Here is a 70,295-nt window from a genome sequence, read left to right as displayed (position 1 = left end):
AAACAAACATAAGAAGCACCAAAGAGGGTTTGGCAGGGGAGAGTTCAAGAGAAAAGGTTGCTGGCCAAACAAGGCTGAAGCCTCTACACTGGGATAAGGTTGTAGCAAATGTTGATCATTCAACGGTGTGGGATCAGATCAATGATGGCTCTTTCAGGTATATTCTCCTCATTGTTAATTTCACTGGTACATGTTTTCATGGTTTTAAATTGCGGTCTTAATTTTGTTATAGTTTTTGACATTATAATGTAAGTGATGGTAGTAAAAAATTCTTGAACTTGAAATCACTGTTGCTAACCGTTTTTGAAACCTTGACTGTTTATATCATCACTGTACTTTCAACTTTTACAGGTTTGATGATGAACTGATGGAGTCACTCTTTGGGTATTCAAGTAGCTATAAAACACAAGAAAGAAACAGAACTCTTTCCACTTTGGCCAAGTCCAATTCAAATGCACCAACTCAAATATTCATTCTTGACCCAAGAAAATCTCAAAACACTGCCATTGTGCTAAGATCACTTGCCATTTCTCGCAAGGGAATCTTGGATGCTGTTCTTGATGGTCAAGGTCTAAGTGTTGAGACGCTTGAAAGACTCACTAAAATAGCTCCCACCCAAGAAGAGGAAGCTAAAATCATCCAATTCAGTGGCAACCCAGATCAGCTTGCTGATGCCGAGTCTTTCCTGCACTACATTCTTAAAGCAGTTCCAACAGCATTCAACCGTTTGAAAGCGATGCTTTTCAGGTCGAGTTATGATTGTGAAGTTCTTCAGCACAAGGAACAACTACAAGCGCTTGAAATGGGTTGCAAGGAACTGAGAACTAGTGGTCTGTTTTTGAAACTCCTTGAGGCCATTCTCAAGGCTGGGAATCGAATGAATGCTGGAACTTCAAGAGGCAACGCACAAGGTTTCAACCTGAGTGCTCTTAGAAAACTTTCTGATGTGAAAAGCACAGATGGGAAGACCAGTTTGCTTCATTTTATAGTAGAACAAGTGGTTCAGTCAGAAGGAAAAAGACAAGCTCTCTATCGCAAGCACAAACTTCACACAAGCAATGTTGAAGCAAACAATGTGAATAGAGCTTATTCATATAGACTGATACAACAAGAGGAAGATAAAGAACACACAATGCTTGGTTTGCAAGTGTTACGTGGGCTAAGTGATGAGTTATCTGAAGCAAAGAAAGCAGCTAGTATTGAGTATCACAATTTTATCACAATGTGTTCCACTCTGAATGCTCATGTTACAGAAATTAGACAGATTGTAACGTGTTGTGGCTACACCAGGAGTGGTGGATTTATCAACGAAATGAAAGGGTTCTTGGAGGAATGTGAGGGAGAACTTGAGGTGGTGAAAGAGGAGCAGACAAGGATCATGGAGCTTGTGAAGAAAACAAACGATTACTATCTAGCAGGAGCATCCAAAGACAACATGGTAAACCCCTTTCAACTGTTTGTTATTGTAAAGAATTTTGTTGACATGGTTGATCAGGCTTGCATAGAACTAAAAAGGAAGTTGGAAAAGAAGAATTTGGGAGGAGAAGCTGTGTCAACAACACCACCTTTGTCACCATCAAAGAGGGCACCACTGAGATTCCCTAACTTTGATTTGTATTTTCTGTCAAATGTGTCAGAAACTTCATCTTCTAGCCAGTCAGAAGATGATTTCTGAAGCTGGATTTGAGTTTATTTCATTTTGGTTCTGCAAAATGTTCACTGGTGTTCCCTTGTCGATCATACATTTGGTACATAGAATCTTTAACTTTGATGGATTTCTAAGGTGTACAAAAGAAATGACTAAATGAGTATACTTTAATAAGCTCGTTAGAATGTTGATTTTGGTTAAACTGAAATTGAAGGAAGGTTTTAGTCTTGATTCAGAATAATTAAGATATTCATACCTTTTATAATAATCATTTTGGTTATAGGAAACTGCTATAACACTGATCATTATTGTGCTAATTGTTGGGAGAAATGAACTATCTAACATTATATATTCACTCTCATTACACACACAAATTTATCTCCTCATAAATATTTAGTACAATTTATTGAAAGGCTCTACCTATTATTTAAGGTTAAGGTTTACGAGAAAAAGTATACACAAAAATTTTCACATCATACCCAAAGTCATAATATTAAATGTTTCTTAATGCTTATATATTTTATTTTCCTGACAGCAACACGATGATCGTCATAAAAAAGAAATTTGATATTGCCAACGGTGAAGCCGTCTCTGCAATAAAAAATGACCAAAAAGTTAGCAGAAAGTTTTTGATTGGATGTTCAAATAATTGTCTCTCATACATAATGTTCAAACAAAATGATGTTGTTAAAGGATTTGGTAGTTATATTATTAATTAATGGGGGAAGTCTTGTTGAAGTTATCAATGGCTGACCGTTTCAGTAAAAAATAAGTGAACTTTGTATTGTTTGGATTGGACTTGCTTCCAAAACTAAAATTCCCTCACAGAAAAGAGACAAACAGAAAAATCAAAAAGAAAAACCCACGTGAAAAAAAGAACACTAACAACACGCTTCTTTTATTACGAGAGTTCTATGAAAAACTTGTGAAAGACTTGTATTTCTATTCATTCAAGTTTCTTTTATTGTCATGTATTCAAATCTCCACATTTTTTTACACCTCCTTTATAATTGCTTCCATTCTATACATCCGGAATTCAACTTTAGGATTTCAAGTTCCTCTTTTATGTGTGTATTATATGACTGGGTCAGCCATAAATCATACCGTAAAATTAGAATACACAAATAAATCATTATCAGGATTAGACTCACAAGGACTCCAACTGATGTATCAACAGTCTAAACAATTAATTTCAATATTAAGAAACTTAAAGATAAATTATGATTATTAATCACATTAGATTGTAATTAGATGGTGACTAATTAAAAACTCATTCAAAAGTTTATAAATATAGATTTGAAGTAAGAAGATAGGTGAACAAAATTAATATATAAACTGTCAAATGTTGAAAAGACTTTGATATTAAAGTGTCTTATGTATGTACCCTTCGAACTATTTAGACAAATCATTACGAGAAGACTTGAAGTTAAAGACAATTTTTGGATCCTTAAACAACTTATTGGATGTTTAACTTACAAAAGTCTCACTTTAATAAAAAAAAACAACAAAATTAAATATCATATAAGATTTATGAAAGATCTATGAACATAATATCTCAAGGTCTTGAGTTTAAAATAAGAAGCGATATAAGATTGATGTCATGCCTTACATAAAGACCTTATATTAAAATAAAAATAAATCCATCAAATATAAACAAAAAAAATCAAAATGAATGAGTTGTATTAGAATCTTTTTAGAAATAAATATCAATAATTCATTTTGAAAATATTGTTTCAATCAATTTTATTATTTTGTATCCTTTTAATTATTACACTCTTATTTATCTAAATTGATAATATGATGATTATTAGAAGAAACAAAAGCAATTCACAATTATTACCTGTTTTAAATTTAAATTAAAAAAAATAAATTTATTTTCAGTCAAAACAGTTGCCAAACATTGATCCAATGACACTGCAAACACGGTCATATGGTTTACCAATACAGTGTGCGGGTTGGTCTTGGTTTGGCTCGTGATAGCATCATTAGTTTATAAAACAAGACATTTTAGTTACATGGTCTTGGTTTTATAGTACTATATACATACACGTATTCAACACTGATACTTGGCCCCATCATTTTCTTCATTGAACGGTGTATGTTTAAGTCAATGTCAACGCCTCAATGGTGGTCTTGATCCCATCTGATCAAATAGAACCATCTCTACTTGAGTGTTGAACATTCATCAGACTTCAAACTTGAAACCTTCTCACAAGTGGGGTGTGTAGCAAGAGGGTGAGAAGAAGCAATCATAGAGAATGGAAATGAGGGGAGAGCTTATTGAGAAGGCTTATGGTGGGTCTTTGAGGGCTCACAAATCACCAGACAGACCTTACCTTATCGAAAAGATCAGCAGAAACGACCCTTCTGAAGTTATCATCTCGTTTTCTGGATCAGGTGCTGTCAAGGATTGGTACTCTCAGAGAAACTTTGGTGAAACCAAAATAGATCTTAGTCTCTTTCCCTCACTCAGAAGCATTGGTAGCGATGAACCTGCTTTAGTCAATGAGACCTTCTTAAAAAGATTCCACGGCATTATTTCGTTGGCCAGACCATCACTTGCAGATGAGGTACTGTATCACACCAACCAACTCTCTTACCCTTATGATTTAGTTATGCAAAACATTACTTTTGAATTTTCTTGTGTTGTTAGACTTTGCCACTGTCACAAAGCTTCTGCATTTGTTAGTTATGTAACTGATATTCATTTGTCAACTGTTAGTTCCTTTATTTAAGGAAAGGAAAATGTTAATTAGTAGAAAGTTGCTAAAAGTATTGATACAATTGCCTTTTGGATCTATTATTAAATAAATTAGAACTCCCACGGAGAAAGAAAGAGCTTCATTTCACTGCATAAAAACTGATGCAACTATACTATTACTAACCAAATACAACAGTATCAAAATCTTTGAATTTATGATTGTACCATGTAATTATTTAGTATTAACGAGGTGTTACTGTTTTACTTGTTCGAAATCTGTCGAGAAAGGATGGATCAGAATCTAGCTAAGATTGGAACCGAACTCATTGTTAATTGGTCTTGCTTCTGATTTTTCACTTGTCTTACAACAACATTTCTGCAGGTGGAGAAAGCTATGGGTAAAAAGAAGAAAATAGTGTTTGCAGGGCACTCTTCTGGTGGTCCAATGGCCATTCTGGCAACCCTTTGGACCTTAGAAAAATACCAAGCTCCACATTCCCATGGGGGTATCCCTCCCCTCTGTGTAACCTTTGGTTCACCCTTAATTGGGAATCACATATTTTCCCATGCCACAAGGCGAGAAGATTGGTCTAGATACTTTGTTCACTATGTCATGAGATATGACATTGTGCCACGAATCCTCTTTGCTCCCCTCTCTTCCCTAGACCAATCATTTGAAGAAATTTCAGAGTCTTTCAACCCCAGATCCAGGTTTTTCTTGAGTGAATCAGTGGGAAGATCAAGTTCAATATTAGATTTCTACTTTACCATAATGTCAAATGCTGCCATTGTCACAAGCCATGATGCTTCTAAGCTAATGTGTATCGCAGATACCACGTTGGAAACTCTGGAAAATTTTATTCCCTTGAGCCCTTATAGACCCTTTGGCACTTACATTTTCTGCACAGGAAATGGAAATTTAGGGAAGAAAATTGCGATAACAAACCCAAATGCAGTTCTACAAGTCCTGTTTTTCTCTGCTCAATTAAGCACTGAAGCAGAAGATGCTCAAGTTGCCTACAAAAGCCTAAAAGAACATACAATTTATGGCACCGAACTGCAACAAATTGCAGCACAGAATTTTGTGCACTTAGATCAACAACAGCTCCAGAAGCTTCCTTTGTCTGAAGATGATGCTGGTGGCTCAAATGATCTTGGTCTGGTAAGTAAATTACTATTCATTAATCAATTATTGGAATAATATAGCTATGCACTATATATTATAATAAAATCCTAGCTATACGTTTCTTAACCATAAAAAGTTGTGGTTTTTGAACAACGATATACCTAAATCATTACCAAAACAATTGTCATACTCTAGCAAAATTTCTATTAAATGTTTAATGTTTTGGGCATATTGAACATACTCAATTTTTTTTCTTTGGGGGCATGGATTTTTCATTCTTTAGTGGATCTACCGTAGGAATTACAGAAGATATGTGTGTGATAATTGGTTTGTTTTGAATTGCAGAGCCCAAGAGCAAGACTGTGCCTTCGGGCAGCAGCAGAATTGGAGGAAAGAAAGTGTGAGAACGAGAAAAAGTTGAAGGAGAAGAGAAGTTTTATAGAGAAAAAGTTAACGAAGGAGCTTGGGGAATACAGAGAAATGTGGGCGCACCAAAGAGTAGGTTTTTACGATGGATTCAGGGAGCATAAGAAAGCTGAAGACTTCAAAGCAAATGTGACGAGGCTAGAAATAGCAGGTGTGTGGGACGAGATCATTGAAAAACTAAGAAATCACGAACTCCCAGATGAGTTTGAAGCCAATGAAGAATGGGTTGATCTTGGAACAAGGTGTCGGAAAGTAGTGGAGCCTCTAGACATCGCTAATTACTACCGACATGGGAGGCATTACGAGGATGATGCTTCTTCTTACATGGTTAAGGGAAGGCCAAAACGATATAGGTACCCTCAAAGATGGTTGGAACATGCTAAGAGAAGGCCACGAGAAGCTATCTCAACATCTTGCTTCTGGGCCGAGGTGGAACAGCTTCGCTACAAAACTTCTAATGGTGATGTTTCAGATAGAGATGTTGAGGAAAGGGTTGTGCGTTTGGTGGGTCAAATAGAAGAATGGAGTAAGAAAGAAGAACTGGATAAGGATGTGTTCTTGGAGGGTTCGACCTTCGTGAAGTGGTGGAGAACTCTTCATCCACGATACAAGAACCAACCCTACATTACAAGTCTTATCAGAGAGTGACACCAAACAAACTTGCATTGCAACTCCATTCTGCCACTCTGTTAATTGCCTGAGTGAACTTTTTTGTTTCCCTTGCTTCCTTCTCTTGCTGTCTTGTGTTGTTGGAGATAAATTCATTATTTTTTTTGTTTGTTCTATTTTCATTCACTACATAGATGTTCTTTTCCCTTTAAAGCATATATATGTAATACATAGATGGTCCATATTTTTCTATATAAATAGGAAAACGTTTTTTCAATAACGTTTCTCAAGGGTTTCTCTCTACACCATCATAGTCTTACTGTGGTGATTGAATAAAATTTACTTTTCAACTTACTTTTTACCCGTTTCTCCTACTTTCAACCATTTCATTCCATTATTTAAAAACTCTCTCTTTGATAACTAGACGATGCACTTGCCATTTCTAAGAAAAATCAAATTATTAAATAAACAAAAATAAAATAATTAAACAACACAATAAATAAAAAAAAATGACTACAAAAGTAAACAAATATCTAAAAAACATACAAACGTAAAGAAAAACAAAATAAACTTATTTAAAAAAAAGTTTACCCAAACAAATTATAAGCATATCTAAAAAATAAATAAAATATTATTTTAAATATCATATAATTATATAAATTAAAAAACTATAAAAAAAACAAACATTATTATTTTAAAAAGATTTAATTACAAATATATTCCATAAATTAATTAATTAACTATAAATAAATTTAAAACAATTTAAATTAACTATAATTAAATTTATAATAATTAATTCATTAACTATAAATAAATTAAATAAATAAATAAATTACGTAATTAATGATAAATAAAACAATTAATTTAAAAATTATCAATAAATAAATTTATGAAACAATAAATTAATAAACTAAAAGGTTAAAAAAAAGATTGTTCTTAAACAAAAATGATGGGAAATCTGTTGGACCTTAAACAAATATCGATATCCGTTGATGGATATTAAGATCTATTGAAGGCAAAACGAATTTTTCATTTCCGTTTACACCTTCAACGATTTCTTTTTATTTTTTTATAACAAAACAATTTTTATAATTTATAAGTAAATTTTAAAAAATTATTAAATCAACTATAAATAAAAAATTATAAAATCTAAATAAATAAATCTACAAACAAAATTAATTAATAAACTAAAAATTTTAAAAAATAAAAGTAGAGAACTTGGATGGCCTCAACAGAAAGAAATGGGAAATCTAAGGTTCTAGTTGTTTATAAAGTTCTGATTTTAATGTAGGTGGTTCATTCAAATAGTTACTGAGGAATCATATTAAAGTTTGGTGATCTCAGACTTTAGATGTCAAGAATGAACTTAGAGTTACATTCAAAGAGAACTACCAATATATAATTAATTGCAGCTTCATATTTAATAATTGAACCACTACAAGAGAGATGCAAAGTGGTATAGTTGAGTTTCAACACATTTTCATTATCTAGAAGTCAATAATTTTCAGTTCAAAACTGTTTTACAACACATCTTTGTCGTCAAAACTGCTTTATTTCATAAATCAACTCTGTTTTATACTATATGCAATCCATTTATTTTTTTAATCACGATCAACCTAGTTAGAAAAGTGCATTTTCTGTCAATTCCTATGGATACAACACTTGTTATATTACAAACTATCTAATATACTTTCTGGTATATTTGGTTGTTGCGTAGGCACGCAACAAAATCACACACACAAGGACATACCAACACACACATACACAAATGCATGAACGCACACAAACACAAACCCAAGAATGCAAGGATGCACACACATAAACGTACGGGCGCACAGATGAACAAACACACAGACATATGGACACACACACATGATACAAGGACACACAGACTCATATAAAGGCACACACACAAAGGACACACAAACAAGGACACACTAATGCAAACACACATAGACACATGGATGCACGGTTGCATAAGCACACACGTCTCACATGGACACATACACACAAATCACGCAAAAGGACGAACAAGCACACACATACGCACGGTCTAATAAAGACACACGGTCACACACACACACACGAACGTAAGTACGCAATCACACATAAACGCACGACGCACTATCACACTGAACATGTACTCATTGATGCACATACACACAGAAAGACGCACTGATGCTCAACACGAATGCGTAGACTCGTTGACGCACACACATACACACACAAACGCCCACACATCTATAAGATTGATTGATGTCCTTGCTTTAGTGAGCTCCACACACCTCTCAATAGATTATACATATGCAATTTTACCTTCTTATGCTCAACAAGCATACAAGATCTCCTAGCGAGCAATTATGAGAGCTTTAAAATACTAACATTCATTTGGCGACTATCATCTTTCACCTATCAAGTCATTTCTAGATGTTTAATAGCCTAAGTAGTACTTGGCTCGCTCAACGATAAATCTTTTTTAACTCTCTGGATTTTGATTAAATTATTTTCTCTTGTAGAAAAAATTAAAATGTAAATTAAAAAAAATTGAAATGTATTTTCCAAAATGAAAAGATTAATGTCCCACATTTATTTAATATATTTATATAATTTTGCATATATTTTTCAAATAATTAATTGGTCGTTGAATATGCAATTTGTTAATAATATAATTTTAAAAAATGCGATTTATTTTCTACTTATGTAAAATATAAAAATTAGTTTGTGATTTAATGTTTAGTCTTTAAAAATACAATTTAAGAGTCAATCTATTTCTTAAAATTATTACTTTATATCAAAAATAATCTTAGAAAAATCTAACATCTTGATAATTATCGAATCGTATATATTCAATTACTAAATGAAAGCTTTAATTTGTTTTCAAACACTAAATTATCATTCATTCATATTTTAGTAATGAAATTGGTTAATTGCTTCTTCTTTTTATTTTACATAATGAGACAATCCAATAAGACCGTATTACTTTCTATGGATTTTCTCTTTTCTCATATTTGTTTTACGTATTTTCCTATCCATTTCCTTGGATAACCAAGCACAAAAGTTCATTCCTAAGATTAGCAAGCTCCAAGAAATAGAGATCAAAGTCACAAGTAGCTTCCTGAGACTTGCCTCGCTTTGATTGGTGAATGACTTTTTCTACCACTCCCAAGACTTCATCATCAATTTGTTTTATTTTATTCTATTCCCATTTCGATAGAAACCAATCAAGCAAGAGCGAAGCATCCAAAACTGCAAAAGTCTTCGTCAATTCGGTAATTTAAATCCATCTCCTCTCCTTCGTTATGATATAGTTCGAAGTTGCGTCATTGTTTAAATACAAAGCAAGAAAACTCTAAAGAACAGAAATTTCCGAAACTGCACGGTCTTGCAGAAGAGGACAGCATGGCTGGAGGTTCGCTCGGAGACAAGATAGGATTGAAGGAAGATGTCATCAAGAGGGTATGTGGTTTAGCCTTCAAAGCTCACAAGCACAAGACACAAGACAAGCTCTACTTTTACGAAAAGGTTCAAATTTCTTCGGGAACTTACCATGTTTTCAGCTTCTCAGGATCTTGGGATGCCACTGAATGGTTTGTTAACAAACCCTATGGAGAAACTAAGATAGATCTTACCCTGTTCCCTTCTCTCAGAAGTATTGGTAACGACGAAGCTGCTTTGGTGAACCAAGGCTTCGCAAAGAGATTCGACCATATATTCAAAGCCACCCCATTTAAATCCGAGGTATTTTTAACTGATGTTTGTTAGCTTATGTTGTTTGTTATTTCTTTGGATTAGTTCCACGTGTTGAAACTTACGTGTAGTTTCGAAATCATCGTGCCTATATACCAAGACATGTTCAGTTTTGTTTTTTTCAGTTAGCGTGATGCTTTCTATTTTTGGTTAATTACATTAAGGAATAAACTGTCAAAATGTGTAGGTAAACAAGGCTATAGGAGATGGGAAACAAGTGGTTTTTACGGGGCATTCCTCTGGTGCTGCTATGGCAGTATTTGCAACATTTTGGACCTTGGAAGAATATCTTAATCCAACCAAAACTCAAAAACCTAAACCACCCTTCTGTGTCACTTTTGGGTCTCCCTTAATTGGTAATCATATTCTCTCTCACGCTTCAAGGAGAGAAAACTGGTCTCGTTATTTCATACATTTTGTTTTGAGATATGACATAGTGCCACGGATTTTGCTTGCTCCCGTATCTTCTATTGAGAAAACTTTTGGTTCTATTTTCCAATCCTTGAATCCCAAGTTCAAAACTTCCATCCAAGATTCACCACAAGCAGCTGAATTTTTCTCATCTGTGATGAGAAACACAGCCAGTGTTACAAGCCATGCTGCGTGCATTCTCATGGGCAGCACAAATTTGTTACTTGAGACAGTGGCAAACTTTGTTGACTTGAGTCCTTATAGGCCATTCGGAACATACATTTTCTGCAATGGAAATGGACAGCTGATTGTGGTGAAAAACTCTGATGCCGTTTTGCAACTGTTATTCCACACTGCTCAGCTAAGCGATTTGGCAGAACTTCCAGAAGTTGCCAAAGATAGCATATCGCAACACCTGTCCTATGAGGCTGAGTTGGAAGATAGCTTGGGAATGCAGAATATAGTATACCTGGAACAACTTGAGCAACTTCCCTTGTCTGCTGATGGCTCTGACAGTGATGTTGCAACAATTAGCGCAGCTTTGGATGGCCTTGGACTGGTAATAATTTTTTGAACTTTCTACATACCTAGAATCAAATAACAGTAGGTGATAAACTTCTGTAAACTGAACCTTTTGTAACTTTTTATAGAAGTTAAATCACATCAATCTAATCACCATTCAGTATAAATTTCTCTTAAATATTGTGTCAGGTGGAAATATAAAGTAGTGTGATGAAATGTAAATTCCTCTTCACAAGTAGGATTGATAAAATTTAACTATTTATAGTATAGTAGTATAGTAGTATCAAAAGGGTTATTATAAATGATTCAAGTGGATCGAGACATGGACTTAAACGAGGTTTTCTCTGTCAAAACATAGTTACTCGTTTGATCCTATAATACATACTGCTATAGTTGAAGCATAATGAGTGATGACTTACGGTTTACATGGCAGAGCACAAGAGCAAGGCTGTGTCTACGAGCAGCAGGTGAGTTGCAAAAGCAGAAAAAGAAAAACGAGGAGAAGATCAGTAAGGAGTTTGAGGATAAAGCTGTGGCGAGCATGAGGTATCTGGAGAACTACAAAACATCATGCGAGGTGCAAAAGGGAACAGGATACTACGATGCTTTTAAGGTGCAGAAGGAGGAAAACGACTTCCAAGCAAATGTGAAGAGGCTAGTGCTGGCAGGGGTATGGGATGAGGTGATTGAGATGCTGAAGAGGTATGAACTCCCAGATGAGTTTGAAGGGAAGATAGAATGGATTCAACGTGGAACCAACTTTCGTCGCCTTGTGGAGCCTTTAGACATAGCGAACTACCATCGGCATTTGAAGAACGAGGACACGGGACCTTACATGATCAGGGCGAGACCAAAACGATACAGATACAGTCAAAGATGGTTGGAGCATGCGAAGAGGGAGCCAAAAGCTGTTCCCATCACTGAATCCTCCTTCTGGGCTGAAGTGGAAGAGCTTCATAGCTGGATCAATAGCAAGAAGGCTTTCGATGAAGTCAGGGAAAGGGTTGAGCAACTTCAACGTGACCTTAAAAAGTGGACTGATGAAAACGAACTCACCAAGGATACTTTCTCCAAGGACCCTAGCTTCATTAAATTCTATGAAATTCTGCCTCCTGAAAACAAGGCAAACATAACTGCTCTTCTTGCCAATGTCAAAGGATTTTAATTTTAACTATAGAGCTTTTCATGTGTATCGTCATGAACCTGTGCTAGCTAGTTCAATGTTGTTTTCTAACTTTGTATTCCTTTTGTTTATGTATCATTCCCAAGTTTTGTCTGACTTGTGAGAACCGTAAGTCATTCAGACTGATATACTAAATAAATCTGTTAAATACTACCATCTGATTGGGATGAGATTGCTTAAATTGATGACAAGTTTTTTTTCTTCAAGACTTCATGAAAGACCAAAATCTTCGAGTGTGTTTCATTATAATATTTTTAAAAGTAGTAGCGTTAATGTGTTATTAATATAAAGGAGAATGATCTTTTAACAATTTTTTTTGACAATATTTTGACAATAGCTTACGTGTAGCTTGTGATTGGTCCGTTTCAAATATACGGACCAATAAAATAGTTACATGTAATCTATTGTTAAAATGTTGTTAAAAAATGTTGTTAAAATATTGGAGTCTTAAAATAAATAGGATCTTTAACTAGTAATTATATTTTGTTATAGTGTGATCCTCTGCCTATATATACTAAATACTAATACTATAGACTAAAATATGTTTTTAATCTTTGAATATAATTTTTTGAAACTTTCATATATTTTGGTTTCAAACATGAAAAAATAAATGAACATAGCACTTTGCAAAATAAGTTTTGATGTTCATTATTTTCTACTTTTAACGTCAGTTCAAACTTTGACATCTTAGTCGAGATGTTAATTTGATGTCGGAGTAAATAAAAATGATGTCAAAAGACGTCGGTCCTAGGCAAAATCGATGTCCATTGATGGTGGACACAAGTAGTGCTATCAAAACAGGTTATTCGATCCGACCTGGCCCGACCTACCATGGGTTGACTACTTAGTGAACCAACTCAACCCAGCTCACTTATATGTAAGTCGAAAAAATTTAAATCTAACTCGACCTACCACGGGTGGGTGGAACGAGTTGTTTTTAAATCTAAATAAATTTCAGACTAAAATCATGTTAAGCTACACAGACAACTCAAAAACAAAAGTAACATACAACTCAAATGTAATCTAAAAAGCAAGCTCAAAAAACGAATAAATAAGTTTCTAATATTGATAATTTTCGTGTCACTTATCCATTTATAAGATTAGAGTCTTCAATGGATAAATGTATAATACTTTTCTCTCTTGAAACATTTTATTATTTATCTCCATTTACAATACAATAAAAAAAATGTTAACTAATAATATTGAATCACAAAGTAATAAATAATTAAATTAAACTAGGTGTGTTAGTGAACCAATCCGGCTCACCACGAGTTCAACCTGAGTGAGCTGGGTTCTAAGTGACCTAGGTTGAAAATTGACCCGTATAAAAAAAACTACATTTTTCAAACCCAACCCAGTCCGAACTCATGGTGGGCCAAGTTGACCCACGAGTTCTAACCCATTTTGATAGCACTAGATAAGAGAGAAACCAACATCGATGGGCGCTGAGCAACATAATCTGCACTATTGAGCGTGAATTTTTTGCAAATGCTTTGGCGTTGAATGGAAGTGGGGAACCATTGAGCACCATCTTCGCACTGAAAAATGAGGAGTAATTCACGTTGGCTATGGTGTTGATCGACGTCAATTGACGTCTATTAATGTATTAATAAATGTTAGTTGTTGCATTTTTTTAAATAATTTATTTGTTTTTACAAGCTTTCCATACCCGAAAAACAGAAAACATCCAACATAAATTTTTGTATTGAATGTTTCCAACACAATTTCAAAATTAAAAGTATGAATTAATCAAAACTAAGACTAAAACTAAAGTTATCAAAACTAAAAGTATTGAAACTAAAGTAATGAATATCTTGAAGAAAAATACAATTCTTATTATCGTGGGTCCTAGATCCTAACTCCATCGCTCCAGAAAATATGTTGTCCACTTTTATCATATCTTTTTAATTGTGTCATCTATTATAGGTGATGGATTCTTGAAGCACTTCAAAAATAACACAGTTTCATTATGTTTGCATACTAATGTTTATAGTTTAATGTGATTTACAATATATGAAAAGTATATATTATTACCTCGGTCAAATAATCTCGAACTCCTACTCAAATGATGATTTTGATATGAGACATGACATAGTAGACACATGCCCATGAATAAATCATGATCAATGCTTTAGGCCAAGTTATAATGTGTTAAGACCTCTTCCACGAATTGGGTTTTTGAAGTTGGCACAAACACTCGAGCGTGGGGATCTCAAACTTCATCAATTATCACATGTACGCAGTGGGGCAATAGAGGAGCATCATGAATATTCTACCTTCCTTTTAAGTTGTCGTCCTATGGATACTACATGTGGGGGATCTTCGTCAACCAATAACTCATACTAGCAAGTGTAGTCAGTGTGATCTACAATAGATCATGAGTCTTTTGTGCTTACACGATGTCCAGTTGAAGCTTTAGTGGGCATATCCACGTTCTGTTGGATCATGGACTAAAGTTTTTCTTCAAATGCTCTTTGTATTTTTTGTTGTTATTGTAGGCGTTCCATGATGCGTTGCTACATAACATTCATGCATTGGTTGAGTCTTTCCTGTATTTAGAGTTCCATTTTCCTCAATTCCTTTTGACTCAAGGATTTGTTACCTCTTTGTGGAGGGCCAAAGTAGCCTCGAAGACCAATTGTAACTTTAACACCACACACACGACATGGTGTTCTGACTTTCCAATGGCTATTGTGAGAATATCGTCCCTACCTTGGCCAACAAAAGAACCCTTTGTTTGTTGCTTAACTAACTAATCTTACACCCCATAATTAAGTTTGTTATATAAAACACTTCATATGAACTATGGTTTTGGGTTAAAGTTAGTACTTACATTTTTTTATAATATCTATTAAGTTGATTGTGATGTCATGTGCCCATTAGACTTAGTCTAAGCAGTCTTCCACATCTCGTACCTAGCAGGTGCAAGTACTAGGTTAAGGGACTCCAGTCTTAAAGTCTCTGCACAATACTTTCTTATTTGTCTATCCAATAATGCATAACCACCTTGCGAGAATACGTGTAGTGCATCATTAAGCCTTTGTCTTTGTTGGGTTGTTATCTATTTTTCTTGTCAAATCATATAAATTTATAAATGTAAATCATAAATTAATGTCTTGTGTGACTATAAAAAAATTTAAGAAAGAAATATGTCAATCCCCAAACTCTTTAGATGCACAAAATTGCATCTATTCCTCCTTATTTATTGTGTACTTGCAATAAGGAATGTTATGTTGCCTATTTCTGAACACATAGAGACGTGTCATCCTTGTCTTGACATTCCTCCATCTGATGGCTATATGGGATAAAACTTTCTTCCTAATTTAGTTGGTGGTCAGAATGTCAAAATTTTGTTGTTGAAAACAAAAAAAAAGATGTTAATGACTTAAGTAAAACATATTAAACATTATATATGTTTTAAGTAAACATACCAAAATATTCTACCATAGGAAGTTCTTCTCCAACTCTAGGATGTCATCCCAAGATGCAATGACAATAGAGATATGTGTTTTGTCCAACATGCCCAAATAACTCAAAAACATTTTTGTATGTGGACCTTTAGGTATACCCAATCGAGGATCAATCTTGACCATCAACCTCTCCATGACAATTAGTCAAGATGTAACATTAGGCAACCAAGTCTCAACAGGCAACCGAGTCACAAATCTACTATGTCCGCTCTTTCCTTATCCAAAGCTCGTCATACCTGAAAACACATTGTTAGTACATCATATATGAAAAGAAAACAAACTATCTTTATAAAGTTATAACAGGAAAAATAAAAAATTGTAGAAGTGGAAAAAAAAACACCTATTAAGATATTGATTTGTCCCATATGCCTTCATTGTGATCACTTCGAATTGAATGGATGTCATCAGCTACGTCATCAACCTTGTCTTGAATTGTTCTTGATGAGAAAGATGTTTTCTTAAGTATATTTAGAGAGTATTCAACATCACTTTTGTTCATGTTTTTACCTTCTAATATGAATGACCATTTCTGATTTGCTAGATCAGTGACATAAAATATTTATCTTGCTTGACTTGCCATAATAAATGGTTCATTTGTATAATTTGAATCATTGTAGCAATTTGTTTCTGTCGTACATTGTTATAGTATTTTTGTTTTTGTAGTCAATCTGGATTTGAATGTGGCAAACTATTGGCATCCTAGTTTATTCTCTGTTTTGCATTACGCGATCAATTTTTCTCTTATTGCTAAACACTTGGCCTGAGCTTGTCCTCTGCCAATCGATATTATCCTTTGGCTGAGCTTCATAGTCGAGCTTATTCTTTGTTGGCCAAACTATGTTGGTCGAGCTTTGTAGTCTAAATTATCCTATGTTGGTCGAGATTATTATCTATTAGTTGAGCTTATTTTATATTGGCTGAGCTTCGCGAATGAGCTTATCCTCTACTAGCCCAGCTTCGTGGCTGAGTTTTATCCTCTTATGGTCGAGCTTCTCCCTTTCTCTTTTCATTAATATGAGATCAATTTTTTTTTCAACCTTGGACCTTGAGTACTTTCTGCAACCTCTTTTGTCTTCCTGGTATGCGAAAGTGAGGTTACTATGGTTGAGATGTTTTTTATAACGTTTGATTGTAAAAATTTGTTATTAATTAAGATGCTATGGTTGCTTTGTTGTGGTATGTCTTGTCATTGTCGGTCAGCCTCTGTTGAAGTCCTTAGAGTTTGTGGAGGTTCTCCTCTCTTTTAGCATGCAAGGCCTCAAGCTTGGTATTGTATTGGTTACGTTGTTTGTTGTTTGGTTGGAAGGTTGCCACCGAGTTATATTCCATCTCGTGGGAGGGTTGAGTTTGACCTCATGTTGTGATGTTGTTACTAAATTTGATCTTGTCGTTGTTCTAGTCGTCGAGCTTGATCTTGTCGTTGTTCTAGTCGTCGAGCTTAATGCGAATGAAATCGTTCTCCAAGTATTGTAGTTGCAATGGCATGTGGATGGTTTTCACTAAGTTGTCTTATCACTTTTCACAAATGATGATGATGATTGCTTTCATCGCCCTCTCAAACTTGGGCCTGAGCTTGTTGGCGGGCCGTATAGAAGCATCTTCATATGTTGCAATGATTTCTAGTCTTGGTCTTGCACATATGTTGCAATGATTTCTAGTCTTGGTCTTGCACATGTACTCCATCAGTAAGTATATATAAAGAACACAAGCATATTTTACCTACAAGGGGTAGAGATGAGATGATGGCATCCACGTTCCCAATGACTTCAACATCATTGAGACAAAGGACAATGTTTAGGACCATAAAAATGCTTCTCATGTTGGTGAGTTCCATGCTTGTGAGCTCCCTTGTTTTCGCAAATAAGCACCTAGCATGGTCAGTGGAAGAGAGGGAAAAGCAATAAATTTCATACGTGGAGATAGGATAAGGTTTTACCTAAACCCCTTGATGACCTTCAATATTCTTACTACGGACAAGTAGCAAGATCCTAGCGGTGGTTTGAATGCTATTTATTTTGTTGCTTAAAGGAAGATCAACCAACAAAAAGACTTTTCAATACTCTAGTTAATAAAAGAATTTAAGATCTATAAATTATTATCAAATGAGTATTCATTAAGAAATAAGATAAAATGGGTGATTCATGATAAATTTTTTTGCAAAAGGCATTGACAATAAGATAAAATGTTTATTGGAAAGAAGTGAATTGAAATGTATATGTGCGACTATTTCGGATTCTAATGTATTGTTTAGAGATTACTTATAATGCACTTAAAAAAACAAAATAATTTGAAAGTTAGATACATATCCATCACACGGATGAACACAGTTTTCAAATTTTAAAAATCTTGTGAGAATCTTAATTCTTATGAAGCTGAATTTTTACGTCACTATTTCTGTACTTGGTGTTGCTACATGTTATTTACTTTTTAATTTTAGGTCCGTTTATATTAATTAATAGTCCTAACGTGATTCACTTCAATAATTTATCAGACCTGGTACTATTTTTCCATCATGTTATAAAATAAAGTCAAAGTATTTAATTTGACTTAGTTGTATTTTTTTTTCTTAAAAATTTTATAACCTTATGTATCTGGTCTACAACATTTTTTTATACCATTTTCATCTCAATTTATAAATGTATTGTGTTTTACCTCAATGCACACTGGAGATCATTTTTGTGAATTTTGAAGATAAAATATTTTTTAAAAGCTTTATATTTAAATTGTCACACCTAAGAAAAATTAAATAAATGTTTAGTTAATAATTTAATATATATTTAGATTTTATAATTTTTTTATTTATAATTTTTTATTCAATTAAATCTCAATATTTATTTAATTGGGTCATTTGTTTTTTTAAAATTGACCTACGTTTAAGAAATGTAATGTGTTAATGTATTAGTTTTTTTATTTAATTAATTTTTTTGTCTATTTTTTACTCTTCTTTCTCGTACTCTCCAACAACTACTATGGCTACACCTTTAGACCTAAACACCACTGTCGACTTCAGTGCACTGCCACTGGAACCCAATCAGTCGGGTGCTAATATGTGATATTTTTAAATGATGTTAACATTAAATTATTTAGTTTAACAAATATTATAAATTAATTAAGTAAAAAACATAAAAATAAAAAAAATCATAAATTTTAATATAAAGAGTAAATTGTTAGCTAAGCCATAAATAATTAAATAAATTCTTGTAGCTATCACGGTCAAATTATTCAGATAATTAATTTTTCTGCGTACACATTTGATGGAAGCAAAATTATTATTGAAGCCATAGTATCCCTGTCGGTCCAACCGACAGTTCTGAATCCCAATTGGGACCAAATTAATATGAGGAATGGCTTTTCAATTTTATGACAATTTCCTGATCCAATGAATAGGAAAAGAAATATGAACTTTTCAATTTTTCTTCTTTCCCTCTTGAAAAGAGCTATAATAATAAATTTGCATGTGCATGCCACACTGTTCATCATTCTTATTTATTTGAACCCAATACTCCCAACTAACAAAAAAAAAAATAACACAGAGGTTGTCTTTTTCAGAGCTAGGTATGCTTTTTCCATCTATGGATCTCTTTACAACTAATATTGTACATGTTTAAAGAAGAAAAGTTTGGTGTGAAGGTTGAGACCCACTATGATTAGTATTAGGTTAGGTTGAACATTGAATCATATTAGCACCTTCGTAACTCTATGTTTCTTAATCAAAATATATCCACACCATCATCATAACTACTAATCACAATGCTTATGCTAATAAAGGATATTGATGGACCCTAATCAATGCCAAATCCCACTTACCCAGAACAACAACCTTATACCCACTAATTACTATTACAGTTCAGGGATGCTACTATTTACAATTAGTATATCTTTTTAATTAGACTTTCAAAAACATTTCTTAGAATAATTAATCTTGATTGAAATATAAATTAGTCCTGATTATTTGTCCTGTTAACATCTTTTGAAGACTTGAATTGAAGCAATTAATAGTTTTAGAGTTGGTGCCGACAAACATAGAGCTTTGTCACAAGAAAAGCAAAGTGTGTAGTAAATCTGTGAGCACTGTAACTTTTGCATTGTAATGTCCTGGTCACGTGACCTTTTAATTCAATGTTACGTCTGAATGTCACTCATTACATATCATCATTAATCATTCTATCATTTAAAAAGAAAATTCTATTCTCCTTTTCCCCTTTATAAGAAAAAAAATATACAATTAATTTCTAACATATATTAATTCTTGGTTTTTCTCTTTGTAGAATAATTATTGATGTGTTTCCATGTCTTTTGTTATTTAAATTTATTTTTCAAAAGTTTATTTATGTTTGGTGTTCTTTTAGTAAGTTTTTATATAGTTGTATAGTTTTCATGATATGTTTCTAAGAAACATGCGCCAGTTGAGTCATTGTATTATTTAATATGAAAGTGTGATATTAATTTAACTCTTAATATAATAAAATACCTTAATATTGAAAATGGACTTATATAGGAGAAAAGTCAAATTAAAAAACAATCGGTATTTTCTTCTTTCCTCTTTTAATATTAAATTCTTATATTTTCTTGAGTTATCTACTGTGTTATCTTACATTCTTATCTATTTAATAGAGTGTTATAATTTTTTTCTAAAGTTTATTAATTAATTAAAAATTTAAAAACGCTAATTCACCTCACTTAGTATTATGCAGCTATAAATTTCAGTTACAAATATAGCCAAAATGAGTTCCACATGATCGGATCACTAATCGCACTCACCTTTGCTTTAGGTTTATAAAATAACAATTAACCAATTTACTTTTAAATATTGGTTCAGAAATATATATTCCACTTCCATCTCATATTACATGCAATTTTACCCTTTCCAATTGTTTACAAAATAAGTGGGTTCTTATTTTATGATTTATTATTAATTTTGTTCTTAATTAATTGTGTATTTATTGCTTTTTCTATGTTTAGTAAGCTCCAACTCCTAATTGATTGCATTGTTTTTCTTAATTCATAAAATTATTAAAAAAACTAAAGAAATTTGTAAAAGTTTGTTTCAATAAAAGATATTAAACAATTTACAATAAAAAATTAGCAAACTAGAGAGATGATACAAGATTAGTCTATTTAACCATAAGAATCTTAGGATTGTTTTTAATGACAAGATTTCTTGTTCCTCTCACTACATAACTCATTCTATTCTACACGAGTCTTTAATGAGTATTAAAATATTAAGATAAACCTCCAAAGTCCTTACATAAATGCATACGTTAAATAAATGCCACCATATAATCTCTTAACAAGGTTCTTTGAATTACGTCAAACTTATACTTTCATCTACAAACATGATTCCGTCAAATTTTAAACACTAAACAATCAATTATATTTGTATTCATCCATACTAAGTAATATCATGTTCGTGATCAATTATAATTATCATATAATTCCATACATGCTCATATTCATTTACAAGTTCATCATCATAACAGTTTCATATATCATTATACACATGCATATTCATCAATGAATCAATCAAAAATTCTATAAACAACCATATACCTTCTCTTATTCTAATATCAAACTAAAACCACAAATAAGAAATGGTTTTCACAAAAAAGAAACCTAAAATAGGACAAACATAAGAAACTAACTTTTCTAATCAAAAGATCTCACTGGTAAAAGTAATATTCATGTGTTTAGGACTTGTCAAAACTTCAACTCGATTTAACGGTTAACGAAGCGAAAATCCCATTTTTTCCAAGATGATGTAGACCAAAAAATCAGGGTGACACCCAACGTTGGAAAAGTGGTGCCCAACGCTACAAATCCCTGAAACCCACGTATTTAAGTGTGTCTAACAGTCCAAAAGTGGTGCCCAATGCCCCTAAGTTAGTCGTCATTGTCTAAATGGTGCTCAATGGCACTACAACGGCACCTAGTGGTATCAGAAAACTAAGACTTTGCATTTTGAGTTTGATTCGAGTAATTTGACACTTTTTGAGCCAATTCTCATTGTTTAAACATCAATTATTATAAGTTTCGTGTTCCTTAGCTCAACCAGTGTCCTATTACCTAATTCAAATCTCACAAACGCATTTTCAACAACTCATCAATCAATTTTAAGCTTTTCACAAACTTAATTCACATTAATCATTATTTTGTACAGATTCATAAATAATTTAAGTGAAAATAGATTTCAAGTAATTCAAATTAATTTAATAAATTTTGCATTCAACCTAATTTAATAGATTTCACATTCAACCTAATTTAAGTGAAAACCAACCTTTTAAGTAGACTAAGCATGCAATTTCAAATTTAGAATACGACTTATCTTTTAACACGTCAAAACAAAATTTCATAAGAAATTAGTTAAGTTAGCTTCCTTCACCTTAAGAACAACCTCAAAACAAATTGACGACACTCACACAGACCTTTCGACTCACTAAAGCTTAAACTCAACCTAGAGACAACGTAAAAAAAAATCAAACCAAAAAGGACCACCGATTAACAAAGAACGAAAACAAAGACTTTAGGAGCACATGTTATCAATAAGGATCGCTTGCAAAGCCAAAAACAAATTGGACGTCGAAGGAGAACGAAATTGTTTACTTACCTAAGTGGAGATTTTGTTCGGTTAGACTTGAAGAGTTTTCTGCAACGAATACAACCCCAACCTTTGATCACGAAGAAGATGAAATTTTGAGTGAGAAAACTGAGGCAAAAGAGTAAGGCTGTAGAGAGAAAGAGTTGGAGAAGAGAAGATATGCATTCCTGTTTTTCTAAAACAACGAGATTTTTTATTCCTTAAAAAAATGTTTTGCATTTTAAAAGGATTTTATAGGTTTTGTTATATTCTTAATATTAATTCAAAATTTCAACTAAATCATTCAATTAGACTTAAATCACAAACCAATTATATATTTTGTTATTAATAAGGAATATTATTTTACATATTAATAATTTTTAGTTTATAAAATGATGTCTAGTCAATACTGAATAATTATTTTATATCTTTAAATTTGATTGATATTTAATAATTTTTTTGTAGTGTATATTTTATAGTTAATTGTTTTTATTTTAATATGAGAAAAGAACGAAAAAATGAATGGTCGAATAATGTATTTAAGAATTTTGGATTCTTTTTTGCCCGTATTTGTCTAATAGAGTTTAACAAACTGAAGTTTATACTAAACAAACACATTTTCACAAAAGCTCATCAAATGCAACTTTAACGAGATATATGCAAAAAGTACTTTTCAAAAAGAACATTTTCACAAAAGGCTCCTTGTTAGATTAGTTATAGATTAATAACAAAGGTTAAAATTGACACAAATTTACGCAAGGTATATATTGGTTTGTCTAACAACCCAAACTATCTTTAGTTCTTAATCAAGACAATGAAGGTTCTACAACATACTTATATTACGATATATAAAGCAACTATTATTTTTAAACTAAGGTACTTCTAGTTAACCACCATGTATTATTTGAACAAAGTCACTACTTGCTAAACATGAAGTATTATTTGGACTTAACCACAAAGTATTGTTTTAAAAACAATTATTATTGGCTAAGATCAACTATGTTTTAAAACACAACCACTCCTAACTAAGATTAAATATTTGTTGTACACAACCACTTTTGACTGAACATAAGTATTATTTAGGCATAATTACTCTTAGTTAAACACTTTCTTAAATAAAGAATGCTATCTAAAAGATCATGAGATTTTGTCCACTAAAAGAGATAAGTGTCGTGAGACAAATACAAGATGATAAATGTTTCTGCTGAAATGGGACGAGGAACTCCGTCGAACGTCCTCCTGTCGCTGTCGAGCGTCCTCCTTGCACTGCCGAGTGTCCTGCCTCTCCAAGCTTCAATTATCCGAACACCGAAAGGGGGTGACCTGCAGAAGACACTCTGACACTCAAGTCAGAAATTTTCTCTGTAGGCCTTTAATAATTTAGTAGTGAGTAAAACGTGAGTTTACCTCGAACCTAAACCCTTATTTATAGAGTTTAAAGGAATCTGACCAATTAATTTACCTCTTAATGGTCATTAATGCAAACCTTAATTGTTTAACTTTAGCCGTTATCACATTTATTTCTGCATTATCTTTGCTCAACGGTTGTCGGGACCGAACGGCTGAGAGGATCTTTCCTGCATGTTGACTGTTTGGTTCCTTAGGGTCGTGTGTCGTTCTAACCGATCGTATATGAGCTCCAAGTGAGGTAGAGGCTCCCCTGCACCTTTATCGTTCGGCCGGAAATGAGCCCCATAGTAACATAAGCCCCCCAAGCCCTAGCAAAATATTTTATATTGCGTTGGGTTTGTCAAGTTACACCTATCGACACAAGATTTTACTCGAGTTTTCAAGGGTCATGATGATTCGTACAGTAGCATGCGTTCCTTACCGATCGAGCGGTTTTTTACACTAGGAGTTCCCTAGGTAAAAAATGCTAAGGCGAGAGCCACGGAAGCATTGCTCACTGAATGGGGGATCTAGGAGTTTGAACATTTCCTAGATCGAAGACGCTCGGGTGAGCACTACGGAAAAGTTCCATACTGAGCGGGGGATCTATGAGTTTGCCCAAGATCGAAGATGCCCGGGTGAGAGTTACGGAAGCGCTCATAACCGAGTTGTTTAGATCTTAGGAGTTCACTTGGATCATGCCCTAAGATCAAGGTGAGAGTTCACGAGGAGCATTCCTCACCGTTCAGTTTAGATCTTAGGAGTTTACTAGGAGCGTGCCCTAAGATCAGGGTGAGAGTTCACGAGGAGCGTTCCTCACCGTTCGGTTTAGATCTTAGGAGTTCACTAGGAGCAAGCCCTAAGATCAGGGTGAGAGTTTACGAGTAGCGTTCCTCATCGTTCAGTTTAGATCTTAGGATTTCAGTATAAGCGTGCCCTGATATTAGAGTGAGAGTTCACGAGGAGCGTTCCTCACCGTTCGGTTTAGATCTTAGGAGTTCTCTAGGAGCATGCCCTAAGATCAAGGTGAGAGTTCACGAGGAACGTTCCTCACCGTTCGGTTTAGATCTTAGGAATTCACTAGGAGCATGCCCTAAAATCAGGGGGAGAGTTCACGATGAGCGTTCATCACCGATCAGTGGAGATCTTAGGAGTTCACTAGGAGCGTGCCCTAAGATCAAGGTGAGATTTCACGAGAAGTGTTCCTCACTGTTTGATTTAGATCTTAGGAGTTCACTAGGAGCGTGCCCTAAGATCAGGGTGAGAGTTCACGAGGAGTGTTCCTCACCGTTCGGTTTAGATCTTAGGAGTTCACTAGGAGCATGCCCTAAGATCAGGGGGAGAGTTCACGAAGAGCGTTCCTCACCGTTCGGTTTAGATCTTAGGAGTCCACTAGGAGCGTGCCCTAAGATCAGGGGGAGAGTTCACGAAGAGCGTTCCTCACCGTTCGGTTTAGATCTTAGGAGTTCACTAGGAGCGTGCCCTAAGATCAAGGTGAGAGTTCACGAGGAGCGTTCCTCACCGTTCGGTTTAGATCTTAGGAGTTCACTAGGAGCGTGCCCGAAGATCAAGGTGAGAGTTCACGAGGAGCGTTCCTCACCGTTCGAATTAGATCTTAGAAGTTCACTAGGAGTGTGTCCTAAGATCAAGGTGAGAGTTCACATGGAACGTTCCTCACTGTTCGTTCGACACTAGGAGTTCACTTGAAACCTTCCCTAGGTCGAAGATGCCAATGTGAGTGATTGATAAGATTTTTCTTAGTTATTTTTAGAACCCTTTCTTTGAGCCGGACGGTTGATTGAAGTTCTTTTTAGAACCGTTTCCTTTGGTCGAACGATTGATATAACTTGCTCAAAATTTCGATGGAAATCATTTGATAGTAATATCATATTTGCAAATTACATCACAATTTTTAAACTGGAAAAAAGCAAATAGAAAGCTTAGCTCTATTCTTGCCATAATTATGCCATTCGGTCCACAACTATTTCGTTCGGTTCCGCGTGCACGATCGCTTTCCCTCCTTTCGCTCCCGGCCAGCCAAGGGTGAATCATTCTCTTCGTGCTGCCTTTTTTGGATAGCCCGCATCTCCCTAATTCGAATGAACGCAGCGACCATGTCCTGCACTTCTCCCATGGTTGAAGGTGGTCAAGCAAATAAGCTATCCGCAAAGGAGCACGACCTTAAGGTTGTTGACAGGGTGCTGATGATGAACTTCTTGCCAACACCCTTCACCTGCCGTGCGGTCCGATTGAACCGGCCCATGAAGTCCTTTAGGTCTTCATCTTTTCCCTGTTATATTTTAGTAAGGTCCATGTAGGTAAGGTCTTGCGTCTTATTGGAAGCGAACTGTCGTTCAAACAGGCGCCTCAAAGTCGCTAAACTATCAACAGTCCCAGGACGAAGAGAGTGAAACCATTCTAAAGCTTCCCGTTTAATCAATAGGGAAAAAACCCTGCACAAAACCCTTTCATGGGATGAATAAATTGCCATGGCATCAGCAGATGGCCTCAGGTGCTCCTTCAGTCCCCCGATCTATCATCCCTTTCTAGAACTAGGAGCGCCATTTCCGGCATTTGCTCTTCCATGACTGCAGTTGTAAAGGGATGGAGTGCCCTAGCCCGAGCGGCATGAACCAGACGGGCAGGACTCATCCGGAAACTGTTTTCCCTTATAGGCATCCGAGTGGGTGCAGCCGACCTTTGACTGGGCGGGACTCTCCGCCCCGCGTCATGCTCCCGCTCGGCCCTTAGTCTTTCAATTTCAGTTTGCATGGCTTTCATCCTCCTCTCCATCTCCTGTATAAACGCCGCTGGATCTTGAGCCATCCTTATGGTCTTGCTAGGGTGTCTTCGAAAATCCTTGACCCCAAGGTGGGCGCCAAAATGTTTCTACTGAAATGGGACGAGGAACTCCGCCGAACGTCCTCCTGTCGCTGTCGAGCGTCCTCCTTGCGCTGCCGAGCGTCCTGCCTCTCCAAGCTCCAATTATCCAAACACCGAAAGGGGGGCGACTTACAGAAGACACTTTGACGCTCAAGTCAGAAATTTTCTCTGTAGGCCTTTAATAATTTAGTAGTGAGTAAAACGTGAGTTTACCTCGAACCTAAACCCTTATCTATAGAGTTTAAAGGAATCTGACCAATTAATTTACCTCTTAATGGTCATTAATGCAAACCTTAAGTGTTTAACAGTAGCCGTTATTTCTGCATTAACTCTGCTCAACGTTTGTCGAGACCGAATGACTGAGAGGATCTTTCCTACACGTTGACCGTTCGGTTTCTTAGAGTCATGTGTCGTCTTAACCGATCGATAGTATATGAGCTCAAAATGAGATAGATATTTTCCTACACCTTTACCGTTCGATCGGAAATGACCCATAGTAACAATAAACATTATTTTAGAAAATTATGAACACAAATAATATTCTTTCTCATGAATAAAAGAAAATTTAATTAATTAAATAAATCAAATTCAAATTTAACAAAATTGACATTAAGTGGTATAAATCTTTAATTTCTTTTTTAGTACATGAAACAACTTGTCTACAAAAAATGATGACAGATATTTTATTTATCTTTGTTATTTATATATTAATTGTGATAATATGTAGATTGAATTTTCTCCAGAACTTAAATTGACTTTTGAATTGTCAATGATTTATTACTTTTTTTAAAAAATTATAAAAAATAATACCGTAAAGTTTCTAGCTTCACATTTTGTATGTTAAGTACAATTTTTTATATTATCGGATAGTTATCTAGTATTGAAATAATTACTAATTGCTATACTAACTAAGTTAAAAATATAAAATTTAAAACTAGAAATAAAATAAATGAACTCAGTTTACTTTTAAATATCTTTCTTTCAACAGATGAAACTCAATTCTTCAAGTATGTTCCTTTTCAAAAATAGGATAACGTAAGGGTGAACACTTAAGTTGAATTTATTTCAAATTTAAAGAGTTTGATTCTTCTCAAATGCCTTAAGCGTTCTTCGTCAGTGTTAGCTGTTAAGAAACATTTACAAACTTCAGAAAAGCTCATCTTCATTCAACATCTTCCATAATTTTACCTATTAAAGTCAAAACTTAATTAAAGTCACGTTGAATATCTTACCAATTACTATAACTTTTACATTTTAACATTTTTATTTATTTTCCCCGTATCATTTTAACGGTCGCTTTAGCGGCGGAAACAGTGAAGAAACGCCGTTCCCATTCCCTGCATTATTATTTCCCCCCTGACAGTTAAAAAGCCAAGAAGGCGTGGTCACATTGAATGTGCGTCCATACCGCGAAACCAACCGTCACCGGCGCTCCGGCAATGTGGCCGGAAACCGAATAATCGCCGCCGTTCCTCATCCAATTCTGGCCACAAGTTGAACACAAGATTCAACAATGGCTCACGCCACAAAGCAAACGCAGAACACAAAGCAGAGGGTCCTCACGTGCTTGACGAAGCTCTCGGACCGCGATACACAGGCTGCAGGAGCCACCGAACTCGAGTCCATCGCTCGTAGCCTGGACCCGCACTCTGTTCCCGTCTTCCTCTCCTGCATTCACTCCACCGACGCCTCCGACAAAACCCCTGTCCGCAAACAATGTGTGCACATCGTGGCAACGCTCTCCCACGCGCACGGCGACGCGCTCTCGCCTTTCCTCTCCAGAATCCTAACCAACCTCGTGCGCCGCCTCCGCGATCCCGACTCCTCCGTGCGGGCCGCCTGCGTCGACTCTGTCGGCGCGCTGTCGGCGCGTGTCACTCGGCAGCCGTTCTCCTCCTTCCTGAAGCCGCTGGCGGAGGCGCTCTTCACAGAGCAGGACCCCAACTCGCAGGCAACCGCCGCGCTCTGTCTCGCCTCCGCCGTCGACGGGGCTCCGGATCCGGACCCCGCCAGGCTTGCCAGGCTGCTTCCGAGGTTTGAGAAGCTCCTCAAAAGTAAGGTGTTCAGGGCCAAACCCGCGCTGCTGGCGCTCGTCGGAAGTGTTGTGGAGGCGGGCGGGGCGTCGAGTCGCAGCTCCTTGAGGAATTTGGTTCCCTGCCTTGTGGAGGCGCTTGGCAGCATGGACTGGGCCACGAGGAAGGGCGCGGCGGAGGCGTTGAGGAGACTCGCCGTCGCAGAGAGGGACCTCTTGTCGGAGTTCAAGGGTGGATGTTTCAGAGCGCTCGAGGATCGGCGATTTGATAAGGTTCATTTGAAGATTTTCAATATTTTCCTCGTTTGTTCTTTGTCTATTTATGGTAATTTGAAAGGAGGTTTTAAATTGAAGCTGTGTTTAGCGCCAATCATGTGGATAAGCTAGCGCGACATTGTTTCAGTTTAATCAGTGATCCTAGTGATCTTATTCGGCTCGCTCAGATTGTCATCTGTGAAGATGTTTGTTGTCTCTTAAAAAAAATTGAAGTTGTGTTTGTGTTGCGGTTACTGAAATCGTGAGCACACGCGTTTGTTCTGATCATGTCATGATGTTGTGAGTTCTGGAATGTTGTTTGAAAGTAAATTGAGTTCTTGTGTTGTTTGTGTGCAGGTAAAGTTGGTTCGGGAAGTTGTGAATCAGATGTTGGAGGCGTGGAAGCAGATTCCTGATGTCTCGGATGAGTTCTCTCCACCTCCTCATTCTCAGTCTTCTGCTAAAGGTATTGTGGTTGATGTAGGTCATTTGTCTAAAAGATCATTTGTAGATTTTCTTGGCCATTATTGTTTTTGTCGTGCGTTTCTGATTTTGGGCTGTCTTTTTGATTCAGAGAATGCAAGTGATGGGCGCTATCCTCCTGTCTCTCAAAATTCATGTAGTCCGGGTTCTGTTATGAGTAAGTTGAGGAAGAAATCAAGCCCAATTAGCAAATCAACTCCACCGGATAGATCTCTTGCCAGAAACGCTAAAAGGTTGAGTGCCTTAAGTGGTGACCGGATGAATTCGGGTGTTTTGCAGAAACTGAACCATAACCATTGGGATGTTAGAATTGCTGTGTCAAATCTTCCTGATCATGGTGAATGTCAGCCGAGGGATGAAAATGTATTGGAAAGCAGCAAAAAGGATAAAAGCAGATTTTTCAAGTCAGAAACAAAACGGGCTCTATTTGAGAAAAATTCTGATGACAAGATGCATAAATTTGGTGGGTCGAAAGCTGGATCTCGTGTGGTTCCTTGTTCAGAAGAGAATCAAGACTCAGATCTTGCCTGTAATGTAGCGAAGGATCTTCCTAGGAATGATAAAGAGAGTGAGGAATTATCTTCTATTCGTGCCCAGTTAGTTCAAATTGAGAAGCAGCAGTCAAATCTGTTTGATCTTCTACAGGTTTGTTCATATGCTTAAAAGCACTTTCCCACTAGCAAAGTTTTTAGATCTGTTCAGGTCAACTGAAGTTTGCAATTTTATTGGAAAAAAAAATGCTTACTGGTTATTATCCATGCCGTGTTTTAAAATTTCTCCTTTTTTTGAATGTATATGTATATGTAGAATGTGTTGAAGGACGAGCATGTCTGACAATATCCACCATATTTTTACAGAAATTCATTGGGAGCTCTGAAAATGGAATGCGTTCTTTAGAGACTCGTGTGCATGGCCTCGAGTTGGCATTGGATGATATATCTTATGATTTGGCTGTAACTAGTGGAAGGATAACTAAATCTGATGCTCCCAAGAATACATGCTGTCTGCTACCTGGTGCCGAATTTTTAAGCTCCAAATTCTGGAAGAAAACACAGATCAGGTATTCATCCAACCGGTTCTCTAGAACTGGTAGCACTCCATTACTAGCTTCCAGTAATTACAGAGATAATAGGAACACAGAATCTAGTACGGCAAGCCACAGGTTTAGGGTCCGTGGTGATGGAAGCTTCATCACAAATCCCCTGGCAGAGATTAAAATTAATTCAAGGGAAATTTCGGGCTCTGCAAGATCAGAGCTAGCTTGAAAAGCAGGTTAGCTTTCTAAATTCAATAGTTTGTAGTCACCATTGACAATGCGTGGGTGTTAAGAAATGCTAGATCCCTTCCTCGTATGCTTTTGCATAAATTTTATTAATCCATCACAATTTGGCCAACACACTTGGGTCCATGGATGAAAAAGTCAAATTTACTATTAAAATAAGATTACAAGATGTTTGCAGGGAACTTTCATTTTTCTCAATGTACAGCTATATCATTTCCTCAATGTACAATCACCCTCCCGCTATCCTTGGGTCTGAACATCTTGTGAAGGTCTAGTTACTTCCTTTAGAACTGAGATGCCAAATTTAGAGGAATCGCCAATATACATCTTCTTGATTCTCTTTGTCAAGTGGCACACCATAACTACTTGTCATTCGCCATAAAATGGCAGGAATGCTGAAACTAAGTAAACAAGCTACAGATTTAGGGTATGTGATGATGGGGGCTTCATCACTAAACCTCAGATTAACAAAAACTCAGTGGGATTTCTTTCCTTTCGAGAAGAAACTACTTAAAAAGTAGGTTTGCATGCTTCGTGTACCAATATATACCTCCATATACTAGACAATCTCTATGGCTTGGTATTGGAAAGAATCATAATTCATGTCTCCTATAGTCACATGCTTGGTAATTAAGAAAAAGCATTTCACGGGATATGTATATGGATCTCTTATAAGGGATTCTTTCCTTCTCATGAATGTTATGCTTCAAATCATTCAATATTAGGAAGAGAATTTATGTCTAATTTATCTTCATATAATCGGCTATTTAACCATCTTTCTGGTCAATTCTGGATTTCTTGTTTAACCAGTTACCATCTAATCTCTTATTTGAATCTAATCTACAAATTCTCCCTCATATCATCAGGTATTTTAATAATACCTATAATATTTGAATCTACATGTAAATAGGAAACTATCAATAACAATATTTAAATCAATTTATGGTTCAACTCATCAACTTCCAATTTTTGAATTCACCAAAAAATATTGCAATCTTTGAAATTGGTGACACTGGTTAATGTTCAAACCGTTTGCTTTTGGCATCTAAATATGTATTCTTTCGCTTTTCTTACTTTCTGGTAGATGTAAGTTTGATCTTCTGATTATCAACCTGCTGATGGAAAAATCCTTGCCCAAGAGAGGTATGTTAATGATGTAATGAGTATATATATTTTTATGTCAGGAAAATATCATATACGGAAAATACCCAGTAGTACAGTACTTTCTTGGAAGGAGAAGGTGGCTATCATGCGTTCTTCGTCTTGTTCAGAAATTTCATTTGGAATGGCACGATGATTATAGGGCAGGAACATATTGAAATGAGTATTACTATTTTCAGTGGAGAGTGAATACATAGGAGGAACAATGTCACAGGCTACTTTGTGTTTCCAAATACGTTTGAAAGACTATAATAAATCACACGTCAAACGGGTTAAAGATGCAAAAACTACAAGTATGAACTTCAACCCGGACATGTAAAACTGATGAGGGAGAATGTTAACAGAATTGACTTCATTTTTTGCTTTTGAAGGTAAGCAACTTAAGCTTCATAACTACACCGTTTTCTTAAATTTATTAGTTACTAAGTAGTTAGGTTAATTTACAAGTTCGTTTTTCTAAAAGCTTTTATAATGTCTAACTTATTATTTGGTTTATGATGTTAAGAACTTTTTGTATTCATCAATGTTAATTAAGTTTATAAAGTGATCGAGGAGTACAATAATTTTCTTTTATTTTATTTTATTTTTTTACTTTTTTTTTCGTATTAAAGGTTTTTTTAACAAACTTAGCATTATATCCAAGTCTGTCAGAAGGCTGATCGTGTTGATCTAATGTAAGGTATGGTTTTTTTCACCCATTTGGGACATTTTAATTAGTTATTATTAAATCGATATATTGATTACAATTTAAATAAAAAAAAATAAAGCTTTAAAATATAAAAATTATAAGAAAAGAATTACAAAAATAAATAAAATAAGACATGAATATTACTTAATTGAAAACATAAGGAAGAGAACAGTCATTTATTAAAAATATGATGCAGATTAACATTCATTTAAAAATTATAAAATGTTATGTATATTTTAAAACTACAAAAAATTCACCTCCTCCCCCCTCTCAACAAACTCTCACTTTCAAACTTTTCTCCTCCTCACATTCGATTCTTCCAAATTCCTTTTTTTCTCCCGTTCTGGTTTTTTCCAATCCTTTTTCTCCATACTAGTTTTCATTTCATTCGTTCTTTCTTCTTCGTTTCGATCTCCTAGTTGTGCGATGGTGCTGCTGCGGTGGTGGTGCTTTGTGTGTGCGTCTACTGTGCACATGTCTGCTGCCTGTGCGTTTTCTATGTTTTCTATGTTTGGTAGGTGTGCGTTTGGTCTTGAACAGATGTTGATATCCGTTTACGGATATTGACATCCGTTTAATACCTACATTCTTCTCCAGCGAACCCACATCCGTTTATAGTGATAGGTTTATATATTCAAAAAACCTGTGAAGAACACGGATCACCTTCAACTACAAGAACCTTCTTGCACCTTTTTTTTTTCACCATTCCAAAGCATTTTTGCTACTTCTTCTAATTACTAGAGAATCTACTTCAATAAATGCTATCTCCAACTAAACACACCATAATATCCCACCCTACTACACCATCACATTTAGAGGGAAAAAAAATCCAAAGGAATTTCATTCAATGGAATCAGTGGAGTGTTGTGGAGGTGCATTGATATAGGGACATTAACAAAAGTAGATGATTGTTGGGTAAAAAAATAAAAACAAATTAAATATTACCGAGAGCAACAAGGGAATGGGAAGGTGGAGGAAGTGATACTTGGTGGTGGAGGGAGCCAACTCCCGGAATTCATTCGTGTTGGATACTAGATCATGTTCATTAGCAGGCCTTTAATTTCATAAGGGATTTTAGTGATTATATATTTTTCATTTCTTTCTGCACCTTTAGAATTTCATAATCTCAACCTTCATCTCCATAAATTTTGATATTTCACAATAAACAATTTAAAATATTAAACTTTGAATTCTAAGTTATACATCTCATAACACAAAATAAAAAATGTATTTTAGATTGTATAATTCAAAATATAATTTAGAATATATTTTTATTTTTTATTTTAAAATATACAATCTAAAATACAATTTTTTATATTTCAAATTGTGTTCTGGAATATAATTTTTTTATTTTTAATATTTCAAAATACAAAAATAAAAAATATATTCTGAAATATAAAATTTATATTCCAAATTGTATAATTTGGAACAATGCAGGAGGAAGAAATTATAATGGTGCAACTAACTGTCTTGTATATTTGACATTCCCTAAAGCCCATTTTAAAGTGAACTATTGAATGAATAAGTTTGTTAAGAATGTAAGACGAATAATTGGGTGATTAAAAATATTTAGATGAAAAGAAAAAGATTGTTTTTTTAACTCCTCAAATATTTTAACCTTTGGGATTCCTATTGCTCCTCATTGATGGGTAACTTTTTCTCTCTTGGATTCCTATATTTCCATTATAAATTTTGATCAACAAAAAAAAAAACATGTTTAAGTAAGAAATGTATATGATTTAAGAATGATATTTGCAATATACGTCCTTTCCTTTGGCATTAAGAAAGGGCTTTAGCTTTGAGATTTATCAACTTTTTAAAAGATAGAAGAGAGTGTGCTATGTTAGCATATGATTTGATTAGAATTAATAAAAAATATATATTGAGTGTGGCTAACGAAGCTTGAGAGAAGATACTCTGTAATTCAATGTGAATCATCCATTAACATCAACATGCATGATTCTCATTTCTCACCAATCACGCCCATGTCACATCACAATTCTTTGCAAGGATAATCAACCAATTATGCTATCAGAAATTAAACAAATCATTAGATATCAATGACAAATAACATCTTTAATCATTGAGATTATTTTGATGTTGATAGATAATATTTAGATTCATGAGAAAGTATTAGGTATAATTTTTTACTAAAATTAGTGATTGACAAAGTGGAGGAAATTTCTATGCGAATAATATTATTACAAAAGTATTAGGTATAATTTTCTTAAGAATTATGAAAGCATTGAATATATATATATATATAGGAATAAATATCCTGGTTGAAGTCAAGAATTGTGACGGATTGAATAATGAACCTATAAAGGCTTATCTATGGATCATCTTCCATTCCCAATAGTTCCCTACCACTAAGCCACTAATACATTAATCACTCATCATTTCCCACTTCATCAAAAGAGATATAACTATATAAACATATACTCTTCCTTCTCATCAAAACATCATAGTGCTTATAAAGCCATTCCTCCACACACTTACAACATTTTCCAATCATCTACTAACATTTTATTTTAAAATAAACTTTTAAATTTAATTCAATCTTATAAAATTAATATCCAAGATTAAGTTTGTATTCATTTATATATTTTGAATTTTTCTTTATTGGACATCTCTAACCATTTTTTTAATACTTCAATTAACATTTACTTATGTTCATCTATTTTTTGTTTAAACATTTCTGGAAGCTATAAATTAATGTATAATATTTGAAATGAGTTCGACTTGAAAACTGTTCAGATTTAGATTTATCTCAAAACTTAAAATAATATATGTTTAAATGATCTGAATTTTAACATACATAATTATAAAATAATATCATATAGTTGAATGATTATAAATTTGTCAAATTTGTACACTATAAAAAAATATACTACTAATAGACTATTCTGTGTGCAGATTCTTTTTCAGGAAATTAGATTCGTTCGGCATACTTTTCTGGATAAAAAGTTTCTTCTAGATTTCAAAATCAACAAGTCTTTCTGTGAAGTTTTTCCGAAAAATACATTTTATATATTCGTAGAAAATGTGCTTAGATGAAAGAGTACTTTAACGAATCAGTTATCCAAAATTCAAAGAAAACTTTTGTGGGTAATTGTTTTTGTAAATTTCAAAGTATATATATGTTTTTTAATGTGCTAAAATCCAGAATGACCAATAATTCTTTTATCATTCAGCATTGCAATTTACCAGCTGCATGTCTCTTTAAGCCAACAGTGTAAGCTGGTTCATACAAAAATAATGGCAAATTCTCGGTGTTATTTGTCTTTATATATTGTTTACCTCACTCATGAACTTAAAGCCCCAGTTTGTAACCCCACACTTTTATTTCTCATACAATCATTTCTATAACAAAATACAACTAAGAAACTTCTATCATTACAAAAATTAGGTTTAAACTCGGTTGGTCCTCATATTTGTTGGTGAATCTCAAGTGGATCATCGTTTTTTTTTCTGTCTCAATTGAGTCTATATACTTGTAAAATTGAGTCAATTAAGTCATTTCCGTTAAGTTTTCATTGACAGCGTCTAACTGTGCTGAGCTATATTTTTTTTACATAGTGTGGCATTGTGTATTAAATTGAATGAGTGATATGTTGTACAATCAACAATTCCACGTTGATGTGTTAAATTTTTATATTTTTCCTTACCCAAATGACTAAACCAATCCTTAAAATGCCTCCACAGGTTCCTCAACTAAACAAACCCAACAAGTTTTACTTCTTCTACGGCCACCGAAAACCCTCCCAGAATCGCCCCACCGGCCGCGACGACCTCTTCTCCAGCCACCACCCACCACCGTTGCTGCTCAATCACGAAACCCATTCTCCTTGCTCCGGTAGTCGTTTCCCGCCGTGATTGTTATTACCCTTACCGGGCACTGGTTAGTTTTTGTCACATATGGGTTTCGACCCACAACGGACCTAGATCCTTCGTTACCGTTTGGTCTCTGCATTGAACCAGCCTCACAGACCTAACATTGTTCCTTGGACCATGCACTGTTCTCTCTCTTCTCTCACTAGGAAAGGAACGATTTTTAAGCAATTTGGCCTGAGATACATCGACCCTTTTACGCGTTTCGTGTCTTAGAAAATGGCAATAACAATTCCAATAGAAACAATTACAAAACACAATAAAATAAAAGAATCCATCATTATTTGTTCTCATTGAACATAGTGATAATGTGCAGCAAAACGAAACTTAAAACCTGATTCCGAACGACAAGAATCAATACCTTAGAGACATGACAGGTTCCGACTAAGTAAATGTGGCAGACGCCGCCTTCGGCTGAAGACTCGCACAAGAGGACAATCAGTTTTTTGGATAGATCCTCTGGGAGCCTAACCGAGTGGTGGGTGAAGGCGGAGGTGTCGGTGGAGAATCAGAGAGAGGATAGGGTTTGGGAGAAATTGGTGTTGCGAAGGGGGAGAACCATTTGAGGGGAGTCTTTATTAATGATCTTTTTGCTTATGATCAAAAGGGGGGAAAAACTTCTAAACTAGTGCAATTATTACTAACATGTTTATATGTTTGTAAGTATGAAATTTATGCAGAAAATTAGAAATGCTTTTAAACAAGAGATTTTTTATCATCATCAAAAAGGGGGAGATTGTTACTAATGAGGAGAATTGGTGTCTTGAAGATATTATGGTTTTGATGATGCTACAAGATGAAGAACATGAAGACTTTTGTTGTATTTATTTAAAAGCCTTTTGTAGAATTAATTGTGTAGGAATTACTTTGTTGATGTCAGAACACTTAGAAGTTTTCCTATTTAGAGAGTCTTTGCGCAGATAATCAATTATTTGGTATAACAATTGATTATCACGAGCCTATTTGGAAAAGAGTTGCTCACGCAAAATAATCGATTATCACTATCTGATTTAATATTGTCCAGGTTGCGCAAATATAATCGATTATCACTCAGGATAATCGATTATCACTTTTTGAAAACCCGAACACAAATAATTGATTATCACTTATGATAATAGATTGTATTTGGCAGTTGAGAGTTGTCTTTTCATTTTCTGAACCTTGGGTTATAAATAGTATTTTCCACAGCTCTTAGAAAGTAAATTTTCATTTGAGAGTATTAGAGCTTTGTGCCTAAGGGGAACTCTCTATGAGTGAAAATTGATGTATGCCATTTGAGAATACAGTTTGTCTAAGGAAGTTCTCAAATGATAGTGTTGCCTTTTGTCAAGTCTTGTGAATAGGAGAAGCTCGCGCTTAGTGTGTCTAAGGTCGGAGCGATTCTCTTCAAGTTGGCCAAGGCAAGTTCTTCCATTTGTTTGTCGAAGGAAGGTTCTTCCGTTTGTTTGTCGAAGGAAGGTGTTTTCTATTCTTTGCTCATTTGATTATCTTGTAATTTGTACAACAATATTTTTAGTGAAAAAGGTTAATCACTATTTATAGTGATTAACGACTGGACGTAGAATCTTTTGATTCGAACCAGGATAAAATTTCTCTGTTGATTTTGTTGAACCCTACACTCTCTGCACTTTTAGCATACCAACTGTTTGATAAAAGTTCTATAAAAAAATCAAAATTTTAAAATTTGCTTATTGACCATAACACGCTTTCTGCTCTTTAAGTCGATTTTTTATTCCGCTACACAACTCGCTGATACCTATAAACTTCTTAACAATTTTCAAATACAAGTAATTTCTAGAATTATAAAAAATAACTTATTTTGAACATTTTTCTTTCAAAATTATCTTATTTTTAAGTTTAAATAAATTCAACATATATTTATATTTTCAAATTTTCAAAACAATGAAATTATTTATTTAAAATAGGATATTCATTAACAATTATTTTGAATAACTTTTCATAAAATGAATATTTATATATTTATATTTTAAGAAAAAGAATATTAGTAAAAAATTACTTTACTTTTAACTTTAAACAAACTCAGCATATATTATGTTTTAAACTTTTCAAAATAATAAAATTATATATCTAAGATATGATTACAATTAGAAAATCATTTTAAATAGGTTTTTATAACACCAACATTTATATATTTATATCGAAAGAAAAAAGATATTAATAAAAAGTTATTTTATTTAAACCTAAACAAACTCAATATATATATATATATATATATATATATATTATATTTTTAACTTTTCAAAATAATGAAACTATATATTTAAAATATAATTACAATTAAAAAAATATTTTGAATAATTTTTTATAAAATCAATATTTATATATTTGTATTTAATTAAAAAAAATATTAGTAAAATATCTTGCAAAATTTGAAAATTATTGAACTTGCAAAGCAAATAAAAGAAATAATTAAAAATGTATTAAAATGAATTAATTTAGTTTGGGGCTAGCCCATCTTAACCCTATCCCAACCCACTTTATGTGGAGCTTTGGGGGTTGAGGTTTTTCAAAAGTCTCATATTAAGTGGGTGTTGAGACTTTGGCAAGTATACCAAATTGTTTCAAGTAATAAAACCGGTAAGATCGGATATCGTTTCCCAATAGACTCGTGTCACAACACAATCGTATAATTTCTCACTAACTTAGACTAAAGAATGCTTCATAATTTGGGTTTTAGTGCAATTAAAGTAAACATGCAACATAAATGATAAAAGTGATATTTGATACTCAAACACTTGGAAATGAGAAGGTTTGAAATGATATGGAATGGTATTGTTGGGGTATGATTTCACCTAATTCACTCTTATGTATAGAAAATCACTTCCTCTTCATTATTATGCCAATGTCAATCTACTAAATTATTCAAACCTAATCCCTTGGTAGAGAGAGCCTAGACTTCTTTATTAGGTTCCAATCCCTTGGAAGACCTAACAATTATTTTCGCATTAAGAATTGATATTTAAGACAACCAAAGGTCTTAGTTCTATCCCTAGATACTATTTCTTTTAGGTGTTTAATCCAAGTCCAGATTTACCCAACATTTCCCAATATTAAGCAAACCCTAAAATCATGTCATGGGTAGCAACTTCACAACAAGCGTTAAGAAAACGAATTAAACACTAACAATCAATGAAAGAGACATATATTCATTCAAAACATAGTAGTTTACATAAGAGTTCAGTGGCTACATCAATCCCCAACAATAATGAAACTAGCTCTCCATGAATGGAGAGTTTGAGCTTACAATAATGGTGGAAATGGAAGAAGGAAGAAGACCCAAGGAAGAAGATGGATTGTTTCCACAACTCCTAGCTCACCTTAAAGTGCTCCAAATAAGAGAAAATGTGTCTAGGTGTCAAAAGATGTCATGTTCTTCATGCCTCTGAGTTAAATAGGGCAAATCTGCCATGTCAGCAAAGTTGGCGCTCAACCCCCAAAAGAAGGGGGGCTCAAGCGCGCGACAGTCATGATGCACTGGCGCTCAAGCCCCCATAAGCCAGGGGCGCCCGGGCTAACTTCAGCAGAATTCTGGTTCTTCATTTTTGTTGTTTTTCTTGCTTTCTTTGGTCTCTAGTGCCTTCATTTGATGCATAAACTTCTTCCAACTACTTTAAACACATAAAAGCAGGGATTAGTGATCAAAATATCTCATTAGAGCTTAAGGTGCAACCACTTAACAAACTAAAAAAAAACTAGGATTTACAAGGTAAAAAGTTAAGGAATGGTTAACATTTTCTCTTAATTCATTATTGGAATCATGATAAAATATGTCATTATCAGTGGGCTAAAAAAATGGGGCTTGATTTTAGAAAGGGTCAGGATTAACTCATGGGCTAGGGACTCAAATAACACCTCTAGCCACCCTTGGAGTCTGATCGAGCGGTTGACTGATTCGAGCTCTAGTGTGCTCCTATCGTAGATCATTTGGTCAATAGCTAACCAGGCGGTCATACATTACACAATCAATTTGATTTGATTATACTATAATATTATTGAATACTAATTATATTTTAATAACAATTACATCCATAACTTTCATTACAATTAGCTTATATTGAGTATATTTAACTTAGAAATATTATAATGATAAATAAAATTTAGGGTTAAATATGTTCTTAGTCCCTAAACTATAAAGCGAATTTGATTTTAGTTCATCTTTCAAAGTAAGGTACATTTTAGTCCTCCTCCTTAAGGAAACCATAATTTTTCGTCCTCCAAAACCAATGGCGTTAAAAAGAAGGTGAGGTGGCTAATGCTGGTGTGCCAGGTCATTTTTTCTTTTCTTCTTTTCTAACGTTGTGCCTCCCTCTTCCTCCATCTCTGCATCTTCATGCCCAGCTTCTCTCCCTCATTCTTCCACTCTTCTTCATGCCCAACATCTCGCCCTCCTTCTTCCATTCTTCCTATCGTGTCGTCGTATCACAAAACTCTTCTCAAAGATCACAAAACTCTTCCATCCATCCGCCCATCCGGCGTTAGCTCCGAAGCGACAACGTCGTCCGAGCGTCTATCTAGGAGAGATCGACAACCAACACGCTGTCTTTCATGGCCACGACTCGCATACGCGTCGCCCGAGCATGACGCCATGGAGCTAGCAGACTCCGAAGGAATCTTCAAGATCTTTCCTAAAACTCTTCCATCCATCCGCCCAGAAATTGTAGATCTTAATTGTGGTTTATGCTTTTGTATTTTCAATCTGGATTGAGCTGATAAACTCTGAATTCCATCTTTCCCATAATTTAATTTTTTCGTATCAGGAGACATGCAAGTAAATTTTGGCTTAACCACAGTTATTGATCTCTAAGCTCCCTTAACTACATCTGGTACTTTACTTTGAGTAAAGGACTCGGTTGGCCACTGGACACATAACATACATAGAATCTATACAAAGAGTTTTAGCAGCACTTCGTGGTTACATTGAAGGTGATGAACATCGCGAGTTCTCATTGGACAATGCCATCACCCCACCTTTCACACCTGTGAAGAAGAAAAGTGGCACGTGATTCATTCCTATATCAGCAAAACCCTTCGCAGCAACAGGAGCTATTGAGTTTAGGATCAGACCAAACTCTACTTTGAAAGTGAATTATCTTAGACCTGGTGGTAACCCAGCAATTTCAATTGAGGAAAGGCCTTAATCTCCGGAAATGGTACGTGTTGAGACATATTATCCTCCAATGCAGCAATATGGCTTTGATGGATTTTTCAACATGCAATCCTCACCGGTGAATCCCTTAATTTTTGCCTATTCTCCCAATAATAGGCCTACTATCCCTCCCTCTTCACCGCAAGCTTCCCAATGGGATTTCTTTTGGAACCCCATTTCGTCTTTGGACAGCTATGGCTATCCTGCAAAAAGTATTGATCATGCTGCAATGGATGGTGAATACAAAAGACTCAGGCAGGTTAGAGAAGAAGAAGGAATACCAGACCTGGAAGAAGATGAAATTGAACATGAAGATGGTGTTGGAAAAAGAAATGTAGTAGAAGAAGCAAGGAAAGAGATGGAGGAAGGGGGAAGGAGAGAAGCAGTCAAAGATTGACTCAATGTCAGAAAAGAAAAAATGACCTGACACACCACCGTTAGCCACCTCACCTTATTTTTAAGGCTGTTAGTTTTGGAGGACCAAAAATTAATGTTTCCTTTAGGAGGAGGACTAAAATGTACCTTACTTTGAAAGATGGACTAAAAACAAATTCGCTTGATAGTTTAGGGACTAAAAACATATTTAACCCTAAAATTTATATGCGACTTTTATTAATTGATTTGTATCAAAGGCGTATGGCCTTTCAGTAAACTACCTTATTTTAGGAGTTCTCTTCACTCTCAAATACTTTCACCTATGTGAAGATCATCTCTTTCTCACATCACTCAATTCCTTTCCCTTAAACATATACAAATAAGTTTAAACAAGCAACTAAGTCACTGTCTCCTACTCTCTCACAATCAGAATATCTCTAAAAGAGAACACGCCCTAAGAGAAATTTAAATACATCTTTCTCTATCTACTCTTTGAGTGACATTTTATGAATAAAATCATGATAAGAGTTTTAGGTTCCAAAGTGGTAATACCTTGGATGTGGTGATTGACTTTAACAATGTTATCTAAGCAAACCCCTTTAGTTGTTATCTAACAATGTTATTTAACAATGTGGATAAGGTTAAACCCCTTTAGTTGTCCCTATTTATGTAGGTTTTTCCCAATTCGATCCCCATTTTTTTAAAAACCCCAATTGAGTACTAAATAGTGCTAATTTGAATCAATTGGACCCTTGCCGTTAAACTAGGTTAACAGGGTTAAGTTTTGATGACCTGGCACCTTGACGTGGTAAGTTTGTAGTACGTGGTCTTCATAGAGGTTTATACGTGGAATTTCATAACATTAAACATTTTAAAATTAGGGTTTGGTGGTCAAATTTATGAGTTTTGTTGTGCGTAGGTTTCTTGGAGGTGGTTCTTAAGGAAGATGATTCGAACAATGGCAAATTGTTATGGCTGCTAACGACGACGATTTACGAAGAAGTCACTATTGGAGGTTTGTTGCGTTTTGCGATTCTTGTGAGAGAACAAAATTTGCTCGCGATTTGACCTCGCCTCTCTGGTCTGTGGTTAGGGTTCAAAAATGGTAGAGGACGAGACGTTGATAGCGGCCTGAAGGAGATTCACCGGGGTGAAGAAGGTGTTGGTCACAATGGCCACGGCACCGCGATGAGACGCCCCGAGAAACGCAAAGACGAACTTGGGGCAGTAGGCATGAAGGGGAAGGTGTTTGGGGACGTATATATCAGGAAGCTTGGACCTGAAAATAAAGTCCTTCCCCTTCTGTTTCAATGGCCATTCTTGAATTACACCAACCTAGAAAAAACAAGACACAAAATTTGTGTTTGGCTAAGATAAGAGGAACTCAGAGTTTGATTGGTTCTATGTGATCTGAGCTGTTTGTCCACTATTTTTTTGGAGGGGAATTTTTGTGAAGAGTTGTGACGTTTGACAATGTCCTCTACTGATAATAATCACAGGCCTTCTCCACAAATTTCTTCCTTCGGCCGCTTTATATATCGTCTCAGGCATGAACAAGTTCATTCTTTGGAAGATAATCACAGATCCAGTACTAGGGATTCAGAGCTTGAATCATTCCAAAAACAGGTTACTGATCATTTTGAGGACCTGTTCAGGGCTAGTGATGATGAATTGCTCTCAATTGATTGGATACAGAAGCTCCTGAGTGCTTTTATCTGCTGCCACGAGAAATTCACAGCTATTATGTTGAACAATAAAGAGCAACTCTCGAATTTCCCTCTGGACCGATCAATCTCTGAATACCTTGAGAGACTGGTAAAGGATGAGTTTTTACGGTGGTGATAGTTTACGTATTTCTTCTCCTTCACCTATCTCATTATAGAAGATAGCTTTATTAAAAAAAAGAATTATTCTAAACCAAACGAACCATTATTTATTTCATAGGTGTCGGAGGACAGGGAAATGTTTACAGGGCTGACTTCCCTTCAGGTGAGGTCTATGCGGTGAGAGATGCCCTGTTCTTGTTTAGATTTTAGAAACCCTATTTTTAATTTTTTATTTTATGAAATGCCGCGTATAAAGGTTTCAGAATGCCAGGTTTAAAAAAATTTACACATCAACTTCCAACCTCAGCAAAAAAATTTTATCATGTTAAGCCAATTTAACGGCAAGGGTCCAATTGATTCAAATTAACATTATTTAGGACTCGATTGGGAATTTTAGAAAAATGGGGATCGAACTGGAAAAAACCTACATAAATAGGGAACTAACTAAATGGTTTTAACCTTTAAACAAGAAACTAAGTCACTGTCTCCTACTCTCTCACAATCAGAATATCTCTAAAAGAGAACACACCCTAAGAGAAATTTAAGTACATCTTTCTCTATCAACTCTTTAAGTGACATTTTATGAATAAAATCATGACAAGAGTTTCAGGTTCAAAAGCGGTAATACCTTGGATGTGGTGATTGACTTTAACAATGTTATCTAAGCAAACTTGGGGTGAGAACATTGATGTCATTTATAGGGACAAAAATCAGGTTTCAAAGATAAATCCTTATTTTCGTTAGCATTCATTCCTCTTATACCTTGATTAAAGAATTTTCTCCATTACACTTAATAGTTTCATATCGCTTAGGACTCAAGGTCAAAGTCAATTTAAATACATTTTATCCTTTAACCCTCTAAGATATCTTTTAAGAAAAAAAATCATGATAGGAGTTTCAGGTTTCAAAGCCAACAATATTTCAGATGGAGTGATTAACTCTAACAATGTTATCTCAATAGACTTGGGATATATACGCGTAAACGTGTGTGTTCTTAGTCATTTACTATTGAAAACTTTTACCTACACTATTTAGTTTTGTGTAAATACAATATAGATGGTTTTAACATATTGACACAGTGAAAGAAATACAAAAATAAAATAAAATAGAAATAGACTTTTATTAAAGAAGGGATAAAAAATACAAAATGCTATTTGCAACACACAACTCAACTCCAGGTGCAAAAATATAAAAGTAGAGAAAAATGACAAAAACTAAACTAACCAAACTAAATCTAACATAACCAGAAGCAAACTAAACACAACTAACAACCAATATAAAACGTTGATAGATGGACCCACAATCACAGAACATAGGTAAGCTATAATATTTAGAAGATTAAATTCATTTTTAAATCACACATTTTAAATATTCACTTGAATCTCAAATAATTTTATCATCTCATCAATTACACATAAGTATCTTTATTGACATTGTTCTACTAGTTTTAGAAGACTTATATGTTGAATTTAACTCATATTCTACACCTATCATGTAAACTTTTGATACATTTTAGAAAAATCACTTAAAATTTATTTTTCCCAATATCTCAAAACCCAAATTATCTTCATATAACAAAGTTAATTTCGTATAATTTTCAAAAAACCGATTCTTTTTCATATCAATTTTTATTTTAAGAATCTTTATCGATTTACACTGTATAAATATATATTTTTTTATGTGAGTTGGAATATTTAGTAAAATCCAAATATCCTAAAAATATTCTTATTTATATAGCTCTCAAACTTACTTATGCACTAGTTTAAGAGAAAAATGTTTTAGTACTGTTCATCTTATAAATAAATATATGAAAGGTCTATTTTTAAAGCTATTGTATAGGTTCAATCTTTTTTTTTCTTGTCTATAACCAGAATTCACAATGAATAATATTTGAAGTTAAAAGCGCCAGGGGAAGATTAGGAAAAACTAAAGAACTCTTACTGAATTAGCATGTGTGATTAAGTTATGCTATTAAAATAAATTAAGAAACCTAGCTCAAAAGATACTGCCACCCGTATAAAAAATGAAGATCGATCATAATGCTATACTGCATATAAAAGCAACGTTGGGCCCAAAACAGAAGATAATATTATTTTATGGTGGCGAAAAGAAAACAAATATATCCATGAAATATTCTGAAAAAAAAGGTTTCCATAAAGAGACAAGATAAAACACAGGATAACAGCAGATAAAACGGACCACCAATTGCCACGTATTAAACACCACACAAAAACTTCTTTTTTCTCATAAACGTTATGTGCTCTAACATAGCAAAAAAAAAGGAATCCCACTCTCCACTCTACACTTTTCAATAAATAAACTATATTCAATTTGTATCTTCTCAATCACTGTAATATAATCATACACTTAAAGTAAAGTATTCCTGAGCAACACAATGTTAATGCTGTATTTTACTAAATTATGCATATTGATAATGAATGAATGAATTTTAAAATAGTTAGCTTAACATGAAACCAAAGATTATTTATAATTAGCTCATATAATCCTTATTAAAGTGGTAAAAACATTAAAAAATAGCCAATTGCATATTAAGAATGGGTCCGCCAGCTAGCTTCACTTAAACTAATATATCTCTTCACTTGTTTTGGGGAAAAAGAAAAGCTAATCTGATCTGTGTCCTTAATCTGATTAATGTGATTAAGAAAAGATAATAATAAAATTATGTATATATATATATATATATATATATATATATATATATATATATATATATATGTACTAAAAAGAATATTTCTCATAATGTTATCATCACAATCAATGATCTAAGCTACAATTTTGAATTATATGCGTATCAAGTACATCACATGATAACTCACATTAAACCTTATTTTAAACATCTCTGTCCCCTCACCACACCTCTTCTACTCTTTCCTTTCTCTCTCTTATATTAATCACTTCCTCCCTCACACATTCGCTGCAACAACGCCACAGTTCACTTTTCCCTCTCACCGGAAAATGCCTCTCTCCTCCGCCTCCGCCGCAGCCCCTCACTCTGCCTCCTCCGCCGAGATCATGCTCTTCGGAGTCAGAGTCGTCGTGGACTCCATGAGGAAGAGCGTCAGCATGAACAACCTCTCCCAGTACGATCACCATCGCGATACCGCCGCCGCCAAAGATGACGCCGTTGCCGCCGGCTACGCCTCCGCCGATGATGCCGCTCCGAACAACTCCGGGAAAAACCGCGACCGCAAGCGAGGTCCGACCAACACCTTCTCGAACTCTCTGACACGCTTTATAATTTATATAAATAAATCAATCAATAAATAAATACTTTATCAACTAGAATTCGTTGTTCACTCCGCCAAAAAAATTAGACGATTTTTCAGACTATACTTAAATGCATGCCTGAGAACTAAGTTGATATGGAATATTAATTTTGATCGGTGAGAGAATCGTATCATATGAGGTATGTTAGTTAATCTAAGTGTTGTATTTTTTTTCCCATTATTTTTAATGTTAGGTTTGTTGTATTATAGAATAGAATATAAATGTTTAAATTCATAATTAAATGTCGATTTTAATTACTGAGATTTAAGTAGTTATTAATGATAGGAGATATTAATTTTAACCGGAGAGAGGATCTATGTTAGTTAATCAAAGTTTTGTATTTATTTTATTGCATGTTGATTGTGGATTTGTTGTGAGATAAGTATGAATATGAATGTGATTATTGATTTGTTGCATTAAGAGAGTGTTGTTGTGGATATTTGGGGGATGATCAGGGATTCCATGGACGGAGGAAGAGCACAAGCTGTTCTTGGTTGGGTTGCAGAAAGTGGGGAAAGGTGACTGGAGAGGAATCTCAAGGAACTATGTCAAGACACGGACTCCAACTCAAGTTGCTAGCCATGCTCAAAAGTACTTTCTCCGCCGTACCAACCTCAATCGCCGTCGCCGTAGATCCAGCCTCTTCGACATAACCACCGATTCGGTAAGTTGTGTTCAGGTAAAGTTTGATGTTAATTTTGTACATGAAATTAGGTGCTGAGTCAACGCGTTATTAATCGATCTTGGTGGTGGGATTGAAATTTTAGCGTGCTTTCTTTTGCCGTGTTAGGAAAAACAAAGTATAGAAACCAAAGGAAAGGGGGGAAGAAAAAAAGTTACCTCACTGTTTAGTTTCAGTTGATTTTTTAGATTGGTGGATTATTGTTTTCAAAAATACTTTTATTTTTTTAAATTTTGTTTATCCCTTGGGGTTACTTAGAGTGGCGTGAAACAGTTCCTTGTTTTTCCGTTTTAATATTGCCAGCAATGGGGAGGTTTAGTCTAATTTTCGCACTATTTCGGTTCAAAACTTCGAAATCCAGTGGAAAGATCGGAGCTTCCTTGCATTTGCTTGTAAAAGGGGAAATGGAATAAAAAATGTTTTATGAAACCTAAAGAAACTTGTGTCGTTTGGTTATGTATCTTATCTTTAGTTAATTGATTAATTGATACAGTCCTTTGTTGTTCAAGAGAAACTCCAACGGAACAAAATCACGTGATTTCAGGCTTTATAGCCCAAGAAGCTAACTACTTTGAACTTGGAGAACCGGAGAAAGAAACCTCTGTGTTATTTTAGTACCAATCGTTCAGTTTCCATGGTTTGATACGGGAGGAAGACTTATATATGGATAAGAAAAAAAAAGGAAAAACAGTGCGAGGAAAAAAAGAAAAAAAAATTAAATATAGAAAAGAAAGGGCAGAATAATTTTGTTGGGATGAATTAGTGAAAAGATGGAAAAATTTAAATGAAATTGTTTAGATTGAAAAAAAGGTCATAAATATTAAACCAGAGATTGTATTATTATCGTATCATTTTAGTCTTATAGATTTAAATTAAATTATTTATTATAATTTTTTTTCTCAACTCCATCCAATTCCTCTACTTGTGGTCCTTTATTAGAATATTGAGGTTTTTATTTAATTTTTTTCACACATTTTTTTTTTCTCTTTTTCTCTTAGTTTCATATTCAAATATTTGAATCTTTTATTATTTTGAATATCTTTACCTGAAATTGGTTATAACTGGACATTGCATGAAAGAAATGAAAAAGGCAGAAAAAGTAAAAATCAATGTTATTAAGTATTATATTGTTTTATTTGCTAATTTTCTAATCCTTTCTTCTCGGTTTGGAAAAGAAACAGAGTATCATGATAAAAAATGTTTTCGTTGCAAATTAACATAAACGGAAAAAAGAGAAGAAAAAAACAACAACCGTGTAATCATCACATTTTTAATTTCGTCTGTGCTAAATCAATCAGAACAAACATGGCCTTATTATCCGGTACTTATTGGCTGCTATATCTCAACATGTACTGTGAGATCAATAATTAATTACTGTTTAGGGTATGACAGCAACTTGAGTAATTTGTAATGATCTTATTCAATTTTTGGTCAGGTCTCTACAACCCCGATGGAAGGACAGATTCAGTATCAAGATAATGTGTCTCTTCTGCATCCCATGTACCCTGTTACCCCTGAAGGAAGCAACATGAACGGATTTTCCAAGTTGCCTATGTATTCGAAGGACATTGGTACTGGAGCTATGTCAGCTCAAGCTGGGAATCCAATGAAAATACTTACTTTGGGACAAGGAAATGTGGAGCAGAATGGGCCTAGTACTAAGCTAGTTTGTACAACAGCCCCTAATATTGTTCCAGATTATAAAGGCTCCACAGCGTCTGATATCACCGCCACCAGTTTAAGTTCACTTGATCCACCAACACTGTCTCTCGGGTTATCTTTGTCATCTAGTCAAAGACAAACCTCATCAATACATTCAGCTTTTCATTCACTGTCGTGTTTCAACAACGGAGATAGCTTCATAACCGTTGCTTAGAAAATAACATAGATCTGTTGCCCAATCTAGAGCAGCTTTGGATTCCGAGATTTTTATCTCAAATCTCCTTTCTCTTTTGGTGGGAGAAGGATAAAAGATGTTAAAGGAAAAAGGACGATGAATTAGAGAAGGCAATAAGGTAATAAGTCACCAAATTGATCCTTCTGTTCCTTGTACAGACCCTGGAAAGGTCCTGTCATGGTTTTGTTTATTGTTTATTGGCTCTTTTTTATGTTTGTAGTTACTATAACTGAACATAACGAACTACTTCCTGTTAATTTTTAATGAATATATATCTGGAGACTATACCCAGGAATGATTTCTAGATCTTCTCGGGAGGAATTATATAGATGAATTTTATGATTGTCACTGTACGTCATATCCTTAGCAAATTGACTCCATGACTCCATTTTTTGTTTTTCTTAGTGAATACATGACCTAGTTGACTCCTGCAATCAATGTTATATCAGAACTGCCTGCTCTACAAGTTTTGAAATTGGCAATTGCATTGTCCCTGTTAGTCCACAATAACCACAGTTTCCATCGTTCTTCATTGGTCAGGAAACGTAAAATGTTTTTTTTTTTTTATCAACAAAGGTTAATTTTAGTGTTTTGTTAGTGGGAAGATGAATCAATATCTTTTCTCATTTTTTTTCTAAACTTTTCAAACAATTTTTTAATTATTAAATGTTAATAGAAAAGTTGAACTCGTGACTACTTTCACTTTTTTCCAATTCGTTCACTTTCTTCCCATTTTTATGTCTAAGTCAATTTTATAGTTCCACGTAAAATGCTTGTTGGCTACACAACTTGTATTATTGGTCCTATAGTTGGTGTGCATTTCTAGTGATAGTGGGATATGATGATCTATTGCTGTGTCTCTTCTCACAGTTGCAAGCACCATGCGGGGTCGGGTTGTCAATTCGGACATTCGACAAAAGAAGTGTCCTACATGTTAAGCACCTATAAATAATCATTACTTTTAGTTAAGATCAAGTGCAGGTTTTGAGATGATGCTCTGAAACTTTTCCTTTTATTTTAAAGTGGTAACAATGCGTGAACACAAATATTGTGTCTAGATGCTAGATCCAATGTGATTTTTTTTTTTGTTTCTGTTAAGGTAACAATATCTTCTAAAGGAAGAAACCGAGGGCGTGTTGACCCAAAAATGTTTTGTTCATACAAGACTTCCTACTGGATGAACCTTGTCAAACTAAGTTAATGTTTAAACTCCCTGAGCAGTGTTATTATATAGTTTATTTCTTAATATGATCTTTTATTAATGTTTTATTTAAATGAAAAAATTTAAATTTATTGAATTTTAATTATTTCATTAGATTAAATATTTTAATTATCAATAAATATAAAAATTATTTAACTATTAAATAATTATAAATAATTTAAACATATAAATACTGGTAATTCTTAGTTGATTTTGGTTAATTTTATTTTCTAATAAAAAAAATTCAAGAATTTTTCCATTGTAACTTAATCTCTAATCAATTGTAATATTGTTTTTAGTTTGTATGAATCCTTTGATCATCAAAGGAAAATATTAGATAAATCATCATCTTTTGTGTATAAGTATTTCAAGTTATACATGAACTTTAGGAATCCTACATGGTTGATCCTAAATATGCATTTATTTCTATTAACAAACAATGTTTCTTTCTTAAGAGTTTTAAGTGCACTCCTTAGATACTCATCTAATCAAAATATCATCCAATTAAACTACAAAAAAAAAAACTTGCCTATAAAAGGGTGAAGTACATTATACAATAACTTTATGAATGTGTTTGGTGAATTTGTGAAACCAAACCATTCATATAATTCAAACTTTTATTTTGAAACTAGTTTACTATTCATCTTTTTCTTTAAGCCTTGTTTGGTTATATTTGTTTTTCAAATGAATATTGGAAACACATTCATGATCCATACTATTCATTATAATTGGCATATCATAAGTACTCTTGGTATATCCTACACTCATTTCTTTTCAATTTCTCCTTCCACTTGCTTTTGAATTTCTTAACTCTTCTGGGTTAATTCTACTAGGTGGCCTATTTAACAAAGTAAAATTAGGAAAAAAGTTAATTTGATGTTATATTAGAGGTGGTAACCCCTTTGAAGGATCTTGGAAAACATTCTCAAATCACACCAAATATTCTTACTAAAAAGGAATATTCTCTCACAAGGTGAAAAGAGTGACATTCCTAAGAAGTCAAGTTTTAAACATAAAGTTAATAATGAGATCCATCTATGAATGATTTTCTAACACTAAAAATAGTAAAAATCATAAAACTTTCAAATATATAAGTATTAAAATGGGTGAGAGAGAAATTGAGTTAGCGCTCCTTATAAGATCAATATGTCTTTATAAGTTTTTTTTAATCCATGCTAAAATATCCAAAAAATAATTAAGATAAATAAGAGATATTATACCTAATTATATAAAATATAATTAATTAATAAGAATTTTGCAGTTTAGTTAATTATAACCAATTATGACAAAAGAAACTTTTCTTCAAAGTAAGAAGTTATGGAATCTAGTGGATGAAGGCATTCCCATACTCATAATTGGATGAAGACAAGGAAGTAAGATTCAAAAGAGAGTTGTGGAGGAGGCCAAACTCAAGAATTCAAAGGTCAATAACTTTTTTCTTTCAAGCAATAAGGAGATTTTAGAAGAAATTTTGGACAATGAAACATCAAAGGCTATTTAGAGTTCAATGAAATAGAAATATCAAGGGTCCACGAGAGTAAAAATGGTACAACTTCAAGCTTCGCAAAACACATCCGAACATGAAAGAAGGAGAAAAGGTTTAAATTTTTGGGATGAAACATGGTTATGGTCAAGAAAATGAAATCTAATGGAGAAACAATGGAGCAAAATACAATGGTGAGAAAATATCGCGATCATTGATAACCAAGTTTAATTATGTCATTTGTGCCATACAGAAATCCAATGACCTATGTGCTCTAACTATTGATGAGTTGGGGTGTTTACTTGTCCATAAGCAAAGTATGCAAGGGTTACAGGAGGAGCATCATATGTTGAAGGCATTCATGAAGACAACACAAACACTCTAGAGGAATGACCCATCTGAGGTTGTCGTGGTGCATTCAAGGGAGAATGTGGCAGAGGAAGATAATCCTTCAATAAAGCCACCTAGTGTTTCAAATTTCATAAACTAGGACATTTCTAGTATAAAAGGAAAAATTTATTAAATTTATGATTAGTATAAAGGATTTAAATTCATTATAAAAAAACAGTTGATCCAATTTAATATGTAAACTATTTAAATTCATTATAAAAGAAACAAATAATCTAATTTATGATGTAAATTATTTAAATTCACTATAAAAGAAACAATTTATCCAAATAATTTATGATAGGTATAAAGAAAACATGACAACTTTTTTATGCACAAAACCTTTTGGTAATTCTAATTTTCATGAATGTGATTCATATTTTAACTTAATTTTAACCATTTTTTCCTTAGTATTTTATTATAGTTTCAGTATTGGTAATCAATTACAACAGTGATGAATCGATTGATTACTAGTGAAGTCGTGACTCCCTGCATAATTTTAACATTGTGTAATCAATTACAAGTGTTCCTAATCGATTTAAAGTGTTTAAAAACATGTGAGAATGCATAACTTCACCTTTTTTATTGTGACAGTGCAAATGTCGTGCCTTTGCACAACTTGTTCATTTGAAGTGGTGTGAAACTGGAAGAATTATAAAAAAATTGTCTAAATCTATAATAACGAATTAATTTTTGCCTTGAAACGTAAAAAAAAAAAAAAAAAAAAACCTTATGAAGATTCCATTGACAGTATAAAGATTCGGCGCCTTCATTGCGAGGTTAGTTCAAATTTTACTTGCTACCTTGTGACCTGATGGTTTAGAAGGTAAAGTTGTATACATCACCATAAGAGTGGAATCTTGAGATTGAGTTAATCTGTCCTTCATACGTTTCGTTTTCAAGAATTTGTTCCATTTTGATTGTTATGCCACTAGATTTTTAGATATTTCTAGTATAAATATAAATATCAAATGGGTTGTTTTCTTTTTGGGAGTTCCAACTATATTTCATACATCTATTTTTGTTTTTGATAAAGTTGAGCAGAACATTTTTTTATGGCCTATGTAGGTTCCAAGTTCTGAAATATTCTACAGTTTGAATGCTACCATTGTCAGCTTAGCAGTTGATTCTGATGGACTTAAAATTTCTTACGCGTGGTTGAACCATTTTCTTCATTAATAATTTTAGAAAGAACAAAAGCTAAGTTAAAATTAACTTATACCTAATTTAAAATGGAAAACTTAAAGAAATTACATGAAGTAACTTCTAGAAATTAAGTTGTATATAAGCTAATTTTAATTTATGGAGAAATAAATTTTATTTACCTTTTATTCCTTTTCTCTTATTGACGTTGACGAAGAAACTAGATTTTAGTTGTATCAGGTTTATTCTAATTTACTAGAGTATTTGACCAGTTACTATAACGAGTAATACTTTTAGTTCACTTGAATTTAGTGCATTATATGAATATCTACAAGTATGTCTGAAATATGAAGAGTACCAATTATTTTTACTGAATACTTGTACAGGAGTTCATGAAATTTTAATACAAGATCTAATAAATGTTTAATTAATAATTACTATTCATTTTAACGAATTTGGAGCAAAAAGGCGTTGGCATGGGAAAAAGAAGATGTATCTGTTTTTGTAATTGGGAAGAAAATTGGGAGAGGCATGATAGACCGTTATTTCAGGTAATTTTCTGCCTAACAGCCTCCATTGGTTTTAACAGCAAATGTTTCTTCTATTTACGGCTAATTGAGTTCCACCTTTCACATTCTCTTTTCTTTCCTTAGCAAACGTGCCACTAAGAGAGACACACGCTGAGAGAAAGATCTTGGTCTCATCACCAACCAAGGTCTCCTTCTTCCCACATTCTAAGTTCCTATCTTTTTCTTTCTTAATCCACACCCACTTTTATTTTTATTTTTTTTGTTTGATCTTCGGCAGCATCACAGATTACACAAGTTTTGCTGTTTTGTTGCATTGATCTGCATGCTGTTGGGCAGTTAATAAGGACAGAGAAAACAAAATAAAAACAGAAAAACAAAAAGGAAAGAAAATTACCGACATGGCTACTCGATCATTTTCTACTTTTGTTGAGCAAGAAATGGGGAGGTTCACACATTTTGTGATCTATGTGTTGCTTGAATGGGTGCTGATATTCATACTCTTCCTTGATGGGTTTCTTGCATTTGCGGCCAATGAGTATGCAAGATTCTTTGAATTGCATATCCCTTGCTGGCTGTGCACCAGGTTTGATCATGTTCTGGTTCACAGAAATCATGATTTCTATTACAATGAGTCTGTTTGTGAGGCTCACAAGAAGGACATGTCGTCTTTGGCTTTTTGTCACAACCACAAGAAGCTCTCTGACATAAGGAAAATGTGTGAGGGGTGCCTTCTTTCATTTGCAACCGAGAAGGAATCGGATTGTGACACATACAAGTCCCTTGTGGGGATTTTGCACAAGGATTTGGAGTGCTTTGTTCAGGATGGCCAGCCGATTCAGTTGAGTTTGAAGGATGATGGGTTCATGCAGGTTGACAGATTCAACAATCAAAGGTGTTCTTGCTGTGGAGAGCCTTTGAAAATGAAGACTACCAATGCAAAAGTGAAGCACTCTTCATCGTTTGCGCGAGCCCCGAATCCTTCACCGCGAGCTTTTCCATTTTCATCATCAAAAAGCGAGGACTCTCATTCTCTGGAATTGCCTCACATGAGGTACAAAGAACTAAAGTTTATGTCATATCACGATTCCGAGCTTCACGAGGATGACTTCAATATAAATAGTCCGAATGTTAAATGTGAGTATATGCAAAACTAGATTTTCTTTCTTTGGAGTTTGCTTTAAATGTGACATGAAACTAGGATTTCCTGATACCATGCTTCTGTAGATTATATCAAAAAATGATGTCTTTCTGCCTGTATTTTAGTTTTTATTGTGCTACATATGCTTTATTTGGAATAAATAAAGGGCTGCACAAACACATTGCGTGAACAATATTAAGACAACTTCTTCATTGGGGCAACAAAAAACTTTACTGTTATTATTTCATTTAATCCTACTTTTGATCACTTGTGCCAATAGACACTGAACATTTACTCATGACAGAAAACGTGGTATCTTTTAATTGTGGTATAAAATAATGATTTTGTTCCATACAGTAAGGGACGACCACAAATCTGTCTCAATGCCTCCCGTATTGTCAGAACTTGATGATCTGAATGATGAGTCCAGCAAATTCACCCCGACTTTTACAAGGGGCAATAAGTTCTTTGGTATCCCACTCACCGATTCTGCAAACAACAGTCCCAGATGGACTTACAGAATTACCAGGAAATCACCACTGGAAAAGACAGAATTTGCCTCTGAGTCTAATGAGGTAACCCAAAGTGATTTTGATGATGCCATCTTAAGCAATTTGAACAGACAAGTTCGTTTGGATCGCAAATCACTCATGGCTTTGTACATGGAGCTAGATGAAGAAAGAAGTGCTTCAGCTGTTGCTGCCAACAATGCAATGGCCATGATCACTCGGCTACAGGCTGAAAAGGCAGCTGTGCAAATGGAGGCTTTGCAGTATCAGAGAATGATGGAAGAGCAGGCTGAGTATGATGAAGAAGCCCTGCAAGCAAGTAATGATATGCTTCTCAAGAGAGAGGAAGAAATGAAATCTTTACAAGCTGAATTGGAGATTTATAAGAAACAATATGGATGCTTAGCAGAAGGAAATGCTTCTAGTAGGGAAACTATCTCGTCCCATGGTAACAACTCTTCATTTAGTTTCAATGAAGGTCATGATAACGGAGAAGAAAAGGATCTCAACTCTAGTCAAGTTGTGTCATCTCAGGCAGAAAATGGAGAGATAAGACACAGTGAATCAGTCAAAGATTTTAAAGCAGAGAAAACATATCTTCTTGGCCGGATAAAGAAAGTAGAAAGTAGAACACCCTTCGAAGAAAGTGGAGTTTATTCCTTACTGTCTACCTCTGACAGTGTTAATAATTTAGACAATGAGAAAGGTAACATAGCAGGCACGCCTTCATGAATAGGTAGTATTATAATTCTATAACTATTAGAGACAACATTTCCAAAGCTACATTACCACATTAGCCCTTGAGAAATTTTGTTCCTAAAGTTACTGCCTCAAGGATTTAAACTTTCATTACATTAGTCCTTCGAAGATTTTGAATTTGTTTGGAAAAACTTATCAGTAAACACTTTTAGGATAAAATGAAAAGGTTAAAACAGTTTCTCCACAAGCTAAAGATAAATCATATAAGTTATACATAATCTCATTTTAACTTGTGAAGAAACTTATTTCATTTATTCTTTTTATTTTTCTCCTCTGGTGGAACTTATGCAGATACTATGGTGACATTATGTAGAGAAAAACTAATTTGAAAACAATTTATAGAAGACTAATATTGTAACATTAAGGTGATTAGAGGAGTAACTTTTTCAGCAATTTGAGAAAAAATTGTGGTGATACAAGTGACTCTGAAGGAGAAATCGGGAGGATTTGTCTAGCTTATGAACATTCCTCACAATGCTTGTGTTGTAACAGGAAAAGGAGGCGAAATCTTTCTACCAAAAGAACTGTCTTTTCTTGCTGAAAGAGTGAAGGCTCTAGAAGCCAACAGTGGGTTCTTAGACCTTGTTTCCAATAAAGATGAGAAAGATGGTGAAGGTACCAAAATTTTGACAGAGATATCACAGAATATAGAGAAACTCAGTCACCTTGTTATGAACTCCTTTGAGGTAGAGAGTGCATGATGCCTATTTTTCTTTTATAGTAACTGGCTCTTTAAGTGTTCATGAGGCTCAGAATGAAGATAATTGAACTTCTTGAGGCTCAGCCTGTAATAGAAAGACCAAAAAAGTCTTGCTTGTGGTAAAGATTCCGAGTTATTCTGATACTAAAGGTCCTTTGCCAAATGACAGCTCATGTGATGAAAGCATGAATGACTTTCTTATGCCTCAAGAATGTCCCTGTAAATTATTTAAATTGCTCAGAGGTCAAAGACTTCAAAACTCTGACCATGTCTTGTAATAGGTTTTTAAGATCCCCATTTCTAGGCTTCTCTAGCTTTACTAGGATCATTTGGACAAACTTGTCTAGGTTTGCTTGTTTATAAGACTATTATTGTCAACCTTTCCTTTTCTTTTTTATTACATGGAAGAAATGTAAATTTTATATTCCATTCAAACAGTAAAACATTCATTAAAACTCGCCTATACTAATCAAATTCAATTTCCCAAATGCTTTTAAGTCTTGCAGGAATTAGGATATAAAAAACCTCTTTTCCAATTATCCCCATACTACACTGTTTCATTTTGTGAAATACTATATAAGCCTATTTTTGTCAATTGAACTTGATATATTTCCAGCTTCATAAGTTGTTAAGCTTTTCTTATTACTAAACGAAGTTATTAACCCTTTTTCGCAATGAATAACCACCCATTATCAAATTATTAATATGGTTTTAAATCATAAAATAAAAGAAAAATTATTATTAGCTCAAACCATTTGCATAAGGACGCATAAAATGCAAATGAAAGAAGGAGTGGGGAAAAATAATGTAATATAAATAAATACAATTTATTTTAATGAAGAATAAAAGTGAGAAAGAAGTATGCGAACGAGGATGATGATTGCACAGTGTTGCTCTAGAGCAGCGTTTGGGCAATTGAGGATGAGCACCACCACCACTCCCACCCACGACGATCTCGACGCCGTTTTTAAACAAAAGCGCTTACTCCGAACGCAGGTCAGAAAAACCCTCAAGTCCATTCAACCCTCCCTCAGATCTCACCAAGGTATAATAAATCTCTGTCTAAGTTTCACGGATTAAAACTTCTCTCTGTATATTCAACTTTTTACTATTTTTCAGATAACGCCGTTCAGGACATTGTTCTCGAAGCTCCCTGGTTCAAATCCAGTCGCAGGCTTTGCGCCTACATAAGCTGCGCTGCGCTACGCGAAGTCGACACATTCAAAATTTTGTCACAAATTTTGCAACATAATGGTACTAATTGTTGGAAAAACGCAGTAATTCGTAATATGTGTTTTTTTCTTGAGAAGCTGTTGTTGAGCGTTTTTGAAGCGCTTCCTCCGAATATTGTTGAGTGTGTGCAGGTGGAAAAAAGCTGTATGTGCCGCGCGTGGAGGATAAAAATCGTTTCATGCGAATGCTCCACATATCTCGAATTGATGATCTAGTTGCGAACTCAATGAACATCTTAGAACCTGCTCCGGTTGATGCTGATGGAAATGCGCGTGAAGATGGTACTTCTCTTTTGCCCCTTTTTGTTTCGTGGCTTTTGAGTAAATAAAGCCAAGGTGTTTATACAATCATGTATGTAAGTTTGTTGATTTTTTTTGGCAAGAAGCTTACTGATTTTGTTCTTTTTCATTCGCCCATTCATCAATTCGAACAATTGGATGAAGATCAAACTGTGTATATTTAGCATGACACTTTAAGTGAGATTGATTGATATAAAATACGTCGCCCGATCTTCGTCCAACCATTTTGATTGGTTTTGATCTTCTTGCTGCTTCAGCATTTTTTTAATTTGCAGTTGTGGTTATGGCTTAGTTGTGATTTTAAATAGTGGAAAATTGCAATCAAATGCAGCTAATTTTGGCCGAGCATTACTTACCTTTCGGCCGAGGAAGTTTAATCTGGGATGAAACTTTTTGACGCTGGTAGACCATGTCCAAGGACAAAAAAGTTCAGCTAATTTCTCGCACAGATCCCAAAATCCTTGATGTTGCAACCTTAACTGGGGCTGCATTCAATTTTGTTAAAATCTTGCGGTTTAGCTTTCGTAGGTATAGCATACTTGCAAAAACAAGCTGCTTAACTTTAGGATTGAAGTTTCAATATTTTCAAAAATGCCACTGTTTGAGGCCGTACTCTGTAACAGCACGTGAGACTAATTTTTGGAAACTTATATAATTGTCAGGTATCTGGGTTTTCTTTGGGTCAATGTGAACAGTGGGTTGTTGACACATATTTGTATGCAGTTAGCTTATTCTAACTGGGGGTTTTCAGCTAAAAGATGTGAGCTCTTTTTATTTTTTTAATGAAAAACCAACAAAGTAAAGCTTCGCAATAGCTTAGCTTTTACAAAGCAGCTTCCACTGGATTTCATAAAAGCTATGTGCATCCTTCTTTCCTTATTTTGGCTAATTTTTTTCATTTAATTTTATTTTTCTTATTCTTTAACGGTTGACTTCCATTTAATGTGTTTTCTTATAATCCTGATTAGCATTATCAACAACCATTTGAAAGATCTCTTTGGTACAGTTATGCAGGCAAATGATCCAGTTGATTTGTTCCTTTTACCTGGTACGTTTGTCATAATCTTTATTGTCTTAGTTTGAATGTAGCTGATCGTTTTGTATTATTTTTTTTTCCCAGGACTTGCATTTGACAGAGCTGGAAGACGTTTAGGTCGTGGTGGAGGGTATGGTTTTTATATTTGTTTCTCCTTTCTAAGCTAAAGAGTTGAAACCAACCTCATTATATAAATTCTGAGTTGTTCTGAAATTTGTGAGCTGAATTAGTAATTCTGCCGTGTCTTATATCCATTGCCAAAACTGTGTTTGTTAGAATGGTTACTACTAACTCTTATGTTTCGCTTTTGACGTTTCACTTATCATATCCTGAACTGTATTATTTTTGTAACAAATGATATGAAATTGTAGTCCAAGTTTGTTATAGTTAATATCCACCTTCTACAGTTACTATGATACCTTCCTGAAGAATTACCAAGACTTGGCAAAGACGCGGAATTGGAAGCAACCCTTGCTTGGTATGCAGTTCTTCCTTGCAGGATACATAATTTAGGTTGAACCATACCCACAAACATGTGTCACATGATCTGGCAATTTGGCTTTGATTTGCAGTTGCACTGTCATATTCTGAACAAATTCTGGATGAAGGAGTAATACCAACTACTCCGTCTGATCTTCCGGTTGATGCTCTTGTATCTCCTGCAGGTGTGATTCCCATCAGTTCAGCTGCCTTAAACAGGTATCACTGACTGATCAAACTCAATTACTTTGGGAATTTGTTAATTAGTGGCCTTAGGATCTTAGTTAAGGAATTATAATATGAAGGTAAAAAGATCAATCCAGTGCTCACATGGGATCTAGGGAAGGTATATGTATAAAGCCTTACCAGGCATGCAAAGATTTGGACTTGTAATCTCCAAGTCAGAAAGACACTGATATACCAACTCCTCACCCTCTAATTTTTTATAAGAGGGTAGAATAGAAGCATTTAATATCTGTAAATCTAGAAAGTCTTCAGGATTTTTTCTTCTTTAAGCGATCACGAGGATTTGTTAATGGAGTGTTTATTAAATGTTTTTCATCCATTCCATAAGAGCATTGATTAACACCTTGTGGGCAATTTCAGAATGGATCTCTAAACAGTGACACTGGACTTCAAAGCTGATCCTGAACACTTTCAACAGTATCTCTTCAATAAATTTTTGCTGTTCCTGAAGTGGTGGAAGGCGCCTAAGGATTTGGATCTTGTATAACAGAGGATAACCATTTCATCGAGGGACACTGGAGTGCGTTAAATGATTGTTTTCAGATTATATTCTTCCCTCTCAATTCGATTTGTTATGTGGTATACTTAATGGCTACAAACGTTATCTTTTTTAAGCTCAGAAGATTTTCACTGATATCCTTAATAGTATTTACATGTGGGATATTATAGATAGTCAACAATCTAGAATTTAAGATTGTAAGGACCAAATATTTTTTATTGTGGTCTAGTTCTAACTCAATTTAATTTTTTACAAATAAAATATATTTGGGGCACATTTATTAACTAGAAACTCAATATTTCTTTGTTTTAAGATCTTTCTTTTTTTACTGAAAAACCTACCTATATTCAGAATTATATATATTGAAGATGACAAATATTTCAATTATTTTAGATTGAAAAAGACTAAATATCTTAGAGTTTAATCTAATTCTAATCAGATCAAAGCTTTTTGATTTAATTTGGTATGAGAAAATAATTCCGTAGTACATGTGTGAACTACAAACTCAATCTTTTTATTGTGAGCAAATTTTAACTTACATATCTTTGCGTATTATAAATTCTATATTAATGGAAAAAATTATTTTTCTTCTATAAAAATGTCAAAAAGGACACAAAAAAAACTTGTGAAGTCTAATTCAATTTGTTAGGAGATAAAGATATTTGTTTGGTAGACTTGTTTATCAGAACCTCTTTTTCATGCTGGGTAACATTTTACTGATATCTCTCATCGTATTAGCAATTCTAATCAGTGGAGGCAAAAAATGATTTTGTTGTTGAAAACAAAATGGAAAGGATAAAGAATTAAAAAGTCTAGAATATATTATACTGACATTATAGATATATATCGATCTAGAACTTAAGATTGAAAAAGACCATATATTTCAGAGAGTGGTCTAATTGTAAGACCAGACTTTTTTTTTTAGATTTTATGTGTTTGTCGTAAGTACTTATGATAGCTACCTACAAAATTTTGACTATATCTCTCGATTTTTCTTATTTCTGTATTGATAAGAATCTCATTCTGTTGTAAAGTTTGTTGAAAAAAGAACAAAATAAGATAAATAGTCTATGTTACACAAATAAACAATTCAAAGCTTTTGTCATCATTCAAAATACACAAATGAATACCTGCAATATATATATATATATATATATATATATATATATATATATATATATATATATATATATATATGTGTGCAGTTATACATATCAAATCAGGAGGTAGGAATCCTATCACAGCAGGAACTAAAAACCATAACCACACTAGATTGTTTTCTAGTTGCTGATTGCTAATATAGCGAAGCAGATGCTATTTAGATGCATTTTCTATGTAAATTATATCATTCTATAACAATGGAAATACAAACCTACAACATCCGGCAACAGTTAACTAGGTTGTTAATAAAGCACACTGTGTAATCAACCCACTCACTACCTTTAGTTTTTTAGAAGAAAATCAAACCTATCAAATGATGTTTCATTCCCTTGAGACACCTCTGAATCATGTTGTTCTCTCAAACCACCACCTATCTGCATATGCAGGCATCCAGGATGTGATCCCTGAGCATACCCTGTTGCTGCTTGTGATCCAAATACCATTCCAGTACCACCAACCTGAAACAATTTATTAACTGATCAAGATCATGATATTATGGGAACAAACAGTTCCACAATAACTAATTCTTTACCAAAAAATGTTTTAGGCCTAACTAATTTGGTATAGATACAAATAGAGACACAAGAAAATATAGTTCTGACTGACAATATTCATCTTTGAGATAAACACTGCCAATCATTTTCATTGAGAATTGGTTTGGGCTAGTGCTTGTCTAATTTGGTTATATGGTGGATTCAGGTGACTACACCTCTTAAGAAGTTGAAATCAAGCCACAGGCCGTTCTACCAAAACTATGTGAGATCAAACATCTATAGTTTCCACTAGCTTTTATGCATGATCATGACTGGTACACTAATAACTACAATTATGATTTATGAAATCACAATGAAAAGTAGAATTGCACTCTAAATCTGGTGAAAATTAAGGTCACATTCCCTAAAGATGTTCAAGTCGAGTTTATAATAGAGCTAAATTTGGAGTTTGCTAGAGTGAATTACTGAGGATTTAGCCTAATGTAGCTTGATACAGATCTTGCCATATACATTATATTTGTGAGTCCCGAAATCCCAATTGCACTTTTGCACTTTTGCACATTCCAATGCATTTCTACACAAATGAAGAACAATTATCAACAGTATTGGAGCCAAAATTCTCAAACGCTTCAAGACGATGTAGGTGAAAGCTTCAACCTTTTATCATCTCCATGAAGGTTGAACTTCAAAATGTTGTTCCATCTAAACTGGATGTTAAATGGGAGACAAGATCAGGGTAATTATATGCTGATTCAATCCTTCCTTTCTGCTGATTGGCCTTCAGTTATTGAGGAAGATGTCATATGATGATACTACAGCCATTAGATTGATTGATAACAAAGCTGTTTTTATCCCAATTATGGATAACTATGCACCGACATTATCATCGGTTTTCCGATTCTGATCTATTCGTTTCCCAGATCAAAAACTGGTTCTGCATTCTTCCATCAATTCCTTTCTTTTCTTTTCTCCCTCTCTGTTTCTTCCATACCAACTTGACTTCAATTAAGCTTTGCCAACTGATCGGTGAGAACAATGTCACAAACGGATCCATAAACTTACAAGTTAGAAATCACTTTATCCTATTAGTTTTTGACTTTTCAAATAAAAGTAGTCAAGAAGAATAATTTGAGACAATTTCCCAGACAAAGCATCAGGATAAATTTCTTCGGCAGGATTCCAAAAGCTTCTAAGCAGCCAACACATACAATTTTGCACGATGTTTAAATCTTATGCAAGTGGAAATTAATTGAATATTTGAAGTCAGTATGATCAACATCAAAGTTGATAGACTCACATCTTTTAAAGGAAACCCATCTGTGTTAGGGCTCATGTTCATCCTTGAATTAACTGCTTCAAGCTTCATAGAAAGGAACTACAAAACTCAATTTGTTTGGCATACAGAATTAGATTGGAAGTTAAGAAGAAAACATCATCTAGTGAAAATACTAAAAGGTGATGGAAAGATGAAGAAACCCACCTCAACCTGACGCTGCAGCGACTGTATGTAATTGATTATCTCATCTAGGACTAGTGCTTTACCAATTACCTGAACATTAAAACAAACAAACGATGAAGGAAATATAGAAGCATTAATCTTGTGATATTCCAACAGAATATTATGAGTACCTTGTTACACCCTGGAACCAAATCCTGAAGAATTCTCATTCTCTCACTGATCTTTTCTCTTCTTGCCTGGAAAACAGGTGGTGTTTAGTGGCATGCCTATGAAAAATAGCAAATATAAACACAAGAAAGAAAAAGAGAATGTCTAAAAGTTCACACATTCCATTTGTTTCTACATCAAGGAAAAATGCCCAATAGCAGGCAAAACTTGTAAGAGACAAGAAGTTAAAAAACAGAAGAGTTACTCTTTCTGCTAGACTGTGGTTATCGGTAGCTTGGCCCCTTCTTGCTCTCACGTGAATATAGTCTTGCTTAGGTGCCTCACAAGGTACAGTGCTTTGTTCACTTGACTTGTTACCACTCACAGAACTTGTTTCTGCTTCATCTTTGAAACCATCATTTTTAACACTGCACCCTTCCACCTTCATCCGTTTATTGCTACCAGAGTCATTCTGTTCAAATTCCCACGCAATGGATCAATCAGAACCCAGCTCCTCACTTGGAAAGAAAATAGAAAAATAGAGAAAAAGAGAAAGTAACTCCAATAACAAAATGGAAAATAGACAGAAAAATCAAATTTTAAAAGTAAAGCTTCAAACTTTTCTTTCCTTCAAATTTTCTTAGTATGAAATTTCAAAATTTCCAACCTCCGTTTTCTTTCCTCCAAAGCAAACAGTAAAACACCGCAACAATTCAAATTCACCAAAAAAGTAAACCCTACAGTTTACAACACCCTCACTCAAACAGTTCATACAACTTGAATTCCGACTCTTTCACAGAAACACAACATAACTTAGATGCAGTTTGCGAAATTCCAAACATTTGGGAATTGCAAAAAACCTGAAAGCATTGAACTTTAATTGAGGAAGTAAAGTGTTGTAGAAAAAGTATTGAAGTGTAATTGAAGCATAGAGTGAAGACATGAAAAGTGAAGGACCTCGGAGAAATGGTGGTCGGAAGGGGGAAAAGGGGAGGTTCCGAGCCAAATATCGGCGAGGGTGTAAGCAGAGGAGAATGTGGAGTCAGTGATGAGAGGAGGATCCATTGGGAGGTGAGAGCATGAGACTGTAATGAAGTATGTTAATGGATGAGTGTGACACTGAGAGAGAACAGCAACTCCATCATATTCTACTCTTATACTCCATTTTTTTACTCATACCTTCTTTTCCACCTTTTTTTATTCTCACATCAAAATTACCACCACCATTTTACTTCCTCCTTCAATCTGGGTTGCTTCAAAATTATTGTTATATCACATCATCACTCTTCTAATCAAACTTTTTTTTTAACTCCACACTGAATTAAAGATACCATCAACAAATTATAATATATAACTCATTGCAAATCTCAATATTCATTTTATAAAAGGTTAATACCTCTTTTTAGTTTTAGTATTTTCTTTCAATATTTATTACAAGAAGTTAAAATGGATTTTTTTGTTAGATTATTATTGTAATATTCCAAAATACAACATAAAACTATATATAGAATATTCGCAACTAATAATATTACAGTTCAGTTCTGAGAAGCAAAGGTACAGATATGGTTGAACGGCCTTACGAAAATATTGCAGAATTCAAACTTTACAAAACTACAGTCTAGACGGAACGGTTTCAAAACTAAGATTACACCGAACAGTTTTACAAAATAAAACCCAACCTAACGACCGAACGGTTCTAAGGTTTCGCTTTCACTTCCACTTCTTCCAAAGCTTCTTCCAGCAGCTCTTCTCCTTCTGCTCACATTCACAGGATGATCATTGCAACAAGAAAAAACAACCGAACGGACAATACAGACAAGACAGAAAAATAGGGTAAACTTATGTAATTTAATTAATTCAGATAAACCTATACTTCACATAAATCTAACATAATTCAATATACAATCATGTAACATCCAATCATGCACTTCCAATCAAAATTTCAAGTCAAAGCATGCAATGACCGACCACTTTACTCTGACTGTCTGGACTGTATGAATTCTGTGTAGTTACAACGTTTTTGCACCCGGGTGATGTAATAGCTGGGATGCCCTCAACAGTTGTCACTCGAGGTTAGTCCGTTCCGTCCAAGTTCACCTTATGGACTAGGACCTCCTGTCATTCTCACACATGACTTACTCCTCTCTACTTGAGAATGAGTAATCACAGAATATTAGGATAACCGCCAACTAAGCATAACCACATTCATACTCTACCATTCAATAACCACTCATGAGATATTCCTCCCTAGAATACTCTTTCATTTCCATTCTATTCCATTCATATTCAATAATACAATCATACCGAACCAATACAAACAGATACCATCTGAAATCAAAACTGAACAATAACATTCCCCCAGAGACAAGACCGAGAACGTTTTGAATACATTCTAGACTAACACAACTGGACACCTAATGTAAGACCGAGCGATCTTCCACTTATACATAGAATAAGACCGAACGGTCCATTCTAGATAAGACTCATCATAAATCGAACACTAGCGATAGTATTTGAACGTTTATTTGCTACTCAACAGTTACTACAGAACAATATTTTACTAGACCGAACTCCTAAGAATGTACCGAATACTAAATATTACATATAATTTAGACTTAACCAAAAATCATAATAACTATTGCTGGAACCTAGGAACTTAAACCGAACCCTACAATATTTAATCAAATACTATTGACTTGGACCGAACACTCTTAGTTCAAATAGAGTACACAATGGGGTATAATAAAATACCAAGCGCTTGGTTAAAGACCACCACTATAAAGACCGAGCGTTTGGTTCAAAACCAAGCACTACTGAGACCGAACACTTGGTTAACGACCGAACACTACTGAACTTAAATCAAAATGAAGGAATATATATATATATATATATATATATATATATATATATATATATATATATATATATATTTATATACACAATTACACAACACTTATTTTCAATGAAGGATAAAGGTAACCTCTACGACTGTAAGTACTATAGAATACATTAACTAAACTGTTTAGGAAGCTTAAAGAGGAAACAATACTTAGACCGAACGCTTACTTACTAGTATACTAAGAGAAAACCGATCGGTCCTTAACTGAAATACTCCATATAAGAAAAATCCAATACAGACTGAATACTCAAAGAAAAACCGAACGGTCAATGATGACTTTCGGTGACAACCACAGGAATATACAGAATTTTACATACTTAAGAGAAAACCCTATATCAGCCCGTTCACATCATTTGTAACTCATATATACAAAACATGCACTGGAAACAACACTCCATATTCATCCATGGATCAAACAAACATACAACCATTTAGAACAAGAAATCATAATCAAATTATATAAGCTTCTCTTACCTCTAAAAGTAGTTGAACGTTCACAGATGCAGGATATAGTTCACCACTACCAGTCTTATACACTCAGAGCTCACCGATTTAAAAACTAAACCAAATACTAGACCATAATTGCTATCAGAATGAGATAATACACTCATGCAACCAGAATTTTGGTTTACATGTGACAGGAAAACGAACGGTCTAAGAAGAGAAGTACTCACCAGCTTATACCACAACTTGATCGGTGCAAAGTGTTGTTCTTAGCACTAGGAATACTCAGGCGTTGCCTGAGTGATGATCGGAAGAAGAAAAGGATGAGAAATCGTGGAGAGAAGATGGATATTGTAGAGAGAAGGAAGAGAAAAATGGAGGTTCATAAGGTTGAAGATGAAGGGTGTATGCAGAAAAGTAGCACGAAGTTTGAAATTTATCCTTAAATACTACCGTGACTAAAATCGATAGGCCACTCAACGCTGCACACTTGTCTTCCACTATCTAAAAATCTGAACTCTTTCATTGACACCTGACTTCCACTTACGATTTTTAATGGTTCGGACAAGTATTAAAATTATCAAAGGTAGATAACTTAATATAGAACGATATATTTTTATTTATGCAATAAAAAAAATTATATCATTGAATCAAATCATAATCTTTAATAACATTAATATTAATATTTCAGAAGGAACTATATTAAAGAGTTAATATATATTACAATCATTAAATTAAAAAAATTAAAAAAAAAACATTGAACAATTGTGATCTGAAATTATTTTTATTCTTATACTAAAAGGTTTATGATTTGTCCTTACTCATTTAAATAAGTTAAGTTTTTTTATTAATTACTTAATTTTTTTTTATTTTTTAATTAAGTTATTGTTATTTAATTTTTAAGTAAGATAAGTATTATTTTATTTAGTCATCTTAATAATTACTTGACTTCTTATATTAAAAATATATAAAATTCTATAATTAATATAAAATGATTTTACTATTAATATTAACTTAGTTTATCACTTTGTTTTATATAATCTTTGTTAGCAGAGAGTTTACGAAAAAAAATGATAATAATTAAAATTTAATATAGTTACAGTAAAAGTAAAATAATAGTATGTTGTATATTATAATTAAAACATCACTTCTATATTTATATTTTTTAAATGTTAAGATATTAAAACACTTATTCTAAAGGGTGTTCTCATATATCTCATACATGTGAATCTTTTGACGACCTTTCCTTCTTTACCCACATAAATATATCATGCTTCCTTCACTCTAAAATCAACTTATTTTACTATAATAATATATAAAATTGATATTTCAATCACTTTGAATTAACCATTATTCAATCCTTGAAATTATAATAATTTATGAAATTGATATTTAAAACAAGAAATAAAGTATTGTGATGAGCAACATTTTTCTTCCTTTTATAGCTTGTGGAAAGAAAGAAAACAGCAGGTATAAGTTTTCTACCTAGATTCTTATGCTTAACTAAACTAATGGATTATGTTAAATAGTTTGAAAATTGTCGTTTATATATATTTTTGTTGCATTATTTCAGTTTTTTTCTCAATTGTATAACATTAAGAACAAATCACTTAATCTATACACATGTATATTATGTATAGAGAGGTAATAATATAAAGTTTTAATCTAAAAATATAATATATTTCATAATAGAATCTTAATCTTACAAAACAAACAAAAAAAATACTAGATGAGATTTTATCTTTTATCAATTTGTCATAAACACATTAAATTCATATCACATTTCTTATTTAGAAATTTAATCCTTTTCACCATGTTTATAATATTTTTATTTTTTTAGTGTGAACAATTTTGTAGAGGAATCATAACTATTTTTTAATGTTTCATTATATCATTCGTTTTATAAAAATTGCTTAATCTTTCTAAACAAAATTCAAGAGACCATTATAAATTTTAAATTCAATTACAATCTTATTGATTCTTCGTTGAGTAATTCTAACTTTTGAAATTTTATAAAACTTTTTTCTTAGTGTTATGTAAAAATAAGTCCATAACTTCTTAGACTAAATCTACAATTGACAAGAAGTATTTAATTTCTAAAATGTGATGGAGTTCTAAATGATCCTCATAAATCATTATGAACATAGTTAAAACTGTTCTTTGTTGTCCCCATTACAACATACTCTTAAAGTTTCACCTTGGACATATTGTTCACAAAACCTCACTAGACAACTTTGTCACTACCAAACAAGTCATGCTTCTTCAACTCGACTAACTCTTTCTTTTTTATATAACCTAACCTTCTATGTCATTTCAATCTTATACAAAATAA

At 34.0% G+C, this 70,295-nt stretch overlaps 8 protein-coding genes across 12 annotated transcripts in view; 7 read left to right on the top strand and 1 right to left on the bottom strand.

The window, feature by feature from the left end:
• Window positions 1-1,864, top strand: part of LOC124841783 (formin-like protein 4) — a 2,721-nt gene extending 857 nt beyond the window's left edge. Inside the window, exons 1-2 of the mRNA XM_047318124.2 lie at window positions 1-157; window positions 352-1,864. The exon at window positions 1-157 is cut by the window's left edge and continues 857 nt beyond it. Of these exons, the coding sequence (XP_047174080.1) occupies window positions 1-157; window positions 352-1,675 (1,481 nt within the window). The 3' untranslated portion in view covers window positions 1,676-1,864. The remainder of the gene's footprint in view (window positions 158-351) is intronic.
• A 1,839-nt stretch (window positions 1,865-3,703) lies between these two features.
• LOC124841782 (protein EDS1-like) lies at window positions 3,704-6,871 on the top strand. The gene is made up of 3 exons (XM_047318123.2): window positions 3,704-4,218; window positions 4,732-5,511; window positions 5,821-6,871. The coding sequence occupies exons 1-3, from the start codon at window positions 3,907-3,909 to the stop codon at window positions 6,547-6,549; spliced, it is 1,821 nt and encodes a 606-aa protein (XP_047174079.2). The 5' UTR covers window positions 3,704-3,906; the 3' UTR covers window positions 6,550-6,871.
• A 2,711-nt stretch (window positions 6,872-9,582) lies between these two features.
• LOC124841781 (protein EDS1L-like) lies at window positions 9,583-12,579 on the top strand. 2 transcript variants are annotated; one of them, XM_047318122.2, is made up of 4 exons: window positions 9,583-9,779; window positions 9,899-10,248; window positions 10,445-11,227; window positions 11,624-12,579. In XM_047318122.2, the coding sequence occupies exons 2-4, from the start codon at window positions 9,910-9,912 to the stop codon at window positions 12,353-12,355; spliced, it is 1,854 nt and encodes a 617-aa protein (XP_047174078.1). In that variant the 5' UTR covers window positions 9,583-9,779; window positions 9,899-9,909; the 3' UTR covers window positions 12,356-12,579. The 2 variants fall into 2 exon arrangements, with proteins under 2 accessions (XP_047174078.1, XP_047174077.1); XM_047318121.2 differs by having other exon boundaries at window positions 9,583-10,248.
• A 15,293-nt stretch (window positions 12,580-27,872) lies between these two features.
• LOC124841779 (TORTIFOLIA1-like protein 3) lies at window positions 27,873-32,462 on the top strand. The gene is made up of 5 exons (XM_047318114.2): window positions 27,873-28,994; window positions 29,334-29,442; window positions 29,551-30,104; window positions 30,317-30,731; window positions 31,926-32,462. Exons 1-4 carry the CDS (start codon window positions 28,203-28,205, stop codon window positions 30,722-30,724), a joined length of 1,863 nt encoding a protein of 620 aa, XP_047174070.1. The 5' UTR covers window positions 27,873-28,202; the 3' UTR covers window positions 30,725-30,731; window positions 31,926-32,462.
• A 14,245-nt stretch (window positions 32,463-46,707) lies between these two features.
• Window positions 46,708-50,022, top strand: LOC124841780 (transcription factor MYB1R1-like). 2 transcript variants are annotated; one of them, XM_047318119.2, is made up of 3 exons: window positions 46,708-47,066; window positions 47,593-47,816; window positions 49,255-50,022. In XM_047318119.2, exons 1-3 carry the CDS (start codon window positions 46,826-46,828, stop codon window positions 49,693-49,695), a joined length of 906 nt encoding a protein of 301 aa, XP_047174075.1. In that variant the 5' UTR covers window positions 46,708-46,825; the 3' UTR covers window positions 49,696-50,022. The 2 variants fall into 2 exon arrangements, with proteins under 2 accessions (XP_047174075.1, XP_047174076.1); XM_047318120.2 differs by having other exon boundaries at window positions 46,801-47,066; window positions 47,593-47,801.
• Window positions 50,023-54,456: 4,434 nt separating this feature from the next.
• LOC124841775 (putative myosin-binding protein 5) lies at window positions 54,457-57,995 on the top strand. Of its 2 annotated transcripts, none has more exons than XM_088106190.1 (3): window positions 54,457-55,594; window positions 55,956-56,843; window positions 57,359-57,488. In XM_088106190.1, the coding sequence occupies exons 1-2, from the start codon at window positions 54,859-54,861 to the stop codon at window positions 56,837-56,839; spliced, it is 1,620 nt and encodes a 539-aa protein (XP_087962316.1). In that variant the 5' UTR covers window positions 54,457-54,858; the 3' UTR covers window positions 56,840-56,843; window positions 57,359-57,488. The 2 variants fall into 2 exon arrangements, with proteins under 2 accessions (XP_087962316.1, XP_047174063.2); XM_047318107.2 differs by having other exon boundaries at window positions 54,535-55,594; window positions 55,956-56,813; window positions 57,359-57,995.
• A 391-nt stretch (window positions 57,996-58,386) lies between these two features.
• Window positions 58,387-61,494, top strand: 5-FCL (5-formyltetrahydrofolate cycloligase). Its single transcript, XM_047318108.2, has 8 exons — window positions 58,387-58,611; window positions 58,686-58,820; window positions 58,931-59,080; window positions 60,105-60,146; window positions 60,219-60,264; window positions 60,542-60,612; window positions 60,707-60,833; window positions 61,221-61,494. Exons 1-8 carry the CDS (start codon window positions 58,428-58,430, stop codon window positions 61,231-61,233), a joined length of 768 nt encoding a protein of 255 aa, XP_047174064.1. The 5' UTR covers window positions 58,387-58,427; the 3' UTR covers window positions 61,234-61,494.
• Window positions 61,495-62,671: 1,177 nt separating this feature from the next.
• On the bottom strand, window positions 62,672-65,781 carry LOC124841777 (transcription factor BHLH089-like). 2 transcript variants are annotated; one of them, XM_047318109.2, is made up of 6 exons: window positions 65,578-65,770; window positions 64,886-65,092; window positions 64,644-64,709; window positions 64,495-64,563; window positions 64,312-64,389; window positions 62,672-62,978 (listed from the first exon to the last, which is right to left on the bottom strand). In XM_047318109.2, the coding sequence occupies exons 1-6, from the start codon at window positions 65,683-65,685 to the stop codon at window positions 62,802-62,804; spliced, it is 705 nt and encodes a 234-aa protein (XP_047174065.2). In that variant the 5' UTR covers window positions 65,686-65,770; the 3' UTR covers window positions 62,672-62,801. The 2 variants fall into 2 exon arrangements, with proteins under 2 accessions (XP_047174065.2, XP_047174068.2); XM_047318112.2 differs by lacking the exon at window positions 64,312-64,389 and having other exon boundaries at window positions 65,578-65,781.
• Window positions 65,782-70,295: the final 4,514 nt, after the last annotated feature.

Source organism: Vigna umbellata, chromosome 2, assembly GCF_029865625.1.
Source record: "Vigna umbellata cultivar VRB3 chromosome 2, Vumbellata_1.0, whole genome shotgun sequence".
In the NCBI taxonomy this organism is placed as follows: Eukaryota; Viridiplantae; Streptophyta; class Magnoliopsida; order Fabales; family Fabaceae; genus Vigna; species Vigna umbellata.
The sequence above is the reverse complement of the archived record's forward strand: the minus strand, read 5'-3'. Positions and strand labels throughout refer to the sequence as shown.

Excerpts from the sequence above, each read along its gene's own strand:
- LOC124841780 (XM_047318119.2), top strand. The coding sequence starts at position 46,826 with ATGCCTCTCTCCTCCGCCTCCGCCGCAGCCCCTCACTCTGCCTCCTCC. Across the intron at positions 47,067-47,592 it reads AAACCGCGACCGCAAGCGAG|GGATTCCATGGACGGAGGAA; the intron begins GTCCGACCAACA and ends GGGGATGATCAG. Across the intron at positions 47,817-49,254 it reads ATTCGGTAAGTTGTGTTCAG|GTCTCTACAACCCCGATGGA; the intron begins GTAAAGTTTGAT and ends ATTTTTGGTCAG.
- LOC124841781 (XM_047318122.2), top strand. The coding sequence starts at position 9,910 with ATGGCTGGAGGTTCGCTCGGAGACAAGATAGGATTGAAGGAAGATGTC. Across the intron at positions 10,249-10,444 it reads CCACCCCATTTAAATCCGAG|GTAAACAAGGCTATAGGAGA; the intron begins GTATTTTTAACT and ends CAAAATGTGTAG. Across the intron at positions 11,228-11,623 it reads CTTTGGATGGCCTTGGACTG|AGCACAAGAGCAAGGCTGTG; the intron begins GTAATAATTTTT and ends TTTACATGGCAG.
- 5-FCL (XM_047318108.2), top strand. The coding sequence starts at position 58,428 with ATGCGAACGAGGATGATGATTGCACAGTGTTGCTCTAGAGCAGCGTTT. Across the intron at positions 58,612-58,685 it reads CTCCCTCAGATCTCACCAAG|ATAACGCCGTTCAGGACATT; the intron begins GTATAATAAATC and ends ACTATTTTTCAG. Across the intron at positions 60,265-60,541 it reads CGTTTAGGTCGTGGTGGAGG|TTACTATGATACCTTCCTGA; the intron begins GTATGGTTTTTA and ends CACCTTCTACAG.
- LOC124841777 (XM_047318109.2), bottom strand. The coding sequence starts at position 65,685 with ATGGATCCTCCTCTCATCACTGACTCCACATTCTCCTCTGCTTACACC. Across the intron at positions 65,093-65,577 it reads CCGACCACCATTTCTCCGAG|AATGACTCTGGTAGCAATAA; the intron begins GTCCTTCACTTT and ends GAATTTGAACAG. Across the intron at positions 64,390-64,494 it reads CGCTGCAGCGTCAGGTTGAG|TTCCTTTCTATGAAGCTTGA; the intron begins GTGGGTTTCTTC and ends TGAGTTTTGTAG.
- LOC124841779 (XM_047318114.2), top strand. The coding sequence starts at position 28,203 with ATGGCTCACGCCACAAAGCAAACGCAGAACACAAAGCAGAGGGTCCTC. Across the intron at positions 28,995-29,333 it reads AGGATCGGCGATTTGATAAG|GTAAAGTTGGTTCGGGAAGT; the intron begins GTTCATTTGAAG and ends GTTTGTGTGCAG. Across the intron at positions 29,443-29,550 it reads TTCTCAGTCTTCTGCTAAAG|AGAATGCAAGTGATGGGCGC; the intron begins GTATTGTGGTTG and ends TTTTTGATTCAG.
- LOC124841782 (XM_047318123.2), top strand. The coding sequence starts at position 3,907 with ATGGAAATGAGGGGAGAGCTTATTGAGAAGGCTTATGGTGGGTCTTTG. Across the intron at positions 4,219-4,731 it reads GACCATCACTTGCAGATGAG|GTGGAGAAAGCTATGGGTAA; the intron begins GTACTGTATCAC and ends ACATTTCTGCAG. Across the intron at positions 5,512-5,820 it reads GCTCAAATGATCTTGGTCTG|AGCCCAAGAGCAAGACTGTG; the intron begins GTAAGTAAATTA and ends TTTGAATTGCAG.
- LOC124841775 (XM_047318107.2), top strand. The coding sequence starts at position 54,859 with ATGGCTACTCGATCATTTTCTACTTTTGTTGAGCAAGAAATGGGGAGG. Across the intron at positions 55,595-55,955 it reads AAATAGTCCGAATGTTAAAT|TAAGGGACGACCACAAATCT; the intron begins GTGAGTATATGC and ends TGTTCCATACAG. Across the intron at positions 56,814-57,358 it reads TAATTTAGACAATGAGAAAG|GAAAAGGAGGCGAAATCTTT; the intron begins GTAACATAGCAG and ends GTGTTGTAACAG.